General features: G+C 37.1%; 1 protein-coding gene across 4 annotated transcripts; it reads right to left on the bottom strand.

Annotated features, from left to right (window-relative positions):
• Positions 7,668-8,898, bottom strand: LOC107629730. 4 transcript variants are annotated; one of them, XM_016332617.2, is made up of 3 exons: positions 8,743-8,898; positions 8,427-8,579; positions 7,668-8,091 (listed from the first exon to the last, which is right to left on the bottom strand). In XM_016332617.2, exons 1-2 carry the CDS (start codon positions 8,746-8,748, stop codon positions 8,427-8,429), a joined length of 159 nt encoding a protein of 52 aa, XP_016188103.1. In that variant the 5' UTR covers positions 8,749-8,898; the 3' UTR covers positions 7,668-8,091. The 4 variants fall into 4 exon arrangements, with proteins under 4 accessions (XP_016188103.1, XP_016188094.1, XP_020976422.1 ...); XM_016332608.2 differs by having other exon boundaries at positions 8,431-8,579; positions 8,743-8,897; XM_021120763.1 differs by having other exon boundaries at positions 8,687-8,872.

The raw sequence follows: 72,089 nt of genomic DNA on the forward strand, positions 1-72,089 counted from the left end.
ATTTAGATTCAATTATGTCCCTAGAAAAATGAATTATGTAAATGTTGTAGGAATTAGTTTCTGTTAGAGAATCAATATAATCAATTTAGATCAATTAGCATCGTCTATATTTATATAGCATATCTGTACATTAATTGTAGGATTCTATGTCTTTATTACTTTGATTCATTTAGCACCTATAAATACCCCTTGTATATTGTACCTCAATACACAACTGAATAATACACTTTTCATATTGTTCTCTCAGTCTCTTGTTCCTAACATGGTATCAGAGCTTATGTCTTTTTTTTTTTCAATGAATATTAGTTCATAGCCCCATTATTTTTCCTTTTCGGCAGTGTTCTTTGGCCTTCTTTTTCGTTCTCTTTTCGACGCTTTGGTTCGTCACCCCCATAACCATCTTGTTCGTGTTGTCTCCGTGATTCCAAAGCAACCAGAACTGCCGCCATCCGCCGCTAGACGCGCCTCCACACACCGCCGAAAGACGCTGTCACGACCAGGTTGCTCTTCCTTCCAGCTTCCACCCGTGCCTCTTTGCTCGCCTTTTTCGACCTGTTTCTGACGCTTTGGTTCATCACCTCCTGCACCGTTGTGATCCTCTCGTCGTCAGCTTTCCAACGCTGCCGAGATTGCCGCCAGATGCCCCCGGACGCGCCTCCACGCGCCGTTGGAAGCTCGCTGTCCACCTCCATTGATCCTCCCCCGAGATGCTTCAGTAGCCGTTGGATCTTGCTGTTGATCCCACGATCCTGAAGCCGCCACGTGTCACGCCACCAGCCTTCCCTGCGACCCGCGCACCCTCTCCTGACCCGACCCGGCCCGCGCGTTGACCCGAACGCCACCTCGACGCCAGCTCGTCCTTCTCATCCTCTCACGGGCTGCCACGTGTCTCCGTTGCCCTGACGTGGCGCTGACGTCACTGCTGACGTGGCGGTGACGTGGCTGACAAGCGGGACCCTCCCTAAGATTTTTTGGTGAGCTCTTTCCGATTCCGCGCTCCGTTTTCTCATTTTCTGCTTCAAAATTGCAGTTTTCTCTCCTCTCTTTGATTTGTGTGACTACTGTTATGGAAAAGTCAGATGTTTTTGTTGCCACAGACAGAAAGGATACATTCTGTTGAAACTGCAACCGTTTTGGGCACCTTTTCTCCGTTTGCCCCTTTGTTGAATGTCGGACATGCCACCAGAAAGGGCATATTAGCTACCATTGTTCATAGTTGCTCTGCCGTTATTGCAAGCTCTCGGGACATTTGATTACTACCTGTCCTACTCGTCCACCACGTCCTGCGCCTGCTTCTACTGTTGCTGCTACTACTGAACCTACCCCCTCTGCACCTTTCAACCCGTCTCCTGTCTCTCTATCTGATATTGCATCTCTTCTACGGCGTCTTCTCTCTGTTTCTGGTAATACTCCTGCTGCTTTATCAACCCCTCCAGGTGATTCTAAATGGTACTTTGACTCGGGTTGCTTTAATCACATATCTCCGTTGCGTAATATTTTCTCGTTCATGTCTACAACTACAAATGGACCTTCTGTCAATACTGCAAATGGCTCCCTCTTGCACGCAACACACAAGGGTTCTATATCCCAATTTCCGTCGTGATAATGCTATGGAATACCGTGATTCCAGACTCTTAGCCTTTCTTGCAGAACAGGGTACTTTGTCTGAGTTTTTTTGTCCTGGTACGTCTCAACAAAATGGTAGAGCTGAACGCAAACACCGTCACATTCTTGACTCCGTCCGTGCAATGCTCCTTTCTTCTTCTTCGTGTCCTGAGCGTACTTGGGGTGAAGCTGTTCTTACTGCTGTTCATGTTATCAATAGACTCCCTTCCTCTGTTCTTAGTAATGTTACTCCCTTTGAGCGTCTTTATCATACCCCCCAGATTATAGTTCTCTTCGAGTTTTTGGTTGTGTATGTTTTGTTCTTCTTCAGCCTCATGAACATAGTAAACTTGAACCTCGGGCTCGTATGTGTTGTTTTCTTGGTTATGGCACTGAACACAAGGGTTATCGTTGTTGGGATCCTCTCTCTAAACGTATTCGTATATCTCGTCATGTTGTCTTCTGGGAGTACCACATGTTTTCTCGGTTCTCATCCTTTGAGTCGATTCCTACTACTCAGTCACCTTTGTTCACTAACCCCAATGTTGATCTTTTTCCTAGTGATGATTCTACAGGTTCTATCTCGAGTGACCCTCCACAGCCTCCTGTTCCTCCGCCTTCTCCATCTCCCGATGATTCCAGACCGGATGATGATCCTGCTTCTACCGTCATGCCTCCTCCTCCCGCTCGTTCTTCTAGGGTAAGGAATCCACCTCCTCATCTTCTTGATTACCATTGCTTTTCTACTATTCTTCATCAACATGAACCTAAGACATTCAGAGAAGCCTCCTCAAACCCAAATTGGCAACAAGCAATGCAAGAAGAATTACAGGCACTTGAAAAGGCACACACCTGGGATTTGGTTGATCCTCCTTCTGATCAGGAAGTTGTGGGCAGTAGATGGATCTACAAGATCAAGACTCGCTCTAATGGCTCTATTGACCGTTATAAGGCCCGGTTGGTTGCTCAAGGTTGTACGCAAGAGTATGGTATTGATTATGAAGAGACTTTTGCCCCTGTCGCTCGTCTTACGTCTGTTAGAGCTCTTCTTGCCATCGCCGCGGTTAAAAAATGGTCTCTCAGTCAGATGGATGTGAAGAATGCATTTCTTAATGGGGATTTGAAAAAGACTGTCTATATGAAACCACCTCCGGGATATCCTTGTCCTTCTAATAAGGTTTGTCTCCTTCGCAAGGCACTTTATGGACTTAAGCAAGCTCCTCGTGAATGGTTTGACAAGTTCAGCACTACCATATGCAGTCTTGGTTTTACTTCTAGCCCTCATGAGAATGCGCTCTTCATTTGTAAAAGCGAACGTGGAGTTGTTCTTCTACTTCTGTATGTTGATGACATGATAATTACTGGGGATGATGTTGATGGTATCTCTAATCTCAAGGCCTCACTTCACCGTACCTTTGAGATGAAAGATCTTGGTTCTCTCAGCTATTTTCTTGGTCTCGAGGTCATCTCCACCGATGATGGCATCTATCTCTCTCAGGCTAAGTATGCTTCAGATCTTCTTGCTCGCGCTGGGATTACAGATAGTCGCACTGAGTCTACTCCTCTTGAGCCTAATGTTCGATTTATCCCTATGGATGGAACTGTTTTGGATAATCCGACTCTTTATCGCCAGTTAGTTGGAGGTCTCGTCTACTTGACTGTCACCCGACTAGACATTGCCTATCCGGTTCATGTCCTCAGCCAGTTCTTGTCAGCTCCTCGTACTACTCACTATGCGGCAGTTCTTCGCATTCTTCGGTATGTCAAAGGCACTCTATTTCATGGCCTTTATTTTTCTGCCCATTCCTCTTTGACCCTTCAGGCATACTCTGATGCTGATTGGGCTGGTGATCCCACTGATCGTCGTTCTACTACTGGTTACTGTTTGTTTCTTGGCGACACTCTCATCTCTTGGCGTGCTAAGAAGCAAACATTCATTGCTCGCTCAAGCACAGAAGCTGAGTACCGTGCCCTCGCTGACACCACTGCTGAGGTTATCTCGGTTTGCTGGTTTCTCAAAGATCTGGGTGCTCCTCAGTCGTCTCCTACTGATGTTTTTTGTGATAACTGCAGTGCTATTCAGATTGCCCATAATGATGTGTCTCATGAACGCACCAAACATATTGAGATTGATTGTTACTTTGTTCGACAACGTATCCTTATTGATGCTGTTCGTCTCATTGCCGTTGGGACACTGGATCAGACTGCTGATATCTTCACGAAAGCTCATCACCCGACTCGCTTTCGGACTCTGTTATCCAAACTCAAGTTGGTATCCTTAGCTCCCACTTGAGTTTGAGGGGGGATGTTAGAGAATCAATATAATCAATTTAGATCAATTAGCATCGTTTATATTTATATAGCATATCTGTACATTAATTGTAGGATTCTATGTCTTTATTACTTTGATTCATTTAGCACCTATAAATACCCCTTGTATATTGTACCTCAATACACAACTGAATAATACACTTTTCATATTGTTCTCTCAGTCTCTTGTTCCTAACAGTTTCAACATTTGATGAATTATTTTTCGGAGTAGATCATCGATTCTATCCCAAACATTTGTATTCTAACATCAAGAAGAGATTTTTAAATCTCAAACTAAAGCGTTCATGATGTGTAATTGATGGCAGGATAACATTGAATCACTTTTATAAACGTTAAGGATACAAATAGGACGATTTAAACGTTAGGGACACAAATAGGATTTACCCTAAACGTTGGGGACAAAAATAATACTTTACTCTATATTAAATTATATTTTATTATATTAAAATTAATATTAATATGTTAAATCCAAACGGAAAAAAATCTCAATAAAAAAGAGAAAAATATTTGTTGAACCTAAAAAATGACTAATTTATATTTCTATTAGTCTATTATAAGAGTAAAATATAAATTCAAATGTATCACTTCTTACTCTCTTGTATTATACTAACAACACAATACCATAAAAGATGACTAAATTTCTAAAGTAATCTCTTAAATTTATGATTTTTATTATTTTATCTTTTCAAATTCAAAATTTACAATACTGATTTCTCATATTTAATTTTGGATATTATATTACTCTTTGAACCTTTTCTAGTACCAAATCAGTAAAGGAAGAGTCACCAAATAAAAAAAAAAAAGTATTGAGTTGACTTTAACTTACCACACTAGATACGAGACTAAACAACATCATTTTGTTTTAACAGTTAAACAAAACAAAATCAAGAAAACGAAGAAGAATTTATATGATATACAAGCTATTTTATCTTTTTTTTTTTAACTTTTCTCTTTTTGTTCTTCACTTCCTAACGATCTTTTTGCTTTTTTGGTGTATACACCATTTTTATTTTGGAAAAATGTAAAATACTGTTCAGATTTTAGTTCCGATTGATTTACCAATTCTCGAATTGTTTTACAGTTCACTACTAGTTTAAGAATTGGATGATTTTGTCTAAGGTTTGAACTGGATTGGCTATCGATTTCTAGTCGAATAGTTTGACTAAACGATTCAATTCAATTTCCAAAACCATTATTAAGATATTTAATTTTTTAAAGGCAATTGCGCTCTCTGCTTGATGCCTTTATCCGAATTCATTAAAATTCACCCAAATTAATATTAAAAGAATATCTAAATTACACAAATGACTTTTAGAACTCGTTTGAGAGGTAGCAAAAGGTTTTTTTTTTTTTTTTTTGTACTTTTGAATTATGAAAAATCATGTATTTGATATCATTTTTGAGAAATACTTTTAATTTTTCAAAAAGTTAATTCAAAGTATTTGAAAAAATAGAAAAATATGACTTTTTTTCTTCTCAAAAGTTATTTTATCACTTTCATTAAAAAATTTTGACTTTAAAATAAAAGAGACATTTCATCTATTAAAAGTATTGTCTCTCTACCACTATTTTCACACAATGTTCCATCTGTACCAACGGTTTTTTTTTATCATTTTATCACTCTATTTGTATTATTAAATTTATATTTAACATTGTGTAGTATAGAATCTCAGTTTCATTTTTATTTTTTTCACGTGATTTTGATAATTGTTACAGCAAATTCTTGACCCGATAAAGGCAGAGAGAATTCTAGGGAAAAACCGAAAGCGCTAGAAAAATGGAACTAATAAGGGAACAAATAAAGAATCAATTGCATAATCGATTGTAATCTTAGTAATTACTAATTAGATTATGTAAAATCGACATTCAATATTGGAAGGTCTTCGTTATCATGTTTATTTTAAGCGATAAGTACTATTTTGGTCCCTAAAATTTATGGTCAAAATCAAATTCGTCCCCAACGTTATTTTGGATTTAAAATTGTCCCCAACGTTTCATTTAGTATTAAAATTGTCATTTTTAATAAAATTTTTTTTAGATGACAAAAATGCCCCTTTTTCACCAGTTCCAACAAAATTCAAAACTACAAATTCTTCTACAAATTGAGGGGGAGGGCATCGACAACCTCTCTCTCTGGGACGATTTTAATACCAAATAAAACGTTGAGAACGATTTAAGGACCAAAACAGTACTTCTCCCTTATTTTAATATCTCCATTCTCTTGTGTAAACAAATTGTATTTTTTCAGTCATTTATCCAAATGCTACAACTTTGAAACAAGTACTTATAACTAAAAATCTAAACACAAAATAACTTATTTATAAATTGTTATTAATAAAAGTCCTTATATTTTAAGAGCTTATTTAAGTTTTTACCCAAACTGAACCCTAGTCAAATACTAATAAAAAAAGATAAACAATTAATCATGTCTTATAGATAAATTATACAAGATCTAACAAATAATTCTGATTGGATGATTGTGCAAAAATTAACAATTAATCGTCTTATAGATAAATTATACAAGATCTAACGCATAATTCTGATTGGATGATTGTGCAAAAATTATTATTAATGAATCAAAATTAAACTAAAACATAATAACCTGTAATGATAATGTTTTAATTCTAATAATGTTTAAACCATTTAAAATGTGATTAAATCAAACATAATAAAATGTAATAATAATGTTTTAATGCATTCACCCTTACAATTGTTATCAAGAAACATATGATAAAGGGATAATCATGCCGTAATCAGTTCTATTCATCATTACAAATGTCCTCAAATTGTTATGTGCATGCGATGTTTTCAGCAACATTGGACAGACAATCTTTACTTTTAACCATAACTTTTACGAACTATAAATGACAACAAATGAAATTGTTGTAAATATTCTTAGAACATGCGCTAAGCATGCAAATATTCCTCCTTACCTGCCTCCAAAATCTTATTGCACATTAATGGAGTATTTAGATTTTAGATAGATCACGAGTTGATGTGCACGTGCTCCGTCCATTTATACAGCGACATTTCAAATAAAAATGTAGATTTTATCACAATATAATACTCATATGTCAGTTTATAAAATAAATGAAGTAAAATCCACCTAAATACTTCATGAAAATGCAATAATTTACCAGCCAATGCTCTACAGCCAAGAGATAGCTTTCATATTTCATTAGCTCTTCAACAACTCCTTGATGTGTATCCACATTGAAACTCATTGCAAGCAGTCCAGTTTACCAAGGAAACGATTTTTGCCCAGTTTACATGTTTTAATGCATAACATTGGTAAAACATGCTCCTAGAAATGAATTATCAGAACTTATTTATACATTGCAAAGACACTATACCATTAACTAAGACAAGTTTCCAGCTTTATTAGAGCAGAGATGTTATGTTACTAACATTTCCCATTCTCACGGTTACACAGAATAACCATTCACCCAGCTACCCTCATGAACCATGGTTCTGAACTTCTGATAACCTAAGGGTGTACTTGTGAATTGGGAATCTGGAGAGAAAGAGGGAGGGAAAAAAAGGGAATCTTAACAGTAAACAGACTTGGCTTTACTTATCAAGAAGCCATTCCCTTCCCTTCTTTTCCTCCAAGATCCCAAGGATTGGATAAAAAAGTTCCCATTTCCTAAATTTAAAAGATAACTTCCAGAGGCAAGTTCCATTGCCTAATAATGATAAATCCACAATCCTTCACGTGAAAGAACCTCAAATGATCAACTATCAAACCAGCAAGAGCTTGTGTCTTTATTCTTACTATTTTGTGAAAAGAAAATACAGAAATCATGTCCAAAAAAACCTATGCCAACCATGGTACACAAAATGTAAAAATATGAATTTAAACAGTGCCGAACTGCCGATAGATGAGTTCATAGTACGCGGAAAACAACCACTTGAGATATGGTAAGTTGGTAACTAAATGCATTTACTGATTTACATTTGAAGCAATAGTAGTGATGGTTAAATTTGCTAAAAATCTTCTAATCTAATAGTAAATAATCAATCACCTCCTCCAAGCATATCCAACAAATACAAATCCACTAAGCTAGATCAAAGAGCTCTCATATCATTATCATCACAACCATCATCATCATCAATGTCACCAATATCATACCTCTCTATATCAAAACCTTGCTCCTGAAACAGCAACAACGCACGGCACATCAAGATCTCATTATCTCTCAATATCCCTATATTTCAATCTACTACCCTACCATTTGATTAAGCATTCACACAAAACAAAAAATAAAATAATAAGAAATAAGAAAATAAAAATACAAAGAAAGTAAAAGAAATTCATCGTCTACTTGATCTTCTGAGTAGCCACCGGCATTTTAAGCAATTTAGTTACGCGATTTATGAATGTAACGAATCATTTCCAGATCCAAGTAAGCAAATAGAAATTTCGGTACAAAAAATTGAAAACTAAAAGAAGAAAAAAGAAAAAAAAAAAAAGAAAAAGAAAAGCACACCTACGTCTGTTTGGAATATGAAGAAGAGGAAGGTACGCGCTTGTTTCGGAACATCATGTAACCCACCGGAAGCACAACTCCGATCATCATCACGGCGGCTCCGATCAGGTACCTCAGTGGGCTTGGCGGCTCCACCTCCACCAACGTCCTTACCTGCACCATTATCGCAAATCACAACCCACAATCGACAATGACCACAACGTTCCGATCCCAAATAAATGAATAAGAAAGACGAAGACTGAGAAGTGAGAACAGTAAACCCTAAAGGAAAACGACATCGTTCAACTCGATCTGGTTCCCAATTAGATCGACTTACAGGCATATCGAGAAATCTGTGGAAGAGAACAAGTTCCTACTGCTCAGTGTCGTTTCCAAAAGGAAGCTTCTTCTCCTCCTTTTTTTTTTTTCTCATTTAACTGAAATCACTTGGATGAAATCAATTCTCACTTATTTTTTATTGTTTATGGCCCCTTATTTTTGTGTAAATTTCATTTTAGCCGCTTATTATTATTTTTCTTGTACACTTATTTTATTTTATTTAAATTGCCGGTGGATCTCTTTCTTTTTGGTGGGTCCATTATGTTGGATTCGGCCTTATTCACTCTAGCCCAGTTTTGAGGGGGTAATTTACCTGATCCCAAAAGAAAAAAAAACAAAAAATTTACTATTTTTTGTTATGAACTAGTGTATGAATTCGTGCTTAGTACAAAAAAAATTTATATGTTTGGATATTTCAAAAAAAAAATATAAAATAATTATTATGTTAAGAAATTTATAAAATTATTATCAAAATTAAAGTTTAACTTAAAAATAATGAGTAATAATTATTTTATATTTTTAAGTAAAATAATTTAAAATAAAATTAAAATATTTATATTAAAATCCTTTTTTTTTCAATTTACCAAAAAAAAAAATCCTAATTTTTTAAAGACTTTTCTATAAACAACATTGATGGTTGAATTTGCAGATATTCCTATGTGATTCATAAGTTAAACTTTTAAACCTCTGTTACTCTTAACTCTTGAAAGTGCCACATATAGTTGGTCATGTGTAAAAACTGGTTTGGGCAAGTACACTCCAACATGAGATAAAGTGTGTTCCTGAGACTTATTAATTGTCATGGAAAACGATACTATTATGAAAAATTGTCTTTGTTGGAATCTAACTGGGACGGTTTCATTTGTTGGTACCATATTCATTCTTGGAATCAAAGCAGTTACCCGTTAAGACTTCACATTCTATGACATGATTTTCAAGTTTCCTAACTTGTAGCCTTGTACCATTACAAAGACCACTGGATTGGTCAATATTCCTCAGTAACATCACCGGAACACCAACCTTGAGTATTAATTTATGTGAAGGCAAACCAGAGTAATTTATGCTATTCAGTAATTCAGGATCATAGAGATCTAGTTGAATCTTCATATTTCCTTCATCCATACAAATCGAATCCGAACTAAGATATAATTTTTTCCCTCCAGGAATGATAGCCATCAGATGGTTGTTGACCTCTTCAACGATGTCCAGCGTGGGAGTCAGTATAGTTCTTGCTTTGAAAAAAATCCTTTGAGGATATGTTATCCAAAATATTTGGATAAGTAAAATGAACCAACTCATCAAATGTCTGGTCCGAAAAAGGAATAACAATATCTCCTGGAAGACATATCTCAGATTCACCATCCATATTGTCACATATTAGACCTTCACAAACTTTCAATAACCACTCACTAAATTGCTCTGTCTCATCTTAATCTGAAGTAGTCGTCCCTACAGAGAGTCTCATGTTTTTTTGTTAGTTTGAGCACTTGACAAAACTTCCAAAGGTAAGACGAATTCACGGTTAAATGAATGATATCTTGTCTCGATCCTCGTGAAATGACAGAAAGAATTTGTCTAAAGTCTCCACCTAGTACAATCACTTTTTCTCCAAAGGGCAAATCTTTGTTATATATTGGAGAAAACCTCATGATATCACATAAGCATTTATCAAGCGTTTCATAGCAGTACCTACTAACCATTGGAGCCTCATCCCAAATTATAAGTTTGGCTTTCAACAGCAGCATTGCTTGAGGGGAACCAGGTTTGATGTTACATACAGAATCCTCAGTTATATTCAGCGGTATTTTGAACCTTGAGTGTTCCGTTCTTCCATTGGGAAGAAGTAAAGATGCAATACCACTTGAAACAATATTTAACACAATATCACCCCTTGAATGAATCTCAACAGACATAAAGTTCCAGAGAAATGTTTTTCCAGTACCCCCATGACCATATACAAAGAAAAAACCCCTTTATCATAATACACAGCTGTAACAATTTTATCGAATGCATATTTCTGTTCAGGTGTTGCGATGGCTACCATGTCTGAGGCATTTTTCTTTAAACATCCCTGTTAAAGTTTAGCTCTTCCCTGATAACCCTTTCGGTTAACAAAGAACTATCAACTTCAGTTGCTAAAGGCATATGAGGATAGTCTTTCAAGGTTTTACCATAGGAATGTAAGATATTGTCTATATCCATTAAGCACAACTAATTAATCTCATCATCTGACATGGTTAACTCTGTATATTATACCATACTGTAAAAATTCAATCAAACTAAAAATGATAAAAAATGAAGAACTTTTATAATTGCAATTATAAAAACTCACCCCTCATGTTCATCACGGTTCTCTGTTGATACAAAATATCATCTGAGAGTTCATGCCAACATCTATCCCAGACATGTTCTGGTCTTGAGATATTGTTGGATGTTAATAGAATGACAAATAACCTTCTAACATATGATCCTGAGGCCCATAAGCTTACTTCCTTAATTGCATCCATGAATTCTCTACCATCTTGCAAGAGTCCAAGGACGAAGCATGCAACTCTATACGTAGCATAAATTGTTCCTCCTACTGTTCTTATATCTCAAAATTTTATACATCCTCTTTGAGTATTCAAGAGAAGTCATTGGTAATATTCTTCAGTATTTGCTGCAAAAAACTTGGTTAAAATCCCACTTTTAAATCGCTAAATGGATTAGGCTACGCGATTTCAATTATTATGTAGCTACACATCCGCATAAGATTAATTTTTCTAAAAAATATAGAATAATTCTAAAATTGTATAATCTACAGATTATAACTGCTGAAAGTTATTTGAACATTTGTTTTCTAGTGTATGGATGTGGGGTACATGCTGTTAAGATTTTAAATTTAAATCATCAAATAAATAAGATCAAATTGAATATAAACTCATCATTACCAACAGGTACAAGAGTAAACCTTCCAATTGCGAAGCCTTGCTTTCGAGAAAACCACTTTGAAGCATCGTCCTTCTAAACAAACTTGGTTGGAAACTCAGCATAAGTCAAACTTCGAGCATATGGATATGACATGTTCGCCGCCATCCATCCCAAAAACATGGACTTGAGATATTGCTCTTTCGACGATATCATTTACATTAGATGTTTCACTACAAACCACAGGTTGCTCATCCTCCAAATGGAATGGAAGTCTAATCACAAATGGTTCTTTCTCTTGGATTTCGTATCCAAATAAACCAGACTGCCTCACATGCCGAAATATACCTACAATCGTAGTAATTCCTAATTTCGTCAACAACTTGTGTGGCTTCTAACGGATCACCAGCGTTGTATAGGATAGTTGTTACGCGGTTATTGCCCTTGTGTACATACTTAAACAGATACTTAATAGAACTTGTTTGGCATGTGTATTCCACATTTATGTGGCACCCGAACTTGAGCAACAATTCTGGATTATAAGGAACAATGAACTTATTGTCTAGTACACATTCCCTTTTCTTCACTATTCGACCGTTATCAGTATGCCTATATTTGGGAAATCCAACTTCATCAATTAGTGTTCGCTGTCTAAACTCTTTAGGATAAAACTTTGAATAGGATCCATTCTTCATGCAAGGTGAATTCTTGTTGTACGGACCACATGGACCATGTACCATGTAATTTTGAACAGCTCCATGTAGATTTGGCCTTTCATTTTCATCAGGAATCTCAGCTATTATATGTTTGTCTATGTCATCTGGTGTTTGTGTGCATGGAATTTAACTTCGCACAACTGAAACAGCAAGTGCACTGGGTCGTCCAAGTAATATCTGAGGTGAGTCAGGGTAGATCCCACGAGGATTGTCGGCTTGGATCAAACAGTGGTTATCTTGTAAATCTTTGTCAGGCGGATAGAAAAGTTGTGTAGTTGTTTAAATGCATAAAAGCAACTAAAGATAACGTTACTCAGTAATTGTGAATTCAATGATAAGAAGATGGTTAAGGCTTCAGAGATGCTTTGTTCTTCTGGATCAATACTTTCTTACTGTCTACTCCAACTGTGAATGATTTCTTCTATAGCAGGCTATATGTGATCAACGTTGGTTGAGAGGCCGCCAATCTTCCTCTAGGATGAACACCATGTTTAGTGCACATCCAGTCTGAATGAGGGTGAAGCTCTTGCAGTCCATCCCCTTGGTGATCCTACTCAAAACGCCATAGACAAGGTCGAATCTTCCGGATCAGAGAATACTGCGCTTTTATTCTAGCCTTTACCACAAAGACCCTAATCTCCCCATACATCAGCTAAACTGATGTCTCGAGAAGTCCCCAACGAAGTCATGGATTAGCCGTCTAAGAGATGTATCCTCAAGCTAGTGGTTCATTGATATCTGATGAAAGACGCTCGCTAAACCCATGTAGAATAGAGATAGCTTGTGATGGTTCAACTCATTCCTAAGGTTGAAGAACGAGGATACATCTTAGGAGAGAATCAAACACGAATTGAAATATAACAGTAGTGCTTTTATTAATCCATAAAACTCAGCAGAGCTCCTGACCTTAACCTAGGAGGTTTAGTGGCTCATATTGTACAATGAAACTCGAAAATATGAAAATAATGTTCTATGGTGGTCGAAGATCCTAAAACAAGAGTGATCTTCTCCTATATATACTAATCTAATAACTAAGGATTACAGAAATATGATAGGTTTAGGCTTATAGTGCAAAAATCCACTTTCGAGGCCCACTTGGTGAGTGTTTGGGCTAAGCTAAGGGTGTCCCCACGTGCTAGTAGGGCTCTTAGGCGTGGAACGCCCCCTTTGGACTCCCCTTTGGGTGTTGGACGCCAGCTGCTCCCTTTTGAATGGGGTAGATGGCTGGCGTTGAACGCCAGTTTTGAGCGTTCATCTCCAAAAACAAGTATAAAATATTATATATTGCTGGAAAGCCCTGGATGTTAGACATTGAAAAAGCTCCATTTGGATATCTGTAGCTCCAGAAATGCTTGCTTGAATGCACGGAGGTCAGATCTTGATAACATCTACTACGCTTTCCTTGCCTCTGAATCAGACTTTGTCAAAACTCTCAGATTTTAGCCAGAAAATACCTGAAATCACCATAAAATACAACAACTCATAGTAGAATCCAAAAATGTGAATTTTACACCAAAACCTAAGAAAACATAATAAAACTTAAACAAAACATGGTAAAAACTATATGAAAATGATGTCAAAAAGCATATAAAATATCCGCTCATCACAACACCAAAATTAAACTGTTGCTTGTCCCCAAGCAACTAAAAATAAAGTAGGATAAAAGGAAGAGTAAGATACAATAAATCTCAGAGTTTTCAATGAAGTTCAATTTCAATTAGATGAGCGGGACTTAGTAGCTTTTTGCATCTGAATAGTTTTGGCATCTCACTATCCATTGAAGTTCAGAAGTGTTGGCATCCTTAGGAAATTAGAATCCAGATGATATTATTGACTCTCCTAGTTTAGTTCTTTTTTATTCTTAAACACAGTTTTTAGAGTCTTGGCCGTGGCCCTAAGCACTTTGTTTTTCAGTATTACCACCGGATACATAAATGCCATAGACATTTAACTAGGTGAACCCTTTTGGATTGTGATTCAACTTTGCTAGAATCCCCAGATAGAGGTGTCCAGGTTTCTTAAGCACACTCTTTTTGCTTTGGATCACGACTTTAACTGCTCAGTCTCAACCTTTTTACTTGACACCTTCACACCACAAGCATATAGTTAGGGACACTGTTCCTTTGGAGTGCTTAGGCCAGGATTTTGTTTCTTTTAGGCCTCCTAACCATTGATGCTCAACGTCTTGGATCCTTTTGCCCTTGCCTTTTGGTTTAAAGGGTTATTGACTTTTTGCTCTTGCCTTTTGGTTTTATGAGCTATTGGCTTTTTCTGCTTTTTATTTCTTTTTCAGCTTGCTTTTTCTTTATTTTTTTTTGCATAAAAGTTTTTTCTTTTAATGCTTTTTGCTGCTTTTTCTTACTTCAAGAATCAATTTTTGGATTTTTCAAATTATCAATAATACTTCTCCTTTTTCATCATTCTTTTAAGAGCCAACATTCTTAATTCCAATTTCAAATATGCACTGTTCATTCATACATTCAGAAAACAAAAGCAATGCCACCATATCAAGATAATTGAACTATTCTTAAGGTAAAACTTGAAATTCATGCATCTTAATTTTATTTTTCAAATAAAATTTTCTTTTCAGCAAGGTGAGAGATATACGGAACATTTTATAACTTTAAGGCATAGATAGAAATGATTATGCAATAAGAACATGAGAACAGATAACAAAACATAATGAAAAACAGAAAAATGATATAAAAGCAAGGGGTGATGGAACGGGACCACCTTTGTGACGGCGGCTACCACTTCGTCTAGAGAATCCAATAGAGCGCTTGATGTCTTCAATGTCACGCCCTTGTCTCTGTTGTTCATCCCTCATAGCTCTTTGATCTTCTCTAATTTTATTGAGGATAGTGGAATGCTCTTGATGCTCCATCCTCAGCTGATTCATGTTAGAGCTTAATTCTCCCACAGAAGTATGCCTGTGATCCCAATAGCTTTGGGGAGGAAAATACACCCCTTGACGTATCTCAGGGATCTCATGTTGAGGTGGCTCCACATGCTCATGTTGTGGTTCATGTGCTGTCTCTCTAGTATGCTCCATCCTTCTTTTAGTGATGGGCTTGTCCTCCTCAATTGGAATGTCACCTTCTATGACAATTCCAGCTAAATTGGATAGGTGACAGATAAGATGAGGGAAAGCTAACTTTGCTTGGGTGGAGGGCTTGTCTGCCACTTTGTACAACTCTTGAGGTATCACCTCATGTACTTCCACCTCGTTTTCGAGCATGATGTAATGGATCATGATGGCTCAGTCTATGGTCGCTTTGGACCGGTTGCTAGTAGGGATGATAGAGCGTTGGATGAATTCCAACCATCCTCTAGCTATGGGCTTGAGGTCAAGCCTTCTTAGTTGGATAGGCTTGCCTTGGGAATCTCTTTTCCACTGTGCTCCTTCCACACAGATGTATGAGAGCACTTGATCTAGCATTTGATCAAAATTGACTCTTCTAGTGTAAGGATGTGGGTCTCCTTGCATCAGAGGCAAGTTAAATGCAAACCTCACACTTTCTGAACTAAAGTATAAGATTCTCTCTCGGACCATGGTGCTCCAATTTTTAGGATGTGGGTTCACACTAATGTCATGATTTTTCGTGACCCATGCATTAGCATAGAACTCTTGCACCATTAAGATCCCAACCTCTTAGATGGGATTGGTTAGGACTTCCCAACCTCTTCTCCGGATTTCATGTCGGATCTCTGGATACTCATTCTTCTTAGGCTTAAAAGGGATCTTAGGGATCACCTTTTTCTTTGCCACTACTTCATAGAAGTGGTCTTGGTGGACTTTAGTGATGAATCTCTCAATCTTCCAAGATTTAGAGGTGGCGGCTACGTCCTTTTCTTTCCTTTTTCTAGAGGGTTCTCTGACCTTAGGTGCCATAAGTAGGAATGAAAAGAAAAAAGTAAGGCTTTTCCAACACCAAACTTAAAACTTTGCTTGTTCTCGAGCAAAAATAAACAAAAGAGAGGAATAGAGTAGAAGGAGAAGAAAATAGATGGAGATGGAGGGGGAAGATCAATTCGTCTAAGTGAGGGCTAAAGGTGTATGAGTAGTGTGTGGGATAAGTAGAATGAGGGGGGTTATTTATAGGGAGGGTATGGTTAAGGTTTCGAATTAATGAGGGGGGGGATATGGGTGGGAAAATTTGAATTTTAGTGTGTGGGGGTTGGTGGGAGTTATGATGGTATGGGGAAGAGGTATGGATGTGATTGGTTGAGGGTTTATAGGGAAGTGTGTGTAGGAAAGTGTAAAAAGAAGAGAGAAGAAGGTGGGGTAGGTGAAGATGCTGTGGGACCTACTGGTCTTGAGAGGCTAGGGAATTCAAATTCCCTACCTCCCTTATGCGCGTTGAACGCCCAGCTTATGCTCCAAAGCTGGCGTTCAACGCCAGCTTGCTGTTCCACTCAGGGCGTTGAACGCCTAGGAGGGACCTGCTTCCTGGCGTTCAACGCTAGGTCTTCTTCTTCTTTTGGGCGTTGAATGCCCAGCCTTTGCTCCCTGGCTGGCGTTCAATGCCAGTAATGTTACCCTTTGTGGGTGTTGAACGCCCACTCTTGCCTTCTTGTCTAGCATTCAATGCCAACAAGACATGTACTCCAGGGTATTTTGTTTCCACTTCTGAACGTTTCTATCTCTGTTCTGACATGATCATGAACCTAAAGAAAATAACTAAGAAAAACAAATTCAAAGAAAAACACAAATAATAACTATGGTTGGATTGTCTCTCAACAAGCGCTTCTTTAACGTCACTTGCTTGACGGTTAGCTCCTTACGGAGATGGATATGGGCTCAGATTTTTGCCCCTTACAGTGAACTTTCCTCTTGTCTTCTCATGGACAAGCTCTACAAGCTTTAGAGACAGGATACGACTAACTGTATGTGGTATGACTGATTTCTTGGTGAAGACAACTCTCATGCCAGGTGAGAGGCCTTCAGTGGGGATCTTTTTGTTCCTCCTGCCTTTAAGTACTTTCTTCTTAGTACCTTTGGTCTCAGCACTTGTTGATGGCTGGCTAACACCAAACCTAGAATTGGAGTCTGGGGGCTTAGTAAAGCTCTGCACTGAGAGAGATGGTTGGAACACTAAGTGTTGCACCTTTATCTCTTTTTTCTCAGAGGGAGAGTTGGGGTGAGGCATCTTGAACAAGATGTGCTCCTTCCCTAGTTGTAAAATCAATTCTCCCTTTGCTACATCAATGATAGCATTGGTAGTGGCTAGAAAATATCTTCCAAGGATGATGGATTCATCCTCATCTTCTCCAGTATCTAAGATTATGAAGTTTGCAGGGATGTAAAGGTCTTCAATCTTCACCAAGACATTCTCTACTAAGCCATATGCTTTTTTCATTGACTTGTCTGCCATCTCCAGTAAGATATTTGTAGCTTGTACCTCAAAGATTCCCAACCTCTCCATCACAGAGAGTGGCATGAGATTTTATACTTGATCGTAGGTCACATAGAGCTTTCTCAAAGGTCATGGTGCCTATGGTGCAAGGAATTAGGAAGCGTCCGGGATCTGGAAGCTTTTGAGGCAGCTTTTGCTGAACCAAAGCATCGAGTTCTTTGGTAAGCACTAGAGGTTCTTCCTCCAATGTCCTTACTCCGAGTAACTTGGCGTTTAGCTTCATAATAGCTCTTAGGTATCGAGAAATTTGCTCTTTCCTAGTTTCCTCATCCTCATCAGAGGATGAGTATTCATCAGAACTTACGCATTGTAAGAGTGCATGCAAGGGGACCTCTATGGTCTCTACATGAGCCTTGACTTCCTTTAATTCTTGGATAGAGACTTCATCAGTGGGTGTTGAATAGTCAGTAAGAACACCCTTACTGGCGTTCAACTGCATCTCTTGTGGCTTTTTGGGTGTTGAACGCTCAATGGGGACATCTTTACTGGCATTCAATGCCAACTTCTCTGCCAATTTAGGTGTTGAACGCCTAGTAAGGTCCTCCGTACTGGCGTTCAATGCCAGCTCTTATGCCAGTTTGGGCGTTGAACGCCCAATAAGGTCTTCCTTACTGGCGTTCAACGCCATTAAAGGTGTAGCATTGGGCGTTGAACACCCAGTAAGGACTTCCTTGCTGGTGTTCAACGCCAGAAATGGCATATCATTGGGCGTTAAACACCCATTAGGGATCTCATCATTGGTGTTCAACACCAGATTACTCCCTTCAGATTAGGCGTCAGCTTCAGTAGTGATTGCCTTGAACTCTTCTCTTGAGTTTACTTCAGTGTTACTAGGAAGAGTGTTAGGAAGAGTCTCAGGGATTCTCTTGCTCAGTTGACCAACTTGTACCTCCAAATTTCTGATGGAAGATCTTGTTTCAGTTATGAAACTATGAGTGGTCTTAGAGAGGTTGGAGACTATAGTGACTAAGTCAGAAAGGCTTTGCCTAGGGGTCTCCATATGTTCCTGAGAAGATGGGAATGGTGGCCTGTTGTTGAACCTATTCTGGGTTCTTCCACCTTGATTATTATTGAAGCCTTGCTGATGCTTTTGTTGATCCTTCTATGAAAGGTTAAGATGATTCCTCCATGAGGGGTAGTAGGTATTTCCATAGGATTCTCCCATGTAATTCACCTCCTCCATCATGGGTTGGTCAGGATCATAAGCTTCTACTTTAGAGGAAGCTTCTTGGGTGCTACCACCTGCAGCTTGCATTCCTGTCAAATGCTGAGAGATCATATTGACCTGTTGGGTCAAGATCTTGTTCTGAGCCAATATAGTATTCAAAGTGTCTACTTCAAGAACTCCTTTCTTCTAAGCAGCCCTATTATTCACAGGGTTTCTCTCAGAGGTGTACATGAATTAGTTGTTTGCAACCATCTCAATGAGTTCTTTTGCCTTTTCATGCATTTTTTTCAAGTAGAGTGATCCACCTGCAGAGCTATCCAACAATATTTTGGACATCTCAGAAAAACCATCATAGAATATACCTAGGATAGACCATTCTGAGAGCATGTCAGGAGGACATCTCGTGATCAGTTGCTGTATCTTTCCCAGGCTTCCTAGAGGGATTCACCTTCTTTTTGTCTGAAGATTTAAACTTTCACTCTGATTTTGCTCATCTTCTGAGGTGGAAAGAACTTGGCCAAGAAAGCATTGACCAATTTTCCCCAAGACTCTAGGCTTTCCTTAGGTTGAGAGTCCAACCATATGCTAGCTCTGTCTCTAACCGCAAAGGGAAAGAACATAAGTCTGTAGACCTCAGGATCCACTCCATTGGTCTTAACAGTGTCACAGATTTGCAAGAATTCAGATAGAAACTGAAGTGGATCTTCCAGTGGAAGTCCATGGAATTTGCAATTCTGTTGCATTAGAGACACTAATTGAGACTTAAGCTCAAAGTTGTTTGCTCTAATGGCAGGTATGGAGATACTTCTTCCATAGAATTCATAAGTTGGTATGGTGTATTCACCAAGAACCTTTTTTGCATCTCCTTCATTATTAGGCTCGGCTGCCATATTTTTAGCTTCTTGTTCGAAAATCTCTGTGAGGTTTCTTCCGGAGTGTTGTGCTTTAGCTTGTTGTAAATGCCTCCTTAGAGTCCTCTCAGATTCAGGATCAGGATTTAAGAGGGGTTCTTTATCCCGGTTCCTACTCATAAACAAGAAAAAAAAAGCAAAGAAAGAAAGAAGAATGTGAGCTCTATGTTTAAGAACAGAGAACTCCCTGTGAGATGTGAAGAAGAAAGAAGAATGGAGATAGAGAAAGGAGAAGAAGAATTCAGCTATGAGGAGTAGAGATTTCGAAAATTAAGAAGAGAAAGGAAGTTATAATTAAGATATTTTTGTTTTTATTTTTATTTATTAATTAAATTTGAAAATAGAAGCTTAATTAATTAAAAAGATTTGAAAATTGAATGATGAATTTCGAAAAAGAGGAGAGAGAAGAATTAGTTAGGAAGTTTTGAAAAAGAAGAAAGAGAAAACAAGTAACTACTTAAGAAAAATTTAAAATTAAGATAAGATAGAAGATTAGAAAAGATTTGAATTTAAAATTTAAAATTAGAAAAGATAAGATAGAAATTGAAAAGATTTGCAAAAGATTTGATTTTGAAATTTGAAATTAGAAAAGATAAGATAAGATTTTGAAAAGATTTGAAAGAGATACGGTTTGAAATTTGATTTTTGAAAAGATTTGATTTTGAAACTTGAAATTTGAAGTTTTAAATTTTAAATTTTGAAATTGAATTTTAAAATTTGAATAAGATAAGATAAAATTTTTGAATTTTAAGGAAAGATAAAAAGATAAGATAGTGATTTGTAAAAGATATGATTTTTGAAAAGATTTGAAATTAAGATAAGATAAGATAATAATTTTGAAATTAAAATTTGAAATTTTTGTTGCAATTTTCGAAAATTAAAGTAAAAAGATAGAAAAGAAATTTTTTATTTTTTTGAATTAATGAAGAAAGAGAAAAATAACTAAATGACACCAAACTTAAAATTTTTAGATCTAAGATACTAAGTTTCGAAAATCTTAGAGAAAAACACTTAAAGACACCAAACTTAAAATTTTAAAGATCAAAACAAGAAGAAAAACAAGAACAACTTGAAGACTAAGAAGAACACTAAGAACAAACTCGAAAAATTCAAAGTAATTAAAGAACATGCAATGGACACCAAACTTAAGATTTGACACTAGACTCAAACAAAAGACACTATTTTTGAAAATTTTTGGAAAAAGACTCAAGAAAGTTTGAACTCTAACAAGAACAAGAACAAAAGACTCAAACAAAAGATAAAGATTATTAAAGAAGGGAAAATATTTTTGAAATTTTTTTTATTTTTTTGATTTTTTTCGAAAAAGAAAATAAAAGACTCAAATAAAGTTAAAAATAATACCTAATCTAAGCAACAAGATAATCCATTAGTTTGTTCAAACTCGAACAATCCCCGGCAACGGCGCCAAAAACTTGGTGTGCAAAATTTAACTTTGCACAACTGAACCAACAAGTGCATTGGGTCGTCCAAGTAATACCTGAGGTGAGTCAGGGTCGATCCCACGAGGATTGTTGGCTTGGATCAAATAGTGGTTATCTTGTAAATCTTAGTCAGGGGAAAAGAAAAGTTGTGTAGTTGTTTAAACGCATAAAAGAAAAATAAAGATAACGTTACTCAGTAATTATGAATTCAATGATAAGAAGATGGTTAAGGCTTCGGAGATGTTTTGTTCTTTTGGATCAATACTTTCTTACTGTCTACTCCAACTGTGAATAATTTCTTCTATAGCAGGTTGTATGTGATCAACGCCGATTGAGAGGCCGCCAATCTTCCTCTTGGCTGAATACTAGGTTTAGTGCGCATCCAGTCTGAATGAGGGTGAAGCTCCTGTAGTCCATCCCCTTGGTGATCCTACTCAAAACGCCACAGACAAGGTCGAATCTTTCGGATAAGAGAATGCTGCACCTTGATTCTAGCCTTTACCACAAAGACCCTAATCTCCCCAAACCTCAGCTGAACTGATGTCTCGAGAAGTCCCCAACGAAGTCATGGATTAGCCGTCTAAGAGATGTATCAAGCTAGTAGTTCATTGATATCTGATGAAAGACACTTGCTGAACCCTTGTAGAATAGAGATAACTTGTGACGGTTCAACTCATTCATAAGGTTGAAGAACGAGGATACATCTTAGGAGAGAATCAAACACGAATTGAAATAGAATAGTAATGCTTTTATTAATCCATAAAACTTAGCAGAGCTTCTAACCTTAACCTAAGAGGTTTAGTGGCTCATATTATACAATAAAACTCAAAAATATGAAAATAATGTTCTATGGTGGTCGAAGATCCTAAAACAAGAGTGATCTTCTCCTATATAAACTAATCTAATAACTAAGGATTACAGAAATATGATAGGTTTAGGCTTGTAGTGCAAAAATCTACTTTCGGGGCCCACTTGGTGAGTGTTTGGGCTGAGCTAAGGGTGTCTCCACGTGCTATTAAGGCTCTTGGGCATTGAACGCCCCCTTTGGACTCCCCTTTGGGCGTTGGATGTTAGCTGCTTCCTTTTGGGCGTCCAACGCCAGGAAGGGGGTAGATGGCTGGCGTTGAACACCAGTTTTGGGCCTTCATCTTCAAAAACAAGTATAGACTATTATATATTGCTGGAAAGCCCTGGATGTTAGCTTTCCATATCCATTGAGAATGCTCCATTTGAATATCTATAGATCCAGAAATGCTTTCTTGAATGCACAGAGGTCAGATTCTGGCAACATCTGCTACGCTTTCCTTGCTTCTGAATCAGACTTTGTCAAAACTCTCAGATTTCAGCCAAAAAATATTTGAAATCACCATAAAACATAGCAACTCATATTAGAATCCAAAAATGTGAATTTTATACCAAAACCTATGAAAACATAATAAAATTTAAACAAAACATGCTAAAAACTATATGAAAATGATGTCAAAAAGCATATAAAATATCCGCTCATCAAGCTTGAACTCGTTAATCATGAATAAAACAATATGTGCATGTGGAAGCCCTCTCTTTTGAAACTTTAGAGTGCAAACATCTGAAAATTGGAAAAGACAAATGAGCAAAACATTACAACATAAAATTTTAATAAGGTGTTGCATAAACACAGACTTACATCCCAAAATTTTGCCAAAGATTTTTCTCCCTTTTAGGTCATCAATCAAACCATTAAGTTTGATCTTGAAAACTTGACACAATATATCAGGGAGGTCTTCGGCCTTCAATCCAATGGGAGTCACTTTTGTTTTTATCTCATCCCATTCAGGATTACAAGTCATAGTGATAAAATTGGTAAGATATCCTGCATATCTGCAAATTGTAAATGCATCTTTACAATTATTCATCATGTACTTAGGTCCACCAGTAAAAGTACTAGGAAGAATGATTCTTTTGCCAAGCCTTGCAGCATCTACATCCCCGTTTATAAGACTTTCATGCAGACATTTGTATTTATCAACCCTCAACTGTGGTTGTTTACACCTAAAGAATTTTAACCTCTTTGATTTCACCATTGTGTAGGCATCTACCAGAAACTGTTGGAATAATCTCTTTGATCTCAGAATTAACGGAGATTCACCCGTCCTTTTCTGTACGTAGTTGAAAAGCAAAAAATTATCGCAAAGTGATTGTTTTATTTTTCTTTGTAGGCCTAGTGGAGATAAAATCTGATGTTGCAATACCCAAATGAAATCCATCCTCCCCATACAGAAATAACAATGGATATTGCAAGGCTAAATAAGATGGGTAAAAAACATCAATCTGTTGGAGCTTTCTAATTTGACTCTCTATAATAATATCTCTATCTTTGCTTAGTTGTTCGACATCGCCAACAATCAATGCAGCCACTTCAGATGCAGATGGCAAGTTGTATGTCTTGCCATCTGTAGTCTTTTTACTAATCAACTTAAGCTTTATGTTTGTGCAATTTTCCTATTGGTACCCACCTCTTGCATAGTGAAAACTCTTTGCCAAACTATTATATTTGTCTAGCATGTTTCTTAGTATTGCACAATTTTCTTATCCTGCTCATTTATAGCTTCATTGGAACTGCACAAAAAAAAACACAATAAATTTTATGTTATTTTCTCTCATAGATAAAAATAACTAAAATATTTGACTGGTTGCATGAAAATTACCGAAGTGTGCCTATCCGATTATCAATCTCATTTTTTTGTGTCATAGATATATAGCTAGAAAAATGTTGGTCGCAGACTATCTAGAGGAAGTAAGCTACCAATGCTTTGGTAGTTTTGACCTCTAGGCATGGTTCTGAAAACCGGACCGAACTGGCCGGTCAAACCGGTCAAACCGTGAACTGGCAGTATTAACGATCTGGTTAACAATGTAAAACCGCTAATAAAAAAACCGCTAGCAAACTGTTGAACCGGCTGAGAACCGGTCGGTCAGACCAGAACTGGAACCGGCCGGTTTGGATGAAACTGTGTCGTTTTGGTTCCCGCACAGATGACCTCTCTTCCCTTTGCCTTCAGTCTTCATTCCAAACCCCTAATCTAACAGCTTCTCCCCAAATCAAAAGAGGAAGTTGAAATAGGAAACCCTAGCTTCTCCACCACCGCCGCAAGGACTGCCGCCGTCTGTCGCGCTCAGGCACTACCATCGTCGTCTGGTCGTCCGTGGTTCTTCCTCCTTCAAGAATCGCAGCTTCTTCTTCCTCGAGCTTGGTGCGTCAGTCCCTGGTATTCATCTGCTCCGTCGCGCTCCTGCCGCCGTCCATCGTGCTCCTGCCGCCGTCCATCGCGCGCTCAGGCACCATCATCTTCGTCTGGTCGCCACAGGTTCTTTCAACCCACCACCATCTTCTGAGTTGTGTTCATTGCCTGGCCTCTGTCTCCGTCACGATTCTGCCCTTCTTCTCAGACTTCTCAGAAGAAAAACCCTTCTCCATTCCAATTTCCTTCTTTTGAGTTTAGAGAGAAGAAACTTAACAAAGAAAAAAACCCTAGGCTTCGAAGGTCAGTTCACTACTAACTTCTTCTGCGTTTTTTATTTATGCCATGTTCAATGATTATTTGATTACTGATTATTTGAATGTTTCCTGTTTTAGTTTTTTATTGAATGATTATTTGATTACTAATGAGCTCTAGTTCTGTTGTGTTGCTATTTTTTTGTGTTGTGATTTTTTATTGAATGAGCTCTGATTCTGCAGTATTGCTGTTTTGTGTGTTGCTGTGATGCTGTTTTGTGTCTTCTTTATTTTGTATTGACATGTATCTGAGTGATATCACCACTGTAAGTTAACTACTTGCTCTGTTGATCTATTTTTGATTTCTGAATGTCATGTCACTTGTTATGTTGCTGCTGCTGTTTTAGTATTTTTTAACTTTTGAATCTGCTGCTTTTTGAATTTTTGTTGATAGATTTATTGATTTTAGGATTTAGGGTGATTATTTGTTACTTTTTTTTAATTTTAGTTGCTGATTATTATAGGTTTTTGGCTTTGTTTAGTATGTTGTACTGATTGTTCTTTATTTCTGGCTCTATGAGTGTTGTTATGTTTTTGGTCTGTATTTGATCTTGTTCAAATTTCATGATTTTGTTATTGGCTCCTAAAAGTTAGGTTTCTTTTTCTAATGTGCTTAACATCAGAAAGATTTGGAAAATTTTGTTACTCTTTGTTAAGAATATGCTGAAACTTTATTAACATTTGGCTGAAACTTTGTTAGATAGATGGGATATGCCAAACTGAAACTTGAACTGTGAAGGATAACCTGTATTCTAATGCTACTTTACTTTATATATTATTGTTTCTCATTCTTGGTGTTTTTGAAGTCCCTTATACCCTTGAAGCCACTTCCTCCATCATGGACATCTGAGGTGAGGTTGATCTCCCTCTTGTTCTGTGAAGACTTGTCTGTGAAATCAATCCCCAAGCTGTTCAACAAGTTTTGGATTCTTCATCTGATTCAATGATGACTTGGTATCTTGCCCTTGAGACTGGACAATTTCTAGTTACATTATTGGCTGCTGGTGATGCAGAATAGTCATGTTGGATTTATGTTGTCATGCTATTAGTAGATGACCAAATATTTGTTATTGATTTGGTTAATTCAATGTTTTTATTTTGTAACTATCTTAATGAGTTCAATAGTGATATAATGACTAATGAATGATAAATTATTAATAATGATGAAATTAAAGGTTATATTAGATTTTGGTTGATGAGGTATTTTATATTTGGAAGATATTTTAAATTTTATGTTAGACTATATTTATTTATAATTTATTTATTATTTTATTATAAAACGGTTTTTCCGGTTAGACCACGGTTAAACTGGTTAGACTAGTAAACCAGTGAACCAGTGATTAAAACGGTTCAATGACCGGTCCGGTTTTTAAAACCTTGCCTCTAGTCTTAAAAATTGGAGGAGTAGTTCCATTGTTCACCCCATGGTCAATTTTTTTGGCCATTGATGTAAAACAAAACATTGAATTAAATGCCATTATATTTTTTAGAAAATGAATACTTCTTTGATCTCCTCCAGTATGAAGCTGAATGAGCTCATCAGGAGGCACAGAGAGTAGAGGAAGCTCGATCTTTCCTTCCATACAATATAATGAAAACTTTGGTTGGGACGACTGTTTGAATTTAGCAAGCCTTTCTTCAGACCACATCTATGCTTTACAGTGTTGATATTGATAAATAGGATTTTCTATATCCCACACATCTACCGAATGAACTCTCTTTAGATACTCAGTTGTCATACTAATACAATTTAGTCCATGATGTACACAAAGATGTAAATAATCATACAGATAAAATTTTTACGTACCGTCTAAAGTTTCTGAGGATAGTATAAAATTATCTTCTATATTCACATCCAACATTGAATCATCATAACCATTCAAATGGTTTCAACAGCAGAAACCACATATATTCAACTCTTTTACCATCTCAGTACAGGTCCATCCGAATAGAGTTGTGGCCTCCTTATGGAACACAACAAAAGTTGTTGTAGCAGTACCATCAAAAACCAACAAATTCAACCTATACCTGCTTTTTTTATTCAAAAATATCAATTAACACTTGGCCTGTCACCCTTTAGTTACAATAAAATCATAAAAATTATATTCAACATAATTTAAATGCTCAAATACTTTGGTATAAAATTGTTGTAGGTATATAAATTTTTTCTATGCACTCTATCTTATTTTGCCAATTTTTTGTGTGGATAGACAATATTTTCGTCCATCAAATCAGTTTTTGTTTTTAATAAATTGTTCTCTTATTGTCTACTAATTGTTGGTATTAAGCTAGATATAGCTAAATAAATTAAAAAGAGACATAATCAATTACATAACTATATTGCTTTTTTATGAAAAGATTGCACAAATAAGTCCAATTAGAGTCGTACCTATCAACCACATTATTCACATCCCTATTACAGCCATCGCAGAAGTATGTATTCGCATTAGCTTCTACCTTCACGCTGCAAATACAAGATTTATACCACCAACTTAGAATGGGTTCAACATCAAGAACAGTAGCCAGAACAACATAGAATCCAACCTACATAGGAACAGTTTGAAAGTCAAAAAAATAAACAATGAACCAAACATAAAAAAGTATTTTTCTATACGGCACTCACATCCGCAGCCGCACGTAACTCCTTTATTGTCTTCCTCTTAGTGGAATATAAAACTTCATCTTCATTAACATACGCCGGTTTGCCAGAAAAGCACAGACAGACACTACGATATCTCTCTATAGTAAACGCTACTTATCAATCATAACGCCATAAAGATATAGTCAATATGCACAACTATAAATAATTTACAATGTTGGTACAATACCTTTTTCGAAGCATCACAGCCTCAGGAACATCTGAATTTATCAAGAGTCTGGTACCATACATAATGTTCTGTAAAATATTGGTACCTATGTACAATAATCATTGCTTAAATGAGTTATACAATTATATATGACAGAAAAATTATCAAATGGAAAGTAACTAAAAGTGTCCTTAGATTTAAAAAAAACAACTATAATCTACTGTGAACCTAATTAATTAGTAAAATTTTTTATTTTAGCAATGAGCTATACAAAAAATATTTATTGCAAATATAAAATAATAAAAAGTATTATATGATAACAAAAATATAGCTTGAAATTATATATTGATTAATTAATTGTTGAGTAATTCAACATTGAATTTACAATAAAATAAATAAAAAACTCGTAATACAATTTATCCACGTGTATATAATAATATTTTTTATCACTTCAAATTTTAATTTCTAGAACGCCAGTCATTTGCCAGAATTGTTATTACTGTTTTCTATAATTTCACTTGTAATTTCACATGATCAAAAGTATTAAAACACAAAACACAATATTTATAATTTTGCTTCCATGACATGTAGTATCACACTCTAAAATTTAAAAATAAAAAAATTACTATTATATATATGATAAACCGCTATTTTACGGTTTATTTTGTATTGAATTGAGTAGATTTTATCCATTATTCTCACATTTATGCATATAATTCGCATGTTTTACATTTTGCCTTCCTAATTTTGTGCTATAATTGAAAACATGCTTCTTTGGCCTTAAATTTGCTAATTTTAATCCCTTCTTCTTACCATTCGATGCCATGATATGTTTGTTAAGGGTTTTCATGGTTTATAGGGTAGGAATGACTTAGAGGATGGAAAGGAAGCATGCAAAAGTGGAAGGAACACAAGAAATTGAAGTTTTGAGAAGCTGGCAGCGACGCGTACGCGTGACTGGTGCAGCAGACATATGACGCGCACGCGTGGCCGACACATACACGTGGCCCTATGTAAAGTCCAGCAACGCGTACGCATGGCTGATGCGTACGCGTGACGAGCGTCATGTGCTGCAATTTACAGAAAATGCTGTGGACGATTTTTGGGCTGCTTTTGACCCAGTTTCAGGCCCGAAAATACTGATTAGAGGCTGCAAAGTGAAGCTGGAAGGGGGAGGAATCATTGATACTTTCATTCATACACTTTAGGTTTAGATGTAGGTTTGGTTTAGGATTTCTTCTTTCAATTTCTCTTTAGGTTCAGGTTCAATCTTCCTTTAATTTAGTTTTTGTCTTACTTTTATTTGTTTAAGCACTTTAGTTCATCTTTTTCTCTTGTTAATTTCCCTTTTTTGCCATTTTTATGTTTATGAGCTCTTATTACATTTGATTTCTGTTAATGTAATTTATGTTTTTCATGTTTATTGTTACTCTCTTTAATTGTTAGTGATTGATGCTTATAATTGGTTGTTTAGATTTAATATTCTTTATTAATTTTATCATGCTTTTATTTTGTGCCTACCAAGTATTTGATAAAATACATGGGTGGATTTTAATTTAGTTTTTTACGTTCTTGACTTGAATTGATTATTTAGAGACTCTTGAGTTATCAAAAGTCTTTTGTTAATTGGTGATTGAAGATTGCCGGTTAGCTTGAACTTCACCAAAGCTAGTCTCTCACTATGAGTTGACTAGGACTTGTGAACTCAAGTTGGTTGTATGCACTTGACCTTCCTCCATTGGTTAGAGGTTAACTAAGTGAAGGCAATTCACATTTACCATCATAATTGACAATGATAATAAGGATAGGACTTCTAATTCTCTTCCCTTGCTAAGAGCTTTTGTAGTTATTACATAATTCTCTTGCCATTTTTACTTTTGTGTCTCGTATTTCAAAAACCCTGAAAATATATTTTTCCCATAACCAATAGTAAGTACACTTTCCTGCAATTCCTTGAGAGACGACCCGAGGTTTGAATACTTTGGTTAATTTTATTGGGTTTGTATTTTGTGACAAACAATCTAAACGTTGATTGAGGTTTAATTGTCGATTTAGAACTATACTTACAACGAGATTTCATTGAGAAAATCTTTACCAACATTTTTCCTCCGTCAATATAACATCACACCATAAAATTTTAAAACAAAAAATATCTATTGAATCACATCCTAATAATTAGTAGAAATAGCTACAATAAGATATAACCATTTGATAATGGTCAAATCCTCACATACCTCGAAAATTATTTACTCTTACAACTTGAAAAATAACTACTGGTAGCTGTTGCTCACCCGCTGCCACAAGACCATTGATCCGGTCCACCATCTCTCCAAGAACAGCAATATTAAGCTTTAAACTGCAGAAAAAATGTAAATTATTTAGAAAATAAAAAATTGCTTATATAAACATATTAAGTGCTGAGTAAGGGCATCGAAAAAATGCACCTGTTATTCTCAATATGAATGACCAATATGTCAATAAGTTTATCATCATTCATATATTTTCTCTCACCCTCTACACCGGTCATAACTCCAGCAATGTCTAAAATAAATATCAAACAGAAGATTGTGCAGAAATCACCCGTCTTAGTGATATTTTGTCATAAAAACAAAAGAAAAATCAACTTATGTACTTGCCATAAATCATACACTTACCAACCAAGAAAGGATGTTGAGGAGAGTATCCCATAATTTTCCTAAAAGGAACCAACTTAATACCATATAATGGTATTGCATCATAGAAAGAGGGTAAGACAGTAGTTCTTTTTTGAAAAAAAAATCAAAAATGATGTGATGTTGTGCGGTACAACCCACAGTTGTTGCTAACTCTAAAGTATGTAAAAACATACACAACCCCCTCCGATATCAATGATTCAAACACAGATATCAGATCCTTACCTATAGAAGCATGCATAGTTGTTCCCTATTTTTTCACAAAGTAAAATATTTTATTATTCACTTTCTACACATAGTACCAATAAGGTCCAACTAAATAAACAAACAAAATTTATATAAAATATTTCTTTCAACAAAAATAACTGAATAAATTAAAAATATGATTTAATTCCAAAATTTTAAGTATTAAGTATTAACTAACGGATTTAATTCACCCAAAAGGAAGAATATACATATAATGGATTCAAATATTTAATACTTTAATGTATACTATCATTATATTTTACACAAAAATTTAATTATATATTAACACAATAATTAAAATATTTAATTTAAAATGACTAATTTTATTGTTTAGTGACTTTCACTTGAATATAAAATTTTTGTACTTGACTTTTTTTTCACGTAACTTATGAAAAACAGGTTGAAAAAATATTAACCATAGGTATTAAAAATAAAAAAAATTGTGATGACAATCATGCATGAAAATTAAGTGTTATGTAGAAGAGGGTTAAGATTAACGACAATCATTCATATGCGTTAGTCATGCTCTTATTATTTTTCTCTCTTTTTTTCCCTCCATATGTATCTTTGTTTAATGTGATTGATTTAGTCTAAAATTTTGAATGTTAAATCAGTGGAGGCTATACTGCTTGGTTCCCAACAGTCAACATTACTTGGAGATACTTGGCACAAAATTTTCTAATACAAACCTTTCTTGTTAGTTGTCATCCATACGGGAGGAGGAAATTTAAGTCTTCAAGATGAGAATAATAAACAAAGAAGTAAGGAATAATCTGATTCTCAATTTTGTTGTGATGTGCTTATTATTTGTTATCAAAGATATACATTATGCTTTTTTAGGATGTGAAAGCAAGAGTGACTCAAATTTTGTTGTTTTTGGTCGGCATAAACTCTTATATCCAATCTACATTATTTAGTGATTATGTATCTTGGCATTAGTGCATGTCTCTGCAAGTTAAAATTTATAATTTTATATAATTATTTATGAAAATCTTGCTAAAAGTCCCCAATCTCTCTCTTTATTGGCCGAATACAACATGAGCTATATATTAAATTTGTTTTTGACTGTAGAATTTTTTTTATGATGAAAAGCTTATGTTTTCTTGCAGGGAAACACAGAACTGAGTTTTGTTCTTGTTCTGTTTTTGAATGAATAGTCCCAAGAAAAGCAGAAACTGCTGAGGTTAAAATTATGACAATTATGAGGTGAGGATCATACAAAAATGGGACAAAGTGTATGAAAACAGAAAAATAATTATGTGTATGAATACAATTAGAAGTACCTGCTCATCCATCAATAGCATTTCAATGGAGCTAATGAATTTGGAGTTTTTAAATCTCGGTAAAGACCAAAGTCTGATTACTCTGATATGAATTTTTCAACATTCTTTTGGCGGTGCAATCATCTCCAACAAATCATATCGCCTAACCATTTTTTCTCTAGTAAAAAAAAAAGAGCAAACGTAAATTCTAGCAAGTACGTATGGTAAGATTGTAGGACCATACCTCTTAGGCTTTTATAGCAACTAAGAAGAGGTATATTTTCGAGTAAATCATTTTCAAATCAAAGTGCATCTAAAATCACATATCTTCCATAATCCAAAAGAAGAAAAAATATGTCTTGATGATTTAAAAAATGAAAAAAATTTGAATTGAAAATAAAACACTTATTCTACATCATAAGTACTGGTAAATCAAAATGTACTGAGTAAAAAAAGGGGTATGAAAATAAGATCTGAATCCATGCCTTCCTTGCAGTAGCTCACCTCCATCAATTACAGAGAGGGAGTGTCCCGGTGCGACAGCAATCTGAACAATAACAACATCAGTGAAAGTCTCCTCTTGCCAGTCCGCTATCTAACCTCTCAGGTCACATTAGGATCTCCGATCGTCGTCGACCTCTTTGCCGGCACAACCCCGTCATCATCCTGTCGCCGTATGAGCAACCAGTCTTCTCATCTTCGCCGTTCTGAAGTTGCCAGTGCTAAGACGCCGTTCTCCATTGCTGGCATATATGCTTGCTTGCTGGGAGAGAGAAGACCCAAAAAGACTAAAAGAGGACTTTGGGTGTGGTTAAAATTAATTGTATGAGATCCGGATAGGTTTTCTATCTGCCCAGTTTGGAATTGGGATTAGTCTCCGTAGGCGCATGTTTTGTTAAGATGCAATGGAGACAAGCAAGCCAACATAGTGTGGGACCTACTTTTTTATTCCCTTTTTATCACAATTCACAAGTTATATGCTTTGTTTGATTGCTGTATAAATCATGGTTCTACATTGGGCTGCCTAGGAAATTAATTTATTTTGCTTACATTTTAGTCTGATTTGTATTATGTATATTTTAATATAAAATTTTATGGGTATAATTTAGAAAAGGTTAATTTAAACACATTGCCTTTTTCATTTGTGTATTCTTCTTTTTCTTTGTCTTTGTTCTTTCTTTCAGTAAAAGCTCGGCAAAAGAAAGCAAGTGACACTGAGTGAAATAACTTCCATTACTTGTAGTAGGGAATTTGACAGCCTCCAAAAGTTATCCACATGTTTTACATCATGCATATATCATCCAGCTTTTTGAGGTGGTTCAAAATATCGTATTTGTTAAAGTTTATCATCAACATAAGTAAATAATATATTATAGTTTGTGATTGTTAGCATTCCCAAATGATGCGGTTTGATACACATTATTTTTTTTATCTATTCTATTTTGATTTCTTTTCCACAAGATATTCTAGCAGAGTGCACGAACACAACATGCGTTACTAACATTTATTTAACGGATTAAGGTTTACACTCATTGGATGGATGAGATCTGCGTGCATAGTATATTTTGGCATTTGATGATGGACATGAATGAGGTCATACGACCATAAATCTAGTTAAGTGTATCAATTTGATTTTGAAAGGGGAGCGCAATCTTCCTGCCCCTGCACTTGTTAAGGTAACTTTTTACAGGTTAAATGAGTTATTCACAAAAAAGGGATACGGTTAAGGCTCAAATTAATACTAGACAAGTATTCTCTAAGCTTGTTACCTCAAATTTGAAAGCAAATCAATGGAAAATGAGAAACCTTTAACATGGCCTGTGTATCACAGACCACAATCACAACTCCAGAATTCTCCAATGGCCTAAATCCGGAGTTGTGATTGTGGTGAATTCTATGTCTGATGGGGTATGCCAGTTTCGGCTACGGTACACAAGGTCAACTCTAAGATTGTATCCCTTGCCTCGAGTAACTGGATTTAAGGCACCACCTATAATTTTACTTATAACACTTGCTTTAAATTGAATTTAACATGTTAGTCCAAATAATCAGGTAAAAATATCGAACACTAACAACAAATAAATCAACTAACTAATAAAATACCATATAATTAAACTTAAACTTTAAAATAAACACAATTACAGCACTAAGCTCAGGCTCGTCATCATTGTCGTCATCTGTAAATCCCGTAAAAATTAATAATTATTCAAAGAAATTAGGGAATTAAATTTTATAATCTAGTGCAGTAAAAATATTAAAAATACAAATTTTGATACTAATTTAAAAGAATTTAGTCCAAAACTGGGTCAACGGACTATACCGATTGAACCGGATCCAAACCGGACCCAAGGCCTAAAAGCCAAACACTTACCTTCTTTTCTCCAAAATGAAATGCAATCATGTTGAAGAAGAGGGCAAGGCTTGAACACAAAACACTTACCTTCTTACATATCTCTCAATCCAAAAACTCCGATCACCGCACTGTCTGTGGTCACGCGATCACCATGTCGAGCTCTTTGAAACCATACAAGAATTTTGGTAAGGAATTAGTTATTTCTCATCCAGCCTCTTCTCCCTTCAATTTCAAAAATTTTGTTCATGGGTAGTGAGGACTTTGATGTTTTGATGTGTTAGGATCATGCTAGCTTGTGGAAATTGTGGTGTTTTGTTCAAAACAGATGTGGGTAACGACAAAGAATTCAAAACCTTGTGAAATTGTTGAAATAACAAACCGTATTGTTAATTATGATGATGTTGTGTGCAATTAGATTAAATTATGTGAATTAGAACCAAATTGATGAAGTTGGAGGCTTGAGTTGAATTTTGGATGCTGAAAATCCATTTGGTAGAGGCTTGGAGCTTGTGAATTATGGATATTTGAGGTGTTCTGAGCTTAGAGAGGAATCGTCCAATGTATGGTTTTAGTTTCTCGTAGATAATGTATAATATAACGTGAAAACGTAGGCTAGAATACCATAGGATAAGTTGAACATTGTGAATTTGATAAGATTTAATAATTTTGGTGGAAATGTTGAGTTTATTATGATAACATGTTGATTATTGATGATTGATGATGGCAATGAATTGTGATGATGATAGATTGATTTTTAATGAATAATGTGGTTTTGATTGTGGAATAATTGGAATGAAAGTAGTAAAATTGAGTATGGGCTTGTTGTGGAAAGGATATGGCATTACTTTGAATATAATTGGTGTATGTTGTTTTGGGGTGTGAAATTTTGGTTTAGAATTGAGGTTTTGATACAAATAGAGATTTGGTACTTTTGGTAAAAACTTGATTTTTGACCAAATTCGGCAGGTCATAATTTGGCTTCCGAACCCTTAAATTTTGTCAAACTTGTCTTAATTGAAAATTAGATCCGTGAAGTTTATGCCGTTCAAAGAATGGACTAAAAATTATTTTTAACGAAAAATTTATGCGCGTTTGAAGTTTGGTGTGCAAAATTAATTCCTGCAGACTTAACAGCTTTTCTGAAAAATACAGGGCATGCATAAGCGGGCACATGCATGCGTACGCGAGAATTCCTTCTGTTTTCAATACTCGCATATGCATGGAGTGGATGCGTATGTGAGATTGTCAAAATTTTCAAACATGCGTACACATGAGGCATGCGTAGGCGAGAATAACCAGTTTTTCAATGCGTGTGTACACGGCGATATGTATGCGTACGCGAGCAACACCATATGTTTTTCTCCGGGTGGTAAGCATATAGAATTCTCACTAAGGCACCAAGCAATCCTCCTAGATCCATCCAATTGAGCACTACACCAATCCATGCTCCTCATGGTTGAGCTTCCAACCATAATGAGCCTAGATTTACACCGCTAACCATTAAACATCCTCCTCTTACGCTTAATTCCACAACACGCCCTAAGTTGGCCATCTGTTTCAAGCAAACCAAATTCGAGTGGGATAATAAAGCTAAGAGTTAGAAGTTTTACCCACTCAAATGAAGGATTAGATGGCAACCTAGGTAGAGGAATTTCCAACGGTTTTGATAAAGCATCTTCCACTCCCGTTCATCCTCTTCTAAGGGCTTCCACCACTTGACAAGGTTCTTCAAGCTCTACCTCTTGCCAAGCTTCCTCAAGTTCAAGCTCTTTGATGAGCGGATAATTTATACGCTTTTTGGCATTGTTTTTAGGTAGTTTTTAGTATATTTTAGTTACTTTTTATTATATTTTCATTAGTTTTTAAATAAAAATCACATTTCTGGATTTTACTATGAGTTTGTGTGTTTTTCTATGATTTCAAGTATTTTTTTGGCTGAAATTGAGGGACCTGAGTAAAAATCTGATTAAGAGGCTGAGAAAGGACTACAGGTGATGTTGGATTCTAACCTCCCTGCACTCGAAGTGGATTTTCTGGGGCTATAGAAGCCCAATTGGTGCACTCTCATTTGAGTTGGAAATTAGACATCCTGGGCTTTTCATCAATATATAATAGTCCATACTTTGCCCGTATTTTGATAACGCAAACTGGCGTTTAAACGCCAACTTTCTACCCTATTCTGGCATTAAATGCCAGACCTGGCATAAAAGCTGGAGTTAAACGCCCAAACTGGCACCAAAGTTGACGTTTAACTCCAAGAAAAGTCTCTACATGTGAAAGCTTCAATGCTTAGCCCAAGCACACACCAAGTGGGCCCGCAAGTAGATTTCTGCATCATTTACTTATTTCTGTAAACCCTAGGTTACTAGTTCATTATAAATAGGACCTCTTGCTATTGTATTTTTATCTTTTAATCATCTTTTAATCATGTTTTGATGATTGAACCCTCTTTGGGAGGCTGGCCATTCGGCCATGCCTAGACCTTCTTTTACTTATGTATTTTCCACGGTGGAGTTTCTACACCCCATAGATTAAGGTGTGGAGCTCTGCTGTTCTTCATGAATCAATGCAAAGTACTACTATTTTTCTATTCAATTCATACTTATTCTTATTCTAAGATATCCATTCGCACTTCAACATGATGAATGTGATGAACTAGTGACACTCATCACCATTCTCACCTATGAACGTGTGCCTAACAACCACTTCCGTTCTACATGAAAATGAGCTTGAATGCATATCTCTTGGATTTCTAATCTAAGATTAGAACCTTCGTGGAATAGGCTAGAATTATTGGCGGCCATTCCTGAGATCCGGAAAGTCTAAACCTTGTCTGTGGTATTCCGAGTAGGATCTGGGAAGGGATGACTGTGACGAGCTTCAAACTCGCGAGTGTTGGGCGTAGTGACAGACGCAAAAGGATCAATGGATCCTATTCCAACATGAGTGAGAACCGTGATAAACCACTATTTCATGGTTTATCTTGTGCTCAATTGGGTGGTTTTTATCAGCTTTTTACCCACTTATTCATATGATTTGCATGGTTTTACATTTGCCTTCCTAATTATGTGCTTTGATTGAAAACATGCTTCTTTGGCCTTAAGTTCCCTATGTTTTAATCCTCTCTTATTACCATTAGATCCCTTGATATGTGTGTTAAGTGATTTCAGAGATTACAGGGCAGGCATGGCTCAGAGGATAGAAAGGAAGCATGCAAAAGTGGAAGGAATACAAGAAGTTGGAGAAATTGCTAAGCTGTCCAGCCTGACCTCTTCGCACTCAAACGGCTATAACTTTAGCTACAGAGATCCAAATTATGCAGTTTCATTTGCATTGGAAAGCTAACGTCCGGGGCTTCGATTTGATATGTAATATGTTATAGTTGCCTTGACGCTAGGCGACGCGACCGCGTGCTCCATGCGGCCGCATCGCAGTGACAAAAAACCAGCGTGGCAGATTTCTTCACCAGCGAATTCTGGGCTGTTTCTGACCCAGTTTGCGGCCCAAAAAACACAGATTAGAGGCTATAAAGTGGGGAAATGCATCCATTCATGAGGAGGCTTTCATAATTCACAATTTTAGTTTTAGATGTAGTTTTTAGAGAGAGAGGTTCTCTCCTCTCTCTGAGGATTATGATTTAGGACTTCTCTTAGTTTTAGGAGTGACTCTCAATCCCAGGTTCAATGTTCTTTTTATTTATTTTCCTAATTTAATTTATGAATGTCCATGTCAGATTTAAGTTCTTTTGTGAATGCAATTCGAGGTATTTTCAGATTTAATTTTGCTTTGCTTCATTTATAAATGTTTTTAATTTAATTTATATATTTTCCCTTTTGGCTTTGGTTAAATAATTGGAGACTCTTGAGTTATCAAACTCATTGTTGATTGAAAATTGGAATTCTTCAAGAATTAATTCGAGTTCCACTAACTCTAACTTTTCCTAAGGAAAGACTAGGACTTGAGGAATCAGAATTAATTCATCCACTTAACTTACCTTCATAGTTAGAGGTTAACAAAGTGAGAGAAAAATCCAATTCTCATCACAATTGATAAGGATAACTAGGATAGGACTTCTGAATTTTCGTACTTTGCCAAGAGTTTATTTTATAGTTATTATTATTTTATTTTACTTGTCATTCAACTAACTTTTTACCTTAATCCAAAGCCCCAAAACACACTTTTTCATAACCAATAATAAGAACACCTCCCTGCAATTCCTTGAGAAGACGACCCGAGGTTTAAATACTCGGTTATCAATTTTAAGGGGTTTGTTACTTGTGACAACCAAAACGTTTGTACGAAAGGACTTTTGAAGGTTTAGAAACTATACTTGCAACGAGGATTTATCCGCAAATTTCTAAACCACGCAAAAGTTCTCTCGTCAAAATGGCGCCGTTGCCGGGGAATTGCAAACGTGTGCCTTATTATTGGTTATTGTAAATATTTTTTTGCTTTTTGCTTGTTTATTTGTTTTTATTTTTTATTTTATTTTTTTTCGTAAATTAAGAGGTTATTGGTTTTTATTTAGTTATTAAATTTTTTTTTTTAAAATTTGTTCTTAGTGTTCATCTTGATCTTCAAGTTGTTCTTCGCGTTCATCTTGACCTTCAAGCTGTTCTTAGTTGTTTTCTTCGTTTTGATCTAAAAAATTTTAAGTTTGATGTCATTTTATTGTTTTTCTCTTTCCTCATTAAATTCAAAAATTCAAAATTTCAAATTTCAATTTTCAAAATTCAAATTTAAAAAAATTTAAAATTCAAATTTCAAAATTCAAAATTTAAAATTTCAAAAATTTAAATTTCAAAATTTAAATCTTTTTCAAAAAAAAAAAATCATATCTTTTTCAAAATCTTATCTTATCTTATTTCAAAAATCAAATTTCAATATTTAAATTTCAAATTTCAAATTTCAAATATCAAAATTCAAAATTCAAAAAATTAAAATTCAAAATTTCAAATTTCAGATTTCAAAATTTAATTTTCAAAATTTCAAAATTTAATTTTCAAATTTAAATTTCAATAACCTTTTAATTTCAATTTGTTTTTATTTTCGTTTTTTTATTTTTATTTGCTATCATGAGTTCTCACCCCATCGCTATGAGTCTGGTTATAATTATGTTGTAGGAAGAAGAAATTACAATGAGAACATGCATCAAGGTTGGAAGAATCAAACCTGGGAGGAGCCACAAGGATTTGATCAACCCTCATGGTAACAACCACCTCCAATGGACTGTCAACAACCATTCTGTGATGCATATCAAGGCAATGGCTATGGTGAGCGCTCTTTTGATTATCAACAACCACCACCATACGCCTATGAACCCTCTCCTCAACATAACTTTGGACCACCAAACTCACAAGCCCCTTTTCGCCATTCACCTCCATATGACCCTAACCCTCAACCACCATACCAACCACCTTATGAGCCATATGAACCATATATAGAACCACCCCAATTCCAACCCAATTACTCACAAGAACCACCACTTCAATATTCACCATCCCCATATCCATCAATCCAAGAGCACTATGATCCTATTTATGACAGCCGAGCGCATCAAGAGACAAAGGATCGTTTCAAGGAAACAGTGGATCGATTTCAGGCAACCCTTCATCAATTGGAGCAAGCGATAAATCAATTAGCTTCCCGACGTTCGGACACTCAAGGAACCCCCATGGCTTCATGTGGACAATCTAATGAAGAAAGTAGCATGAAGGAGACATTAGAAACTTCAGTGAACAGTATGGAGCATGACTTTGTACTGGAACAAGTAGAGAAAGCCGGGATTATTGAAGAAGAAGAATTGGTTGAAGACTTAGGAGATGCAGAAACTCCATTCAGAGAAGAGCACAAGGGAGTGGAGCTCGCAAGTTCATTAGAAACACCTCCCCCAAGGCCATTACCGTCCAACACAACATTCAAGTGGGTAAAATTCTCATCCTTGACCTTTACTTTCCCACTTGAATATGGGCTACTAGAGACGGATGGTCAACTTAGAGCTCTTTGTAACATTAAGAGTAAGAGGAAGATGGCCAGTGGTAATAATTGTCCTGTAAGGTTCATCATGGTTGGATGCTTTAAGTTTAAACGTAGAGGTTGGTATAGAGCTCAATTGAATGGGTCTAGGAAGTTGTTTGAACACTTTAATGAGAATTTAGATTGTTTGCTACCCGAAAGGAATCATGATGATCAACACAAAGACGGGTGCAAAAGCAAGGTTTGGGACCCCGGAATTCCTTCTGGCAATCAACACTCTTGGGGCCTTGTCACTTACTTTAACTTGCTTGAAGGCTTTCTGCGCCTATTTTGGGATCCCAGAGGTTACTGGAAGTACAAACACTGGTGGGGATTCCTGGATGAATACAAGCATAAGCCACCATAACAGGGAGCTCACCAAATGTCCAACTTAAGGACTCTAACTAAAAGTGCTAGGTGGGAGACAACCCACCATGGTATAATCGTTCCTTTTTCATTTTTATTTAGTTTTGTTTGTTTTTGAGTTTTATTTTATTTTATTGAACCTGGAGTTTTGCATCAAATTCATATTAACACTGCATTCTGCATATTTTAAAAAAAAAAGCACGCACGCGACGCGGTAGCGTCGCTGACGCGTCCGCGTCACTAGTGCGTTGGGAAGAAAAGAATTGAACAGAGAGTCACGCAAGAGCGTGGTTGGAGGCATGCCAGTGGCACAAATCGCTCCACGCGACCGTGTCACCGACGCGTCTGCGCCACATGGGAACCTTGGCCTCCCACGCGACCGCGTCACCCACGCGGCCGCATGCCATGAAAATCGACGTCAAAAGGGTGCATGGCCGAAAGATGAGCTGGAGTGATGCTGGACTGGCGCTAGACGCACAGACCTTACCATGCGAACGCGTGCTCCACGCGTCTGCGTCATATCCCAATATTGGTCCGCCACGCGATCGCGTCGACCATGCGATCGCGTCACCCAAAATTTGGCACAATAAGATTTGAACAGAGAGTTGTGCGGGTGCGAGGCTGCCCTTGCGCCACTAGCACAAAAACGAGTCACGCGACCGCGTGACTGACGCGAGCGCGTCGAATCATTAAAGCGCAAGTCACGCGACCGCGTGCCCCACGTGTCCGCGTCGCCTGCGTCGCACAACTTATCCAGATTAGTGCCAGTTATCTTATCTTTTCTTCTCTACTCCTAATTTCTTCTATCTTTTCTTCTTTCTCTCTCCTTTCTCACTTTCTTTTTCTTCTTCTCATCATTTTTCACTTTTATTTTATTTTATTTTATTTATTCGCATACTTTCATTCATTACATATTTTTTATTTTTATTTTACCATTGGTGTTCAAATGTTCTTATTCAACTGTTACATCTTTTCTGGTATTTTCTTGGTGCTTAGTGACTTGTTTAATTCTGATTGAGTAATATTATCAATGCCAATCTTTTATATCTGTATTACTTTTGCATTGACATGAATTTATATTATCTCTCCCTCCCCACTCTCTTCCCCATTGTTGTACATTTTGTACCACTGGCATGCCATGGCTTCTATTGTTTTCTCACTTGCATGTTGTAGCTACCATGTAATTGAGACCCTTATCAATTGGTATTAACCTACCCATACTTCATTTATTTTCTTATCTTTATTTCTGGGTTACTTTTCTTCCCTTTTCTTTCAGGATGGCCACCTGGAAGGGAAGCGGAAGACGTTTACATGGGGAGACAAACAAGTCCATCTGCACAATCCTTGAAGAAAGGCATCAGTTGGAACAACCCGTCCACCTGCACATCTTAGCATGCACCGAGGACGGTGCAATCTTTAGGTGTGGGGAGGTCGATACCGATCTCCATGGGTTAGTTACTCTTCTATCTCAACACCAATGGTTTTTTATTTTTCTTGTTAGTTGTTGTATTTTCATATTTAATTGCATGTTTATTTGATTTTATGCATTTAGTTACCACTTGGTTGAAGTAACATTTTCTTTTTCAAGAAACCTTTTAAGAGCATTTCACTAATTTGAATAAAATTTAATATTACACTTGTTTGAAGAAATATTATACTGGAACATGGTTTAAAGCTCGAACACACAAAACCTATGAGATTTTTTGAGCCTATTTGAATTGGTTGCATTTTATCAACCAATATTTTATTTTGGTGTGTATTTTTCTCTCTAAAATTGTGATCTTTGTCTTGCTTAATTCTATATTTCCATGGTTTTATGTATGCATACACTTACATGATTGAGGCCTTTGTTTCATTGAGCTTACATACCCATATGGCCTTACCCATTCATTATTCTTTGCAAACCAATGTGGAGCCTATTATACCTCTTTGTTCCTTACTTTAGCACATCATTAACTCTAAGCGGAAAACAATAATGTCCTTAATTTGAATCCTTAGTTAGCTTATACTAGTGAGAGTGCTCATAAATTAAGTGTGGGGAAGTGAATTTGGAAACATTTGGTTTGAGAATTGAGTATGTTAGAATTTTCTGAAAATGTGAAAAAAATGTTTAGGACATGATTCATGCATCCAATAATTTAATCATATGCATTGAAAAAAAAAAGAAAAAAAAGGGAAAAAGAGCAAATAAGAAAAAGGGGACAAAATGCCCCAAAGTAAATGTTGAAAACAATGCATATGTACTGTACTCGAAATTAGAATGCATGAATATGTGGAAAACATGGTTAATGGATGGTTAGATATTGTATTATAATTACATGGATTGTCTAAAGTTAGGTGGAAAGTTTAAGTTAATTAAGGATTCAGATTTTAGTCCACTTGGCCAAATACAATCCTACCTTGACCCTAACCCCATTACAACCCTTAAAAGACCTCTTGATATGTGTATCTGTGCATTAAATTTATGTTGATTATTAGATGAAGAGCAAGCCTTAGAAAGCAAGGTTAGTGGAGAATTGAGAGAATCGAACCTAAAACACTTGAGTAATTAGAGTGCATACACTTCCAGTGAGGGTTCGATGCTCGATTCTTTGTTCCCGGCTGTCATGAGCTATTTTCTTCTACAAGTCTATTTGTACTTCATTTTTATGATTTGAATTAGTGAAATCCAGTTCATATTTATTCTTGGAGAACTTATTTACTCTTAACCAAGTAAGTAAAAGCATTTAGCATGTAGTTGCATTCATAGGTTGCATTTCATACATTCTATCATTCCTCTTCATTCTTTATAGCTTCTCTTGAGCTTAGCATGAGGACATGCTAATGTTTAAGTGTGGGGAGGTTGATAAACCACTATTTTATGGTTTATCTTGTGCTCAATTGGGTGGTTTTTATCAGCTTTTCACCCACTTATTCATATGATTTGCATGGTTTTACATTTGCCTTCCTAATTATGTACTTTGATTGAAAACATGCTTCTTTGGCCTTAAGTTCCCTATGTTTTAATCCTCTCTTATTACCATTAGATGCCTTGATATGTGTGTTAAGTGATTTCAGAGATTACAGGGCAGGAATGGCTCAGAGGATAGAAAGGAAGCATGCAAAAGTGGAAGGAATACAAGAAGTTGGAGAAATTGCTAAGCTGTCCAGCCTGACCTCTTCGCACTCAAACAGCTATAACTTTAGCTACAAAGGTCCAAATGATGCTGTTTCAGTTGCGTTGGAAAGCTAACGTCCGGGGCTTCGATCTGATATATAATATGTTATAGTTGCCCTGACGCTAGGTGACGCAACCGCGTGCTCCATGCGGCCGCATCGTAGTGACAAAAAACCAGCGTGGCAGATTTCTTCACCAGCGAATTCTGGGCTGTTTCTGACCCAGTTTGTGACCCAGAAAACACAAATTAGAGGCTATAAAGTGGGAGAATGTATCCATTCATGAGGAGGCTTTCATAATTCACAATTTTAGTTTTAGATGTAGTTTTTAGAGAGAGAGGTTCTCTCCTCTCTCTTAGGATTAGGATTTAGGACTTCTCTTAGTTTTAGGAGTGACTCTCAATCCCAGGTTCAATGTTCTTTTTATTTATTTTCCTAATTTAATTTATGAATGTCCATGTCAGATTTAAGTTCTTTTGTGAATGCAATTCGAGGTATTTTCAGATTTAATTTTGCTTTGCTTCATTTATAAATGTTTTTAATTTAATTTAGATATTTTCCCTTTTGGCTTTGGTTAAATAATTGGAGACTCTTGAGTTATCAAACTCATTGTTGATTAAAAATTGGAATTCTTCAATAATTAATTCGAGTTCCACTAACTCTAACTTTTCATAAGGAAAGACTAGGACTTGAGGAATCAGAATTAATTCATCCACTTAACTTACCTTCATAGTTAGAGGTTAACAAAGTGAGAGAAAAATCCAATTCTCATCACAATTGATAAGGATAACTAGGATAGGACTTCCGAATTTTCGTACTTTGCCAAGAGTTTATTTTATAGTTATTATTGTTTTATTTTACTTGTCATTCAACTAACTTTTTACCTTAATCCAAAGCCCCAAAACACACTTTTTCATAACCAATAATAAGAACACCTCCCTGCAATTCCTTGAGAAGACGACCTGAGGTTTAAATACTCGGTTATCAATTTTAAGGGGTTTGTTACTTGTGACAACCAAAATGTTTGTACGAAAGGACTTTTGAAGGTTTAGAAACTATACTTGCAACGAGGATTTATCCGCAAATTTCTAGACCACGCAAAAGTTCTCTCAAACCGACAGATGATTAGCCGTGCGGTGACAGCGCATTTGGACCATTTTCACTGAGAGGACGGACGGTAGCCATTGACAACGGTGATCCCCCAACATACAGCTTGCCATGGAAGGGAGTATGAATGATTGGATGAAGGCAATAGGAAAGCAGAGGTCCAGAAGGAACAAAGCATCTTCATACGCTTATCTGAAATGCCACCAATGAATTACATAAGTACTTCTATCTTATTTTCTGTTCTAATTATATTTTAATTATCAAAATCCCATAACCATTTGAATTTGCCTAACTGAGATTTACAAGGATGACCATAGCTTGCTTCAAGCTGACAATCTCCGTGGGATCGACCCTTACTCATGTAAGGTATTACTTGGACGACCCAGTGCACTTGTTGGTCAGCTGCACGGAGTTGTGTGAAAAGTGTGCGATCACGATTTCGTGTACCAAGTTTTTGGCGCCGTTGCCGGGGATTGTTTGAGTTTGGACAACTGACGGTTCATCTTGTTGCTCAGATTAGGTAATTTTATTTTAATTTTAAGCTTTTTGTTTTTATTTTCAAAAAAAATTCAAAAAAAATAAATTATTCTATGTCTTCAAAATTTCTAAGAATGAATTCTAGAGTTTCATGATGATTTGTTGAAGTCTGGCTAGTTGTGAAACCATGTCTAAACTTTTGGACCGAGGTTTCAACTTATCATCACAAGAGTTTGTTGATTTCTATCAATCTTGCTGTTGAAGGTAATAATCTGCTAAAGCGTGGCTGGCCATTGGCCATGTCTAGTGTTTTGGACCGGAGCTTTCACTGAAAGCTTGGCTGGCTAGTAAGCCATGTCTAATTCCTGGACCGGAGTTTTAGACTAACATTGCATGATTCCTGGAATTCTCATTAAAAATTTTGAATTCCTTATTTTCTCTTTTTCTAATTAATTTTTGAAAAATTATAAAATTTTTTTAATAAAATCATAAAAATAAAAAATAATGTGTGTTTCTTGTTTGAGTCTGTGTCTATTTTTAAGTTTGGTGTCCTGCATATTTTTAATTTTCTTGCATTTTTTGAATATATGCATTATGTTCTTCAATGATCTTCAAGTAGTTCTTGATGATTTTATCGGGTCTAATCTTTAAATTCTCTTGTTTTGTGTTGTTTCTCATGTGCATTCTCAATTTGTTAGTGTCTCTAATATGAAAATTTCTAAGTTTGGTGTCTTGCATGCATTGTTTATCTGATCTTAGTTTTCATAATTAGTTTCATTTTGTTGTTTTTCATCATTAAAAATTCAAAAAAAAATTTTAAAATTTTGTCTTTTCAAGTCAATAATACAAAGAATTGAAGATTCAGAACAGACAGCAGAGGAATCATAGAGAAAAAGCTGGGCGTTCAAAACGCCCAGAAGGATAGTATTTTGGGTGTTAAACGCCAGAATGGATACCATTCTGGGCGTTTAACACCAGGAAAATACAAGGGAGGTAAGTTAGTTTTTAATTCAAATCTTTTTCAAATTTTCATAATTTTTCAAAATCAAATCTTTTCCAAATCATATTTTTTTATCATATCTTTTTCAAAATCAAATCCTTTCCATTTTTCTCTCACTATTTTCGAAAATCCTTGCCTACCAATTAGTGATTTGATTCAAAAATTTCAAGTTTGTTACTTCTTTGTTAAGAAAAGTTCAATATTTGAATTTTAGAATCATATCTTTTAAATTTCTTGTTAACTAAGTCATTAATTTTAAAAAAATTAAATTTTTTAAGTTGTTTTTCAATCATATCTTCTCAATCACATCTTTTTCAACATGATTTTCAATCATATCTTTTTTATTGGTAATTTCAAAATCCTTTTCAAAATCACTTAACCACTTTCTCACTTTTAATTTTCAAAAACCATCAACCATTTTTTTAAATTTCTTTTAATTAATTTAAAATTTTTCTTTTAATTTTGTTTTCGAAAATTATTCTCCCTCCTCACCTTTTTCTATTTAAGACTAACACTTCTCCTCCATTAGCAATTCGGACTCACTCCCTCTCTATAAGTTCGAATTCTCCTCTCTACCTCACCCTTCTATTCTTCTTTTCCTCTGACACCTCAAGGAATCTCTATACTGTGACATAGAGGATTCCATACTTTCTTGTTCTCTTCTCTATCATATGAGCAGGAACAAAGATAAATGCATTCTTGTTGAAGCTGATCTTGAACCTGAAAGGACTCTGAAGAGGAAGCTAAGAGCAGCTAAAGCACAAAACTCTGAAGAGGACCTAACAGAAATTTTCAAAAGGGAAGCAGACACAACAAACATGGCCGAACCCAACAACAATGGTGGAGATGCAAGGAAGATGCTTGGTGACTTCATTGCACCTTCTTCTGACTTCTGTGGAAGAAGCATCTCAATTCCTGCAATAGGAGCAAACAACTTTGAGCTTAAGCCTCAATTAGTTTCTCTAATGCAACAGAATTGCAAGTATCATGGACTTCCATTGGAAGATCCTCATCAGTTTTTAGTTGAGTTTCTACAAATCTGTGACACTGTTAAGACCCATGGGGTTGACCCTGAGGTCTACAGACTTATGCTCTTCCCTTTTGCTGTAAGAGACAGAGCAAGGACTTGGTTGGACTCACAACCTAAAGAAAGCCTGAACTCTTGGAAAAAGCTGGTCAATGCCTTCTTGGAAAAGTTCTTTCCACCTCAAAAATTGAGTAAGCTTAAAGTGGAAGTCCAGACCTTCAAACAGAAGGAAGGCAAATCCCTCTATGAAGCTTGGGAAAGATACAAGCAACTGATCAGAAGGTGTCTTTTTGGCATGCTTTCAGAATGGGGCATCATATGCATATTCTATGATGGTCTGTCTGAACTGTCCAAGATGTCATTGGACAACTCTGCTGGTGGATCTCTTCATCTGAAGAAGACGCCTGAAGAAGCCCAGGAACTCATTGAAATGGTTGTAAATAACCGGTTCATGTACACTTCTGAAAGAAATCCTGTGAACAATGGAACAACTCAAAAGAAAGGAGTTCTTCAGATTGATACTCTGAATGCCATATTGGCTCAGAATAAAATATTGACTCAGCAAGTCAATATGATTTCTCAGAGTCTGTCTGGAATACAAGCAGCAACAGGCAGTACTAAAGAAGCATCTTCTGAAGAAGAAGCTTATGATCCTGAGAACCCTGCAATGGAAGAGGTGAATTACATGGGAGAACCCTATGGAAACACCTATAATCCTTCATGAAGAAATCATCCAAATCTCTCATGGAAGGACCAACAGAAGCCTCAACAAGGCTTCAACAACAATAATGGTGGAAGAAATTGGTTTAACAATAGCAAACCTTTCCCATCATCTTCTCAGCAAAAAACAGAGAACTCTGAGCAGAGTCATTCTGACTTAGCAAACATAGTCTCTGATCTATCTAAGGCCACTCTCAGTTTTATGACTGAAACAAGGTCCTCCATTAGAAATTTGGAGGCACAAGTGGGTCATCTGAGTAAGAAAGTTACTGAACACCCTCCTAGTGCTCTCCCAAGCAATACAGAAGAGAATCCCTGATAAACCCCGATTTTGTGATTTATCTTGTGCTTATTTTGGGGGATTTTACCACCTTTTCCCACATTTATTCAATAAAATAGCATGGTTTTGTGATTCTCCCTTGAATTTTGCTTAAGTGTAAAAACATACTTTTTAGGCCCTAAATTGGTAATTTTGATTCACTTTACTTCCATTCGATGCCTTGATGTGTGTGTTGAGTGATTTCAGGTTTATAAGGCAAGTATTGGATGGAAGAAATGAGTAGAAAAGCATACAAAGGGGAGAATGCATGAAGAAACAAAGATTGGGAATGCATCAAAGGACACGCACGCGCACAAGGCGTGCACGCGCAAAAGTGGTTTCGCCCATAGACGCGCACGCGTACATGCCGCTTCTGCGTGGATGGAGAATTTGCCAATCGACGCGCACGTGCACATGGCGCGCACGCGCCAATACTCTCACATGGCCCACTTAAAGGCAAAACGCTGGGGCAATTTCTGATCTGCCCAGGCCCAAATCCAACTTGTTTCTGAGTGTATTTCATGCAGAATTGAAGTCCAAGCAAAGAGAGAGCAATTAGTTTAGCCAACATGAGCCTTTAGTTAGTTTTCTAGAGAGAGAAGCTCCCTCTTCTATCTAGAATTAGGTTAGAATTAGGCTAGATTGTCTTAGATTCATGTTTAATTACTTGATCTCATCTTGTTTCTCCTATAATTTCTCATTTCTACATATTGATTATCTTATTTGTGATGTTAATTTCTCATTTTGCTCTCTTTTGTGATGATGAACTCATGTTAGATTTGGTTTACATTTAATGAAATTTTGATGTTGATGTTTCTTTAATTGATGAATTGAGGTATGATCCTACTTTTCTTGCAATTAGTAGTTGGTAGATTTTATTATTCTTGCAATTTATGATGTTTACTTTTATTATACTCTATGTGTTTGATGAAATGTTTTCTTTAGTTTTTGAGTAGTTTTGTCAACTCTTGGTCTAAGCTAAGGGAATTAGGTAAACTTAAGTTATTGGGTATGATGGATTTGGTGATTTGAGAACCCATGGTGATCAATTTGATACCCATTGATGCTAACCCACTACTAAGTTAATTAGTAGGTAGGTTAGGACTTAAGGGTTGATGTGATCAAACCTATTTGATGTACTTCAAGCTTAGGAGTAAATGTTATGTACTTAAAGCTTTTGGGAAGTAGACTTAATAGGTTGGCCTCTTATAATTACTAATATTCGGTTTGTTGACAAGGATGGTGATCTCAATTACCTAAGTCTTAGCCAAGAGTTCTTTATCTTGTTTCCTTTAACTACTTGCCTAATTTACTTTTCTTGCCCTTTCATGAACCAAAACCCCCCTTTACCCCTTCATAGCCAATAATTAAGCACTACATTGTTTCCTAGGGAGACGACCCGGAGTTTAAATACTTCGGTTAATTCTTATTAGGGGTTTGTACATGTGACAAAACCAATATTTTTGATTGGGAGGATTGTTTGTTGGTGTAGAACTATACTTGCAACGAGAATTTATTTGAGAAATTCTATACCAACAAGATCACATCCTAAATCAAAATGGCGCCGTTGCCGAGGAAACACAATTGTGCTATGTTATTGGCTATTGTATATATTGTAAATAGTTTGAATTTTGGTTTGTTTGCTACTTTTTGCTAGTTCAGGATTTTATCTTCTTTGTTTCTTATTAATCTTTGTTTTTATTTTCTCTTTCACTATGAATTCTCATCCTTTTGGCTATGAGTGTAGTTCAAACTATGTTGTAGGAAATGGAAGCTCCAATGAGGATATACATCAAGGATTTGAAAATCAAGGATGGGGGGGAACCTCAAACTTATGAACAACCTTCATGGCAACAACCTCCTATGAACTCTTATAGGTATAATCCTGATCCTAATGTGTATCAATCCAATGTGTGTGATGACCCTCATTGTGGTTGTCAACCACAATCATCATATGCATATGATCCCACTCCTCAATATAGCCATACACCATACTCACACCACCATTCAGCTCCATATGACCATAACTCATACACACCATATCAACCACCATATGAACCACATCTAGAACAACCACCATTCCAACACCAATACTCCCAAGAACCACAAATTCCACATACACCACCTCAAGAATTCCACCAATATGAACCACCTTCCAACATTAACAATCTTCCCTTAAATAATGAATCAAAACTTCCACCACCACCTCCCGATGAAGCCTTCATATTAGAACTGAGAGACCTTGAATCTTGTATCTTAAGGCGACAAGAGGAGGATGAAACTAAGTTTAAGGAGCTAAGAGCAAGGATAGCTAGCATGGTAGAAGCCGTGAATCACCTAACATCCCACCTAAGCTCATGCACCCTAAGTACCTCCATTGTTGAATATGGGAAAACAACCAAGGATCTTAGTAAAGGAATGAACTTGAAGCTCCATGGTGAGGAAGAAGAGTTGAAGCGAGAAGTGCAACAAGAGGAGAAGATGGAGATTACGAACAAAAGGAAGTAGTGGGTGGATGTTTAGGATATTTTGAGCACATTAAGGAATCTCGAGTTGAAGAACCGTTCTCCACGAAGCATGGAAGAGATATTAAAGAGGAGAGTAAGGTTGCGGAAGTAAACGGAGAGTTGAAGGAAATTGATCAAGAAGTGGATTCCATCACTAGTGATTTTTTGCCCACAATGATCAACCCCTTTGACGATCTTGTTGAGCCATTTTCCGGTGGACTAGAATGCAAGGTTGAGGAGGGTGTGCTGTAACGACCCAATTTTCAGTACGCCTAGGACATACCAGAAATCGAGTGCTACCAATTTGTCATTCTAATTATTATCTATTATTTATTATATGAGCCTGATTCGTTGTTAAAAGCGTAGTTAGTTAGTGAGGTACTTTTTTTTGAAAACATTTGAATTAACAAACAGAATCATTCATAATCAATTCACAAATAAAAACAGATAAAACAGTTATAAACAATCACACATAAATACATCACAAGCAGCTAACAACATTCAGTGATCCAACCTTTATTAGAGTATAGACTTTTAGTTAGAACACCCCTAGATATAGCTAGATAATAACTATATACATATACATACATACAACATCCCAGGTCCTGACCTGTTCAAGAGGTCCCTAAGCTGGCACCTAGGCTAGCCTAGACTCTATACTTGCCTAGTCCCTCTAAACTACTAAAGCGAGGGAAAGTACGTTCTAGGTCTTCAAAACTCAAGTCAGGTGGAACGTCACCAAAAGGTAGAACATCATCTACTACTCCTCTGCATGATCAGACAATGCCATAGGACGTCTCTCTGGTACCTCATCAAGTAGCCACACAACAGGAGTTTCGTACACATTATTTAAGTTAAAGTTCACATACAAACGGGGTGCAGACATTGGCTGGTCTCACAGTATATACATATAAACAGAGAATGGGATTCACCCTAGACTCAGAAGACTACCTAGAGTGGAATCCTTTTTACAAACGGTCGTCAGTAGATTACGGAAGGGTACTCCTGCTTCCATCTGAAGGGGGAAGGGAGAGAGAAGGGGTAAGAACTGGGGAGTTCTTAGTAGGGTCGGGGTTATTAGTTAAGTTCATTAATTTATGTCGCTTAGCAGACATATAGCAGAATATAGAGATGCAGTAAACAGAAGATACAGATAAATAGAGAAAATAGAAAAAATAGAAGGCAGAACGCAAACAAAAGAATACAAGAAAATAAAACACAAATACAAAGAATAGAATACAAACAAACAAAGCATACATTCATTCAACAATCATAACAGAGGAAATGCACAACCAAGTATGATGCATGTCTGTCCTATGCAGGCCATGAGCTCACGTGTCGGTTTACACTCTGCAGCCTGACATTATCTAGGAACTAGTCCTAGATATGGCTTTATCTCTGTAGGTGAACTTCGGCCTACAGAAACAGCACTCCCATAAGTGAACTTCAGCTTACAGGAATAGTCTAATCATAATACAACAACTTTCTGTAGGTGAACTTCGGCCTACAGAAATAACACCTCTGTAAGTGAACTTCGGCTTACAGAAAAAGTCTAATTACAGCACAACAACTTTTTGTAGGAGAACTTCGGCCTACAAAAATGATACCTCTGTAAGTGAACTTCGGCTTACAGGAATCACAACTCTCTGTAGGTGAACTTCGGCCTACAGGAGCAACACCCTGAGATACACAATTGATATTCACTGTAGGTGAACTTCAGCCTACAGGAATAACAACTCATTGTAGGTGAACTTGGGCCTACAGGACCTCTAGGGCCAACAGAAAAGCAGCAAATGAATATACAAATATCTCTGGAGTTGCCTTAACGCAACAAATGACCTTTCAACAGGCCCTCTGCTTGTTCTCTATTCTCTTTATCATATTACTCTTTTCACTTTGTCTTTTTACTCTGCTCTGATTACTCTGTTCTCTGTATCTCTTTACTTTTTTCTGATTACTCTTTCCTCTGTATCTATATTACTCTTTTTCTCTTTATCTTTTTACTTTACTTTGGTTGCCCTGTTTTCTGTGTTTCTCTACTCTGAAATTCACTTTTTACCACCCGTAACTTTTAATATTTCTACCCTTACCACCCTAACTTCCAGAAATTACCATATAACCCCTCAAACACCAAATTAATTACTTCCTTGCCCTTTTATGAATCAAAAAGGTGTTCTTCATTGTTCTTCACCACACTCAAGGTATTCTTCATGTTCTTCATAAATTCTTCAGATTCTTTCTCTGTTTTTACCCGTTTTTCAGTCTTTTCAGCAACTAATTTTTACCATAATTCATAATAAATTAGCAGCCACTAAAACCCCATCTTTTCTACATGATTTTAACACAAATTCAACCTCAATTTAAGCTTAGGGTTTCGTTTTTCCAGCTGCCCAAGAACATGAACTTTAAAGCTTGAATTTCATCAAATTTCATCAAAATTTCACCAAATTTTCACCAAGAATCAATCATATATGCAACCAATTTTTAGCACAGCCAAATCATAAAACATTTACACAACTCAAACACAAATAATCAAGATTAATTTCGTGACACCCTACCTTGATTTGCTGCTCCAAATTCGGTTAGACTTTCAGGTGGTCCTTAAGCACCTTTTCCTCCTAAAACACATCAAGAACAACTTTAAATCCACAAACTCTCAACTGACCAAATCTCCCTCAGCAAGTTAGGAAGAGATATCTCACCTTAGACTTGCTGGAAATTCACGTTTCTTGGCCCTCAAGTCAAGTTAAGCATGATTCCTAAGGAAAAACATCAAGAAAACACATGTTTTGCATGGTTTTCCTTGAAAACCAAATTGAAGAGGGAGGGAGACAGCCATCTCACCTTATTTCCATCCTTGATAAGTCACATGGTTATGTAGAGGAAGAAGAGAGGATCATTTTGGTGAAATCGGAGTTTTGATTTGAGTTTTGGTTCAGAAGAAATCAAGCTTTGAAGATTAAGTGTTCATGAAGTTTTCTCTCTTTTCTCTCCTTTCAATTTCGGCCAAAGGGAGTAAATGAACATCCTTGGAGTGTCTTGGGGGCGTAGGGTGTGTTGTGATTGGTTGGCTTGGAGGTGGGTTAAAATAATATTAAAATATCTCAGGTGTATAGCTACTAAAACTAGATGTATCGGAACACTTGTAAAAACATCTCTAAAAATTATTTTCTGAGCTACTAGCATAAATGACACTAGTAACATATTTATTATGAGAATAAAACATGTATGATGAGGCCTTAGCATTGCTAAAGTCATCAGAGAGTGCTGGTGCTAAGCTGCACCAGTAAACTGTGAACCCGGTTAAACCGATTTTCTGTTTTTAACTAAAATAGACCAGGTAATCTTATAATATCATTCAAGCATCTTCTAATACTAATATAATGATAATATTATCCTATTATCTCTCTTCTCTCATGAATCGAGTCCGGTTCGTCAAACTGAGACTATTTACGAAAAACAGAATCAAAACTCTTAACCGATACGGTTCAAAAACTGGGTTTTTCGTGATTGCGTTATCGAGCTTGCCTCAGAAGAGGTTCTAGCTTAAGGATGACATAATGATAATGAGGATCGAGATACTTGTTGATATAGAAGAGGTGTTCTCTTTACTGATCTTCCAGAGAAATCCGTGCCTTTAGAAAAGATCTCGCGTACTCGAAAATCAAGATTGTTACATGTGCAACCTCCAAAACCCATTGTAAATGAAGAATTGGAAGAAGTGTTCCAAGCAACAAGCCCTCCTATCTATGATGATTCCGCATCAACATAGGATCCTTTCGAGTTTGAAGAGTCTTTCCCCAAAATACTTAGACTTGATGATGAGGTAGACTTCACTAGACCTCCTATCTATGACGAGAGTGATGGGGAGGAGATAGAAGAAATTGGTGAAGAAGAATGTGAACTTGAGGAAGCTTGGCAAGTGGAGAAACTTGAAAGACCTTGCCAAGTGGTGGAAACCTCTAGAAGAGGATGGACGAGAGTAGAGCATGTTTTATCAAGACCTTTGGAAACTCCTCCACCTAGTTCGCCATTCAATCCTTCGCTTGAGTGGGTAAAACTTCTAACTCTCAGCTTTATTATCCCACTTGAGTATGGCTCGCTTGAGACGGATGGCCAACTTAGGGTGCTTTGTGGACTTAAGCGAAAGAGGAGGATGTTTAGTGGTTGGCGTTGTAAATCTAGATTCATTATAGTTGGAAGCTCAAAATTGAAGAGCATGGATTGGTGTAATGCTCAATTAAATGGGTCTAGGAGAGTAGTTTGGTACTTTCACGAGAATTCTGCTTTCTCGTCACCCGGACAAAGTCAAGGCAATCAATTAGAAGATGGATGCGAGGACAAGATATAGGATCCTGGATTACCCTATGAGAGTCAATTTTGGGAGCTCATGTCTTGGAGAGGACCTCACTCAAGCTTAGTGAAGAAGGTTGGAACTTCTAACAACCGATTGAAGGACAAGCACTCTTGGAAGTTAAAGGATGGATACAAGCATAAGCCACCTTGACAAGAAGCCTCTCAATGTCCAATTTAAGGACTTAAACTAAAAGTGCTTGGTGGAAGACACCCCACCATGGTAAACTCTTTCCATTCTCTTGTGGATATAATGAATGAATGAATTGAGTTCCGTTGTACATAATTTCTTTACTTCTTAGTATATTTTGCTTGCTTGCTAAGGTGTTTATACATTCTATGCTTTAATTAAGGATGATTCTTTGAATTTGAGTTTTTGCTTGGATTGCAAATTTTCTCAAACTATTTGAAAAATTCCCAATATTTCAAAAGTGTGTTTAATTTTGCATCTTAGCTAGTTTTAGAGTCTTAGAGAAGGATGGGAAGGTTATGAGCTCTTTTTGATGCTCATCCAAAAAAAAAAAAAAATTCCAGCCACGCGCAAGCGCATAGTGCGCGCGCATCGACTGCGTAGTCTAGCTTTCTGGGCCAAAGACCAGAGAGTTGTGCCACTTTTGGGCCAACTCTGTGCCTCAACCCACGCGTTGGCACACTTAGCGCCTCCGTGCTCATTCAATAAGCTCAAGCCATCCACGCGAACGCGCACAGTGCGCGCGCGCGTCGATGCATCTTGGCATCACCCAGGCCAAAGGACCCGAGAGTTATGCCAACTCTGGGCCTCTTTTGTGCCTCTGGCCCAGCACACCCGCGCGGATGCGCACTGTACGCGTCCGCACCGACCCCCAATTCTCCCATCTACGCGTAGGCACGTATGGCGCTTCCGCGCCACTTCCTTATTTTCTCACCCACGCGGACGCGCACGGTGCGCGCACGCGTGGATTTAGATTTTCACTTACCCCAGGGACGCGAAGCCCTAGCGCATTCATGCAACCCCCTTCGTCCCTCACCCAACATCTCTTCTCTTTCTCCCTTCATTGCCAACCACCACCTCTCCATAACCAGTGACCTCCGGCATACACCATCGCTGTCACCGTGCACCCCAACGCCCCCTTCCTCGCTCTCTCTCTCTCTCTCCCACTCAACCCTCTCTTCTCTGTTCTCTCACAGTGCCCCTCCTCTGCCACAAGCATAGCTATGACTCCATTGTCGTCGGCGCGAGCTCCACTGTGACATCAGACCATCGCTCTGCTCTGGCCAACTCACTCATCTCCGCTCTCCCTTCCTTTCGTTTGCCCCATTTAGTCTCTATCTCACAGGTTTCTGCCCTCCCCTGTTCTGCTTCCCTTTACTGCTTTCTGTTAATTTCATTAATTAGTTAGCTTAGTTAGTTAGTTTAGTTCACTTAGGTGGTTAGCGAATCTGGGCTGAGTAGTGGATTTAAGTTTATCTGAATTTTTGCTGCTGTGTGAAATTGCTCTGTTTCCTTGATTTGTTCTGAGCTCATTTGATATGTGATGCTGTGTTCTAAACCATGATTTTTGGTCTCTGTTCCAAGAAAGAATGGTATCTATTGCTGGCTGAATTAATCTATATTGCTTACTGCTGTTTATGCTGCTTGTTGGCTTACATACCCCTTTTCATATGAATTCATTTCTGGCTTCTGTTTGTGATTGTCACTAAGTTTATATGAAATTAACTTGATTATCTAATTTTGGAAAATAGCCAATTTGCTGCTGAAATACTGCCGGATTTTTTCTAACCATGTCCCATGAATTAACAATGCTTTAATTGATGCAATAAGCTTCTATTTGATGACTTCTGTATCAAAAGACTTTTGTTTCTTAATTGGTTTTGGAAAACCCTCAAGAACAAGTTTTGGTCGTGCTTATCACCTTCTTTGCTTGTTATGCATGATGATTTGCTATATGCATTGTATGAATGAATAAATTTTCAGATTGACCATAAACTTGATTTTTATTTAGAGTTAAGCCCAACTTGCTTGCTTTCACAAGATTGATGATTTCTTCTACCTATGTGGCCACTGTGATTCAATTTCTCTACACCCTCTATGCCCTTGGTCACATGGTGCATGAATTTTTCAAATCTCATCTCAATTTTTGTGACTTGCATGCATTGTTGGAATTGGTGTTAAATGTGCTTAAATTACTTGTTTCTCAAGGTTTTGCTTTCACCAACACCAATTCACATAACTCCAGCAATTCTTGCATTGATTGATGGTCTGTTTCATATTAGTTGCTTTCTAGCTATATCATATTTCATCATCAATGACTTGATGCATTTCATGAGTGTGAATGTGCTTACATTCCTACCTTGTACATTCCCTTTTGAATTGAGCTAGTAACCACCATATCACTGATTTTCAAACTGATTTCTAACTCTAACTTGTTTAACCAACTAACTTCTTTTGGTTTTTAACTTAACTCTTTTGATCATTCTTTTGGATATGGTATTTCCTAGGCTTAGTAAACAAGTAATGTGCAAATGTGGTCTGAATTCTTGGTTTAAAGTTTGATTTGAATTCTGAATTCTGTTGCTTGCGTTCTAAGAAATCTCTTTTCTTTATTCACTTCATGAATATGCTTTGCTTTGAGTGCTGTACTTCTGCTTGGTTAGCTGCTTATATTGTATCATCTCCATTTTTCAGGATGTCAGACAAAGAAAAAGCCATAGCCACTACTTCTAAAAAGAGGAAGCACTTTAAGACCTCTACCCCCTCACCATATGCTAACTATGCCAAGAATACACTAAATGAAGAAGACAAAGAAAATAAGCTGCTGCCACCCACTGACCTGATCAAATTCCCAAACCTCTACTGCGAGCTATGCTTCTCCAGTTATAAGAAGAAAATCTGAACATTGAGAAGAAGCTGAACCTTTCCAATGAAGTGAGGCATGCCATAAACACCCGCATCTCAGAGTTGGGATTAGATTTTGTTGATAGGGACTTAGGAAGGATTAACATCTCATGGGTTAAGGAGTTTTATTGTAACTTCTTCAGAGCGAACTTGGATTCAGTGCACTTAAGGGGTAGAGAGATTATGGTCACTGAGGCCGCCATAGGGGATGCATTGCTTTACAGAGTTGGTACTCCTGACACTTGTACCTACCAGCAGACAGAGGTAGCTCTCCTCTCCATGACTTTTGACTATGAGGCGCTTAAGCGCGTGATTGCCACACCGGACGCCCCTTGGGTGATGGATTCGAACAACAAGAAGTCCAAGGGGATGCTATCTATATACCTGTCTAAGGAGGCTAGGACCTGGCAGCAGATATTTGCCCACTATATCTTGCCTACCACTCACTTCTCAGAGATTCCGATGGATATTCTAGTTCTGATTAGGTGTGTCATGGAGGGGAAAGAGGTGTATTTCCCTCGGCTGATTAGGCATAGCATGTGGAGAGCACATATTCGCGGCTTGCTACCATTTCCTACATTGGTCACTAGTTTGGTTGAGCTGGCTGATGTCCCGTGGGAGGACGATGATGTGACACCACCACCCCCAAAGGACGACGACAAGGAGGTTACCATTCCATGGGGTGGATGGGTGCACGAGAAGCCCCCGACCAGCCGCCACTCTCGAGCAAGAGCGGTGGTTGAGGCAGCTAGACCCTCATCCTCCATGGCAGTAGGACCCGCCTCCTCCCCAGCAGCCGCAGCATCCTTACCACCACCACCACCAGCACCTGAGCTGACTTATCTTTTGGTGCAGCACCTGCTTCACTTCATGGAGTGCTTCGAGCATCGTGTCATGCGACGTCTCGACCGCATCGACCAGGTGTTTGTATCTCAGGGCATCGAGCTACTGTCGCTCCCAGATTCTCCCGCTTCCGACGAGCAGGATCAGGAGGAGGAGCTGGCTGAAGAGCCGACTCATCAGGATGCACCTCCAGAGACACAGGCCACCACTGAGGTCCAGCAGCCTCCTGAGGATCCACAACCACATCCAGAGCCACAGCCAGTCCTAGTCCCACAGCCTGAGCCTGAGCCACAGCCCGGCGCGATTGTTGACCCCCATCCCGAACTTCAACAGTAGCATCGAGGACGATGCTTGATTCTAAAGTGTGGGGAGGTCACCGTTCGTGACCCGTGTTTACATCTATGTGGTGAACTTTCGGACATCTATCTTTAGTTTCTGCTACTTTATTTTATATTACACTTTATCTTTTAGATCATTTTGGGATTACTGTACATATTTGCTATTATGGATACCTTCATTTTAGTAGTTGCACACTTTCATTATATATATTGCATCTTAGTTTTTGATTGTGATTAGGAAAGTGTTATGAATTGTTAAAAATCTAGTTAACCCTTTTATATAAGAATTGTGTTTTGATTGAAAAAAGGGTAAACTAGAAAATTTTTTAAAATTTTCTAAATCACAACATTGCACTGGAATAAGCTTAGTCAATATGATGAAAATTTTCAAGAAATTAATTTTTAGGGTATCACCCCAATTGGTTGAAATTTTTTTTTTTTAGAACTTGCTTGAATTATACACTTGTGGATCATGTTTTGAGCAAAGAACACAAGCATGTGAGATTTGAGTCTAATTGTATGGTTACATCCTATGACCACTTATTTTCATTCTTGTGTGCATTATTCTCTTCCTATGATTATAATCTTTGATTTATTTGATTCTTTATGTCCATTATTTTGTGTATACATGCATTTATATGATTGAAGCCATTGTTCAAATAGCTCACTTACCCAAATAGCTAACCTTTTATCTTCCATTGTTAACCAATCTTGAGCCTATGCTTAACCCACTTGTTCATAATTGTAGCACATTACAAGCTTAAGTGAAAAACAATAAATGCCCTTAATTTGGATCTTTGATCAGCTTAGGCTAGTAAGAATATTTATCATTTGATTTTGGGAGATTTGGGAACATTGGGTAGAGATAAAAGTGTGTTTATGTTTTTGTTGAAAAATTCTCAAGAATTGGGTACATACTCATGTATTAATCATATGTAAACCATATGTATTGATGTTCTTGTATATATTTTAGTTTTTTTTAAAAAAAATGAATTTAGAAAATTTACAATGCAACAAGAAGGGAACAAAATGTCCCAAAGTTTGAAGTTTAATAATAATCAATGCATATGTGAGGTATTAAAAAGGAAATGCATTGAGTGTGTGAAAAGTGAAGAATGGATAGCTAGGTTTGTTTGGAATTGTTTAGGTTGTCATAGGTTAGGTGAGAATTTTAAGTTAAGCAAAGATTCAAATTTCAAGCTCACTTGATCATATGCATCCTACCTTGACCCTAACCCCATTACAACCTATGGGAAGTCCTCTTGATATTTGTATGCATGCATAAAGTAATTGTTGATTGTTAGATGAAAAACAAATCTTGGAAAGCATGATTAGGGGAGAATTGAGTGAATCAACCCATATACTTGAGTGCATAGAGCGGATACACATCCGGCGAGGGTTCAATCGCTCAATTACATGTTTTCAGCCATGGTCATCTTTTCTTGCAAGTTTGTGAACTCTTTCAATGATTCAATCTAATTGTGGTTTGCTTTGATTGCTAATACTTCAGCCCTTGTGCTTGCATGTGTATTCTTGAAAATTGATTTATTTTTACTAAGCCATTACATCATGTAGATAGGTTGCATATAGATAGATTGCATTTAGTTAGTTGCATTGAATAAATGTTAATACCCTTTGCTTCTTCTTGATTTTAGCATGAGGACATGCTTAGTTTAAGTGTGGAGAGATTTGATAAACTCGGATTTTGTGATTTATCTTGGGCTTATTTTGGGGGATTTTACCACCTTTTTTCATATTTATTCAATGAAATAGCATGGTTTTGTGATTCTCCCTTGAATTTTGCTTACGTATAAAATCATGCTTTTTAGGCCCTAAATTGGTAATTTTGATTCACTTTAATTCCATTCGATGCCTTGATGTGTGTGTTGAGTGATTTCAGGTTTATAAGGCAAGTATTGGATGGAAGAAATGAGTAGAAAAGCATACAAAGGGGAGAATGCATGAAGAAACAAAGATTGGAAATGCATCAAAGGACGCGCACACACACAAGGCGCGCACGCGCAAAAGTGGTTTCGCCCATAGACGCGCACGCGTACATGCCGCTTCCCCACAGATGGAGAATTTGCCAATCGACGCGCACGTGCCAATACTCTCACATGGCCCACTTAAAGGCAAAACACTGGGGGTGATTTATGAGCTGTCCAGGCCCAAATATAACTTGTTTCTGAGTGTATTTCATGCAGAATTGAAGTCCAAGCAAAGGGGGAGCAATTAGTTTAGCCAACATGAGCCTTTAGTTAGTTTTCTAGAGAGAGAAGCTCCCTCTTCTCTCTAGAATTAGGTTAGAATTAGGCTAGATTGTCTTAGATTCATGTTTAATTACTTGATCTCATCTTGTTTCTCCTATAATTTCTCATTTCTTCATCTTGATTCTCTTATTTGTGATGTTAATTTCTCATTTTGCTCTCTTTTGTGATGATGAACTCATGTTAGATTTGGTTTACATTTAATGAAATTTTGATGTTGATGTTTCTTTAATTGATGAATTGAGTTGTGATCTTACTTTTCTTGCAATTAGTAGTTGGTAGATTTTATTATTCTTGCAATTTATGATGTTTACTTTTATTTCACTCTATGTGTTTGATGAAATGTTCTCTTTAGTTTTTGAGTAGTTTTGTCAACTCTTGGTCTAAGCTAAGGGAATTGGGTAAACTTGAGTTATTGGGTATGATGGATTTGGTGATTTGAGAATTCATGGTGATCAATTTGATACCCATTGACGCTAACCCACTACTAAATTAATTAGTAGGTAGGTTAGGACTTAAGGGTTGATGTGATCAAACCTATTTGACGTACTTCAAGCTTAGGAATAAATGTTACGTACTTAAAGCTTTTGGGAAGTAGACTTAATATGTTGGCCTCTCATAATTACCAATATTCGGTTTGTTGACAAGGATAGTGATCTCAATTACCTAAGTCTTAGCCAAGAGTTCTTTATCTTGTTTCCTTTAACTACTTGCCTAATTTACTTTTCTTGCCCTCTCATGAACCAAAACCCCCCTTTACCCATTCATAGCCAATAATTAAGCACTACATTGTTTCCTAGGGAGACGACCCGGAGTCTAAATACTTAGGCTAATTCTTATTAGGGGTTTGTACATGTGACAAAACTAATATTTTTGATTGGGAGGATTGTTTGTTGGTGTAGAACTATACTTGCAACGAGAATTTATTTGAGAAATTCTATACCAACAAGATCACATCCTAAATCAATCCCAAGAGAGAGTGCAAGGCCATAATCACGTCCCACATGGCCGAATGCATAGAGGAGGGAAAGGCAGTGATTTCCACTGAGGAAGACCTCAATGGATGTCCACTGGCCTCCAAGGAGTTCCCTAATGAGGAACCAAAGGAATCTGAGGCTCATACAGAGACCATAGAGATTCCATTGAACCTACTTCTGCTATTCATGAGCTCTGATGAGTATTCTTCCTCTGAAGAGGATGAAGATATCACTGAAGAGCAAGTTGCCAAGTACCTTGGAGCAATCATGAAGCTGAATGCCAAGTTATTTGGTAATGAGACTTGGGAGGATGAACCACCCTTGCTCACCAATGAACTGACTACCTTGGTAAGGCAGAAATTACCACAGAATAAACCGGACCCACCCCCGAAAAATTCTTAATACCTTGTACCATAGGCACCATGACCTTTGAGAAGGCTCTGTGTGACCTAGGGTCAAGTATAAACCTCATGCCTCTCTCTGTAATGGAGAAACTAGGGATCCTTGAGGTGCAAACTGCAAGAATCTCACTAGAGATGGCAGACAACTCAAGGAAACAGGCTTATGGACTTGTAGAGGATATCTTGGTAAAGGTTGAAGGCCTTTACATCCCTGCTAACTTCATAATCCTGGACACTGGAAAGACTAGGGATGAATCCATCATCCTTGGCAGACCATTCCTAGCCACAGCAAAAGCTGTGATTCATGTTGACAGAGGAGAGTTGGTCCTTCAAGTGAATGAGGACTACCTTGTGTTCAAGGCTCAAGGATGTCCCTCTGTAACCATGGAGAGGAAGCATGAAAAGATTCTCTCAAGGCAGAGTCAAACAGAGCCCCCACACTCAACTTCTAAGTTTGGTGCTGGGAGGCCAACATCAAGCTCTGAGTCTCTGTGAAGCTCTCTAAGAGCTTCACTGTCAAGCTATTGACATTAAAAAAGTGCTTGTTGGGAGGCAACCCAATGTTAATTAACTATATTTAATTTATTTTCCATTGTTCTTTTATGTTTTCTTAGGTTGATGATCATGTGAAGTCACAAAAACAACTGAAAAATAAAAAACAAAATGAAAACAGCATTAAAAATAGCACACCCTGGAGGAGGAGCTTACTGGCGTTTAAACGCCAGTAAGGGTAGCAGAATGGGCGTTAAACGCCAGAAAAGGGCACCAGACTGGCGTTTAACGCTAGAAAAGGGCATCAAGCTGGCGTTTAAACACCAGAAAGGGAAGAAAAACTGGCGTTAAATGCCAGAAATGGGCAGCAACCTGGCGTTTAACGCCAGGATTGGCACTCCAAGGGGCGTTTACACGCCCAAATTGGTGCAGGGATGAGAAAATCTTGACACTTCAAGATCTGTGGATCCTACAGGATCCCCACCTACCTCAACTCACTCTCTCTCTTCTTCACACTTTCCAATAACACCCTTCCCCAAATACCCTTCACCAATCACCTCCATCTCTCTTCTCCATCACCTCTTCACCAATCCCATCCTTACAATTCAAATTCAAAAACAACTTTTCCTCCCAAACCCAACCCCTAATACACGAATACCCCCTCTCTCTTAACCTATAAATACCCCTCCTTACGACCTTCATTTTCACACATCATACACACTTCTCTCCAACTTGGCCGAACCTACACCAACCCTCCATTTCCTCCATTACTTCTTCTTCTACTCTTTTCTTTCTTCTTTTACTTGAGGACGAGCAAACCTTCTAAGTTTGGTGTGGTAAAAGCATCTTTTTTTGTTTTTCCATAACCATTTATGGCACCTAAGGCCAGAGAAACCTCTAGAAAGAGGAAAGGGAAGGCAAAAGCTTCCACCTCTGAGTCATGGGAGATGGAGAGATTCATCCCAAAGGTCCGTCAAGACCACTTCTATGAAGTTGTGGCCAAGAAGAAGGTGATCCCTGAAGTTCCTTTCATGCTCAAAAGGAATGAGTATCCGGAGATCCGACATGAGATTCGAAGAAGACGTTGGGAAATTCTCACCAACCCCATTCAACAAGTCGGAATCTTAATGGTTCAAGAGTTCTATGCTAATGCATGGGTCACCAAAAATCATGATCAAAGTATGAACCCGAACCCAAAGAATTGGCTTACAATGGTTCATGGGAAATACTTAGATTTCAGTCCGGAAAATGTAAGGTTGGCATTCAACTTGCCAATGATGCAAGGAGATGCACGCCGTTACACTAGAAGGGTCAACTTTGATCAAAGGTTGGACCAAGTCCTCATGGACATATGTGTGGAAGGAGCTCAGTAGAAAAGAGACTCCAAAGACAAGCCGGTTCAACTAAGAAGGCTTGACCTCAAGCCAGTGGCTAGGGGATGGTTGGAGTTCATCCAATGCTCAATCATTCCCACTAGCAACCGGTCTGAAGTTACTATAGACCGGGCTATCATGATCCTAGCATCATGAATGGAGAGGAAGTAGAAGTTCATGAGGTTATATCCCTAGAACTCTACAAGGTGGCAGACAAGTCCTCTACTTTAGCAAGGTTAGCCTTCCCTCATCTCATTTGTCACCTCTGCAATTCAGCTGGAATTGACATAGAGGAAGACACCCTCATTGAAGAGGACAAGCCCATCATTAAGAAAAGGATGGAGCAAGCAAGAGAGCCCACTCATGGACCTCAACAAGAGCATGAGAAAGATCCTCATCAAGAAATCCCTGAGATGCTTCAAGGGATGCATTTTCCTCCACACAACTATTGGGAGCAAATTAACACCTTCCTAGATGAATTAAGTTCCAACATGGGACAACTAAGGGTGGAACACCAAGAGCATTCCATCCTCCTTCATGAAATTAGAGAAGACCAAAAAGCTATGAGGGAGGAGCAATAAAAGCAAGGAAGAGACATAGAGGAGCTCAAGCGTTCCATTGGATCTTCAAGAGGAAGAACTAGCCGCCATCACTAAGGTGGATCCGTTCTTTAATCTCCTTGCTCTTATTTTTCTGTTTTTTGAAAATTATGCTTTATGTTTTATCTATATTTGTGTCTTTATTACATGATCATTAGTGTCTTAGTGTCTATGCCTTAAAGCTATGAATGTCCTATGAATCCTTCACCTTTCTTAAATGAAAAATGTTTTCTGAAAAAGAAAAAGAAGTACATGAATTTCGAATTTTAAAAATAGTTTAATTATTTTGATATGGTGGCAATACTTTTTGTTTTCTGAATGAATGCTTGAACAGTGCATATTTTTGAATTTGTTGTTTATGAATGTTAAAATTGTTGGCTCTTGAAAGAATAATGAAAAAGGAAAAATGTTATTGATAATCTGAAAAATCATAAAATTGATTCTTGAAGCAAGAAAAAGCAGTGAATACAAAGCTTGCAGAAAAAAAAAAAGAAGAAAAAGAGGCGAAAAAATATAAAATAAAAGAAAAAGAAAGAAAAAGAAATAGCAAGCAGAAAAAGCCAATAGCCCTTTAAACCAAAAGGCAAGGGTAAAATAAAAAGGATTCAAGACTTTGAGCATCAGTGGATAGGAGGGCCCACAGGAATAAAATCCTGGCCTAAGCGGCTAGACCAAGCTGTCCCTAACCATGTGCTTGTGGCGTGAAGGTGTCAAGTGAAAAGCTTGAGACTGAGCGGTTAAAGTCGTGGTCCAAAGCAAAAAGAGTGTGCTTAAGAGCTCTGGACACCTCTAATTGGGGACTCTAGCAAAACTGAGTCACAATCTGAAAAGGTTCACCCAGTTATGTGTCTGTGGCATTTATGTATCCAGTGGTAATACTGGAAAACAAAATGCTTAGGGTCACGGCCAAGACTCATAAAGTAGCTGTGTTCAAGAATCAACATACTGAAATAGGAGAATCAATAACACATCTGAATTCTGAGTTCCTATAGATGCCAATAATTCTGAACTTCAAAGGATAAAGTGAGATGCCAAAACTGTTCAGAAGCAAAAAGCTACTAGCCCCGCTCATCTAATTAAAACTGATCTTCATAGATGTTTTTGGAATTTATTGTATATTCTCTTCTGTTTATCCTACTTTGTTTTTAGTTGCTTGGGGACAAGCAACAATTTAAGTTTGGTGTTGTGATGAGCGGATAATTTATACGCTTTTTGGCATTGTTTTTAGGTAGTTTTTCGTATGTTTTAGTTACTTTTTATTATATTTTCATTAGTTTTTAAATAAAAATCACATTTCTAGACTTTACTATGAGTTTGTGTATTTTTCTGTGATTTCAGGTATTTTCTGGCTGAAATTAAGGGACCTGAGCAAAAATCTGATTCAGAGGCTGAGAAAGGACTGCAGATGCTGTTGGATTCTGACCTCCCTGCACTCGAAGTAGATTTTCTGGAGATACAGAAGCCCAATTGGCGCGCTCTCAATTGCGTTGGAAAGTATACATCTTGGGCTTTCTAGCAATATATAATAGTCTATACTTTGCCCGAGTTTTGATAACACAAACTGGCGTTTAAACGCCAACTTTCTACCCTATTCTGGCGTTAAACACCAGAACTGGCATAAAAGCTGGGGTTAAACGCCCAAACTGGCACCAAAGCTGGCATTTAACTCCAAGAAAAGTCTCTACATGTGAAAGCTTCAATACTCAGTCCAAGCACACACCAAGTGGGCCCGGAAGTGGATTTCTGCATCATTTACTTATTTCTGTAAACCCTAAGTTACTAGTTCATTATAAATAGGACCTCTTGCTATTGTATTTTCATTTTTTAATCATCTTTTAATCATGTTTTGATGATTGAACCCTCTTTGGGAGGTTGGCCATTCGGCCATGCCTAGACCTTCTTTCACTTATGTATTTTTCACGGTGGAGTTTCTACACCCCATAGATTAAGGTGTGGAGCTCTGCTGTTCTTCATGAATCAATGCAAAGTACTACTATTTTTCTATTCAATTCATTCTTATTCTAAGATATCCATTCACACTTCAACATGATGAATGTGATGAACTAGTGACACTCATCACCATTCTCACCTATGAACGCGTGCCTGACAACCACTTCCGTTCTACATGAAAACGAGCTTGAATGCATATCTCTTGGGTTTCTAATGTAAGATTAGAACCTTCATGGTATAGGCTAGAATTATTGGCGGCCATTCCTTAGATCTGGAAAGTCTAAACCTTGTCTGTGGTATTTCGAGTAGGATCTGGGAAGGGATGATTGTGACGAGCTTCAAACTCGCGAGTGTTGGGCGTAGTGACAGACGCAAAAGGATTAATGGATCCTATTCCAACATGAGTGAGAACCGACAGATGATTAGCCGTGCGGTGACAGCGCATTTGGACTATTTTCACTGAGAGGACGGACGGTAGCCATTAACAATGGTGATCCCCCAACATACAGCTTGCCATGGAAGGGAGTATGAATGATTGGATGAAGGCAATAGAAAAGCAGAGGTTCAGAAGGAACAAAGCATCTTCATACGCTTATCTGAAATGCCACCAATGAATTACATAAGTACTTCTATCTTATTTTCTGTTCTAATTATATTTTAATTATCAAAATCCCATAACCATTTGAATTTTCCTGACTGAGATTTACAAGGATGACCATAGCTTGCTTCAAGCCGACAATCTCCGTGGGATCAACCCTTACTCATGTAAGATATTACTTGGACGATCCAGTGCACTTGCTGGTCAGCTGCACAGAGTTGTGTGAAAAGTATGCGGTCACGATTTCGTGTACCACTCTTCTTCACCAATGTCTTCAAGCTCTTCCCCATCACTCAAATCATAAATAGGAGGTTGAGTGAAATCTATCTCATCATCAATTCCAAGCATAGTTTCATCAAGCTCAAAAGGATCATATGTTAATGCGGAATCATCATAGATAGGGGAGCTTGGTGCTTGCCCCACTTCTTCCAATTCTTCAATCACATTGTGCCTTGGAGGTTGTGCACTATCCTCCTCAACATCAATATCAAGCTTCTTGGAAAAAGGCTCTTCAACTTGAGATTCCTCCTTGCACTCAACATCTCCTAAATCTTCAACCACTACTTCCTCTTGTTCAATAATCTCTACCTTCTCCTCTTGTTGTACTTCTTGCCTTAACTCTTCTTCTTCACATTGAAGCTCCAAAATCTCCTTCTCATTGCACTCCTCAACTAATCCCCACATCTAGCAATAAGGGTGTCTTGGATATTTGAGCACAATGGTTCCAATTGGCTCATCATTTCGGCTAAGTTAGCCACGACTTCCCCTTGCTTTTGGCAACGAGCTAGAAGTTCTTGTAGTTCTTGCCATAGGGTTAGAGAGATTGGTCCAATTAAGGTGTTAGTAGAAGAGAGGGTTCATTGTTTGGAGGAAAGGTATTGTAGTTGGAAGGTGGTTCAAATTGGTGAAAGTCTTGAGGTGGTGTATAAGAAAATTGTGGTTCTTGGGAGTATTGGTGTTAGAATGGTAGTGAGTCTAGATATGGTTCATATGGTGGTTGGTATAGTGGATATGGGTTAGGATCATATAGAGGTGTTTGGTGGTATGAGGCTTGTGAGTAAGGTTGTTGAGGGCTATGTTGAGGGAAGGGGTCATATGTATGTGGTGGTTGTGGTTGACAATCACAATAAGGATCACCACACACATTAGATTGATATGCATCTTAGGGTGGCTCTTGCTCATAATACATTGGTGGGGGTTGTTACCATGAAGATTGATCAAATGCTTGAGGCTCCTCCCATCTTTGAATGTCCCATCCTTGATGTATGTTGTCATTGTAATTTTCATTCCCTACAACATAATTGTAACCAAACTCATAGCCAAAGGGATGAGAATTCATAGTGAAAGAGAAAACAAAAATAAAAACTAACAAGAATCAAAGAAAGCAAAGTCCTATAACTAGCAAAAACTAACAAAGAAGCAAAAGGCAAACATATTCACATATATACAATAGCCAATAACATAGCACCATTACAATTCCCCGGCAACGGCGCCATAAACTTGATACAAGAATTATTGTCGGTCTAGAATTTCTCTTAATAGAAAAGGAAATTCGTTGTAAGCATAGTTCCAAATCAACTAATACCTGAGGTGAGTCAGGGTCGATTGATGAGCGGATAATTTATACGCTTTTTGGCATTGTTTTTAGATAGTTTTTAGTAAGATTTGATTAGTTTTTAATATATTATTATTAGTTTTTAAATAAAAATCATATTTATGAACTTTACTATGAGTTTGTGTGTTTTTCTGTGATTTTTGGTAATTTCTGGCTGAAATTGAGGGACTTGAGCAAAAATCTGATTCAGAGGCTGAAGAAGGACTGCAGATGCTGTTGGATTCTGACCTCCCTGCACTCAAAGTAGATTTTCTGGAGCTACAGTAACCCAAATGGCGCACTCTCAATTGCGTTAGAAAGTAGACATCCAGAGCTTTCCAGAAATATATAATAGTTTATACTTTTTCCGAGTTTAGATGACGCAAACTGGCGTTCAACGCCAGCTTTCTGCCCTATTCTGGAGTTAAACGTCAGAAACAAGTTGCAAAGCAGAGTTAAACGCCAGAAACAGGTTACAAACTGGCGTTTAACTCCAAGGAAGACCTCTACACGTGAAAGCTTCAATGCTCAGCCCAAGCACACACCAAGTGGGCCCGGAAGTAGATTTCTGCATCATTTATTTATTTCTGTAATCCTAGTAACTAGTTTAGTATAAATAGAACTTTTTACTATTGTGTTAGGAATCTTTTGATCAATTTGAGGACATTTTGATCATCTTTAGATCATTTGGTACACGTTTAGGGGGCTGGCCATTCGGCCATGCCTGGACCTTGCTCTTATATATTTTCAACAGTAGAATTTCTACACACCATAGATTAAGGTGTGGAGCTCTGCTATTCCTCATGAATTAATGCAAAGTACTGTTATTTTTCTATTCAATTCAAGCCTATTTCTTCTCTAAGATATTCATTCACACACAAGAACATGATGAATATGATGATTATGTGACGCTCATCACCATTCTCACTTATGAACGCGTGCTTGAGAAACACTTCTGTTCTACATGAAAGCAAGCTTGAATGCATATCTCTTAGCCTTCTGATCGTGAGATCAGAGTCTTCGTGGTATAGGCTAGAATTATTGGCGGCCATTCTTGAGATCCGGAAAGTCTAAACCTTGTGTGTGGTATTCCGAGTAGGATCTGGGAAGGGATGGCTGTGATGAGCTTCAAACTCGCGAGTGCTGGGCGTAGTGACAGACGCAAAAGGATTACTGAATCCTATTCTAGTATGATTGAGAACCGACAGATGATTAGCCGTGCGGTGACAACACATTTTGGACCATTTTCACTGAGAGGACGGGATGTAGCCATTGACAACGGTGATGCCCAACATATAGCTTGCCATGGAAAGGAGTATGAAGGATTGGATGAAAGCAGTAGGAAAGCAGAGATTCAGAAGGAACCAAGCAGCTCCATACGCTTATCTGAAATTCTCACCAATGAATTACATAAGTATCTCTATCTTTATTTTACGTTTTATTTATCTTTTAATTATTAAAACTCTATAACCATTTGAATCTTCCTGACTGAGATTTACAAGGTGACCATAGCTTGCTTCAAGCTGACAATCTCCGTGGGATCGACCCTTACTCACGTAAGGTTTATTATTTGGAAAACCCAGTGCACTTGCTGGTTAGTTGTGCGAAGTTGTGACAAAGAACTAAGATTATGAATGTGCGTATTAAGTCTTTAACGCCGTTATCAAGGAATGAACGATCACGATTTCGTGCACCAAGTTTTTGGCGCCGTTGCCGGGGATTATTTGAGTTTGGACAACTGACGGTTCATCTTGTTGCTCAGATTAGGTAAAGCCATTGGCCATGTCTAGCGTTTTGGACCGGAGCTTTCAATGAAAGCTTGGCTGGCTAGTAAGCCATGTCTAATTCCTGGACTGAAGCTTTAGACTAACATTGCATGATTCCTGGAATTCTCATTAAAAATTTTGAAATCCTTATTTTTCTTTTTCCAAATAATTTTCGAAAAAAAATCCAAAAAAAGATTTAATAAAATCATAAAAACCAAAAATAATTTTGTGTTTCTTGTTTGAGTATAGTGTCAATTCTTAAGTTTGGTGTCAATTTCATGCTTTTATAATTTTCTTTAATTTTCGAAAATTCATCATATATTCTTCATGATCTTCAAGTTGTTCTTGATGATCTCCTTTGTTTGATCTTTGCATTTTTATGTTTTGTGTCTTTTCTTGTTTTTCATATGCATTTTCAATTTGTTAGTGTCTCAACATTAAAAATTTTTAAGTTTGGTGTCTTGCATGTTTCTCTTTTCTTAAAAATTTTCAAAAATAAGTTCTTGGTGTTCATCTTGATGTTCATCTTGACATTCAAAGTGTTCTTGCATGCATTGTGTGTTTTGATCCAAAATTTTCATGCATTGAGTCTTTTTGATGTTTTTCTCTCTCATCATTAAAAATTCAAAAATAAAAAAATATCTTTCCCTTATTCTTCTCATAAATTTCGAATATTTGAGTTGAGTTTTTCAAAATTTTTTCAAAATTTAGTTGTTTCTTATGAGTTAAATCAAATTTTCAATTTAAAAATTCTATCTTTTTCAAATCTTTTTCAAAAATCAAATCTTT

The sequence above is a fragment of the Arachis ipaensis genome, chromosome B01 (genome assembly GCF_000816755.2).
Source record: "Arachis ipaensis cultivar K30076 chromosome B01, Araip1.1, whole genome shotgun sequence".
NCBI lineage: Eukaryota > Viridiplantae > Streptophyta > Magnoliopsida > Fabales > Fabaceae > Arachis > Arachis ipaensis.